Source organism: Onychostruthus taczanowskii, unplaced genomic scaffold, assembly GCF_017590055.1.
Source record: "Onychostruthus taczanowskii isolate IOZ18803 unplaced genomic scaffold, ASM1759005v1 scaffold82, whole genome shotgun sequence".
In the NCBI taxonomy this organism is placed as follows: Eukaryota; Metazoa; Chordata; class Aves; order Passeriformes; family Passeridae; genus Onychostruthus; species Onychostruthus taczanowskii.
In genome coordinates, this window is record NW_024506112.1 from 4,703,793 (window position 1) to 4,775,881 (window position 72,089).

At 37.3% G+C, this 72,089-nt stretch overlaps 1 protein-coding gene across 1 annotated transcript; it reads right to left on the bottom strand.

Annotated features, from left to right (window-relative positions):
• Nucleotides 1–2,854: 2,854 nt before the first annotated feature.
• Nucleotides 2,855–38,662, bottom strand: TACR3 (tachykinin receptor 3). The gene is made up of 5 exons (XM_041424529.1): nt 37,904–38,662; nt 24,925–25,113; nt 23,466–23,616; nt 6,092–6,288; nt 2,855–3,170 (listed from the first exon to the last, which is right to left on the bottom strand). The coding sequence occupies exons 1-5, from the start codon at nt 38,377–38,379 to the stop codon at nt 2,855–2,857; spliced, it is 1,329 nt and encodes a 442-aa protein (XP_041280463.1). The 5' UTR covers nt 38,380–38,662.
• Between the last annotated feature and the right edge of the window lie 33,427 nt (nt 38,663–72,089).

Consider the following 72,089-nt stretch of genomic DNA (forward strand, 5'->3'; position numbering starts at 1 on the left):
AGAAGCACTAGCACTGTGCCAAACTCAATCCGTGACACTAGCAAAATTAAGAATGTGGGTTGAAGGTTGCAACCATGAGACAGCCACAGTGCTGCACAGCAATCACACAAGAGCATGTGCTCTGCATGCCCACTACTATGAGCTGTCTTACTGACAGAAACTGAGGATGACCTGATTTCTCTACACGCAGTGAAGGGTGTCAGGAGCCCTCTAAGGAATTTTCTAGTGAGCAGGCCACTTGCTGAAAATGTTTGTTCAGAAATAGTAATTCATATGGAAGCTGCTGTCAGTCACAGCTTTTGCTGTGCTACTCGTTTAACTGTGTAACCCTGCATGTTCTTGGGGGCTGAGACACAGAGATTGATTTGCACCACATTATTGCTGTAATGTTTAGTTAAAGCAATGCTGTGATTACAGGCACAGATTTCTTAATTTGTTATACAGGAATATCCTGTAACTTCAGAGAAAAGAACTACAGGAATAGTGAGTGTGTTTTTGATAGCTCACTATATTTTGGTGAGATTTTGATAATCTCACCAAAATATAGTGAGATTATCAATGGATAAATTGTCTAGGAGGTCATATCACTTAAAGTGAAATTGTTTCACTAGAGGTACAACTGTGAGGAAACCACCATTGCTTTCTTGATATTTGTCAATGAAAAATCCTAAAAGTTACATGAAGATGATGTTTTATACATTTATGCTGCTGTACTTTTGTATACAGCTTTTTCAAATTTATACTCTACATTTAAAAACAAATTTATAAACGCTGATTTCATAATAGCCATAGTTAGAAAAGACTGTTTATTTAACAAGTATACATTTTCTCTATGTGTGTTTCTCAGAAGTTCTACATGAGCAGACAGAGGACTTCACATCATGTGTTTGTAGTACATCACCATCAGGTTAATATACTTAGCATCATTTTTTGTGAGTGACTCTCCTGGATCTTCTGAACAGAGTTGTTAAAAACGTGAAGATTTTTAAGTGCTTAAAACAGAGTATTTCAGAGGGAAAAAATTCACAAGTATTTTATAGGCATTGCATGACACTTGCTGGATTACTACACACTAAAAAAAAAAAAAAACCAAGGAGAAGTGAGAGGATAACAATTACAATGTTGGAGAAGAACTGTTTTTTTAGAGAACAAGACTGTTCAGAAGCATGGACTAACATTCAAAAGGGAAGTCATCAATGAATGGAGCTTTTTTTCAGTGGATTTAAGATCAGGCCATAGATAGAATATTGTACTCTTACAAAAATGTATCACAATTCCAGACTCACACTTTTTCTATGACCAGGTTCTTCAGTTATTCCATACATGGAGAGTTTATGTATCAGGTTTATGTATTTGAGGATATTTTACCATATGCAGGATTTTGGTTCAGTAAATGATACCACAGTGCACTGAAATCACTATACAAGTTAACGCTTAGCAGAACATAACAATTGACTATATACATGAATCACAATACAAGTATGATTCTTGTTTTACTAGTCTTGTTTGATATGCTCACTGTCACAATGCTGATCATTCCCAGTGGCTGGGAAGGATTGTGGACTAAAGCCAGCTCAGGCCTTTCTGTCTTCAAACATCTATTTATTAGTTGCTCAGCTTTGGTACTGTATTGGGTTCAGCCAGATATATTCTGTCCTGTGCTGGTTTGGCTAACTCAGGAAGACATTCACACTCTTGCTTATGTTTTTTTAACTGTTTGACAACAAACATTCATGGAACCAGTCTATCCATGCAACTGACACAGTCATTTAGCTAAAACAAAGGCTGCTCTCTGGTCCCTTTTGTTACATTCAGCTTTCTCTGCAACAGTGATGGTGAGTGGATCTTGTCTGAATTCAGTGGGAACATGTCTGTGTAAGAATGCCTAGCATATTTTTAGAGGCGGGCACAGGAGTATTTTTACATCCATCAAGCTATGGAAAATTTGTGACAAGAGCTCCAATATTTTTTTTTCCAGTAGAAGCTTTTTATCATGAGTCTTGCTACTTTATCTTCTGCAGAGAAGAGTCCATTGCCACAGTGGTATTTTTTTTTTTATATATGATTCTCTAGTTTAAAATGTTTTGGCCTTTCTAAAGTCAATCAGGTTCTGTTAAGGTCACTAGAGGCATACCTTACCCTTAGATCTTACTCTTAGAACTAGGATACAAAGCTATGAGAGATTCATCAAAACAATATATTCCCCTGGAAGTACAGATCCCATTAGAGTCTAATGCTTACTAATATGCAAGCTTTGGTTGAATTTAACTTAGTCTCTCAGTCATGTTCTCCTGTTCTCATATTTGCAAAATTGTGCTGTTGCAGACAGAGCTGAACTGCATACATGTGAACTTAATTTTATTTGTTTGGGAATGGGGCTAAAATGTAAAACAGCTTAATAGACTTGGGGCTCATTAGATGTTCATTATAAATACATCTTTATAATCAAATCTCACATAATTGTGTTACCGTTGAATTAATACACTCGTAATGGAAAACATGGTACCTTTCTGCTTCAATAAGTAAAGGAGCCTGTTACATTTTGGTAAGTCAAACATAAATGCTGCAGGTCAGAGACAACTGAAACAAAGATTTATTCCATTAGTTTATTCTGGGTAATCCCTACAACATTTTTGTGGCTAAGGTGCAACTATGCTTTTGGACTGAGACATACACATGTCTTCAAATTCTTCTTCCTCTACAAATCAAAAAAAGTGAGAGATTCCCAAAAGTCTCACAATAGTTATACCTAGGGTTTGTTAGTGGAATCTGGTTTGCTTTCCTGTAGTAAGAATACCATGTCCCAAAGTAGGAGAACATTGTCCAGCATTGCCCTTCTAGCAACGTGAAGTGTTTAGGAATAAACGTCTGCTGATGTGTGCAGTGAACTTATGAGGCTTGAGGCCGTGGAGACAGTCTTGGCATTCCTCTGTGAACAACCATTGAAGTTCAGGTCCCTTGGAGCCGCTCTTTTCTTATGGCTGGCGTGCACGCTGTCTCCATCGTTGGTGTCGAACACCACCGTCATGCTGGAGTCCATCCTGGACACAGCATAGAGGCTGCTCTGCCGTGTGGGGTGGAACCTGGCTGCCTTCAGCTCCAGCTCGTCGTAGCTGGACACCTCAATGAAGGGGCACCAGCGGAAGGCTCGCTTGAAGCCGGCTCGGAACCTAGGAGGAAAGCAGCCTGGTGAAAGCCTGTGCCTGTGAGAGCCAGCCCCAGGCCTTCATCTGAAAATACACAGTGCTGCCAGGATACTGACTTAGCCAATTATCCTGCCCCTAGGCCTGGGTGTGCTGAAGTCAGTGGGAGTTTACTTTGCTGATGTCAGAGTAAGGCAGAAAAGATAGTGGTAACAACTCCTTTCAGTTTCTGATTTTCTATATGCTGTCCCTGCATTTTAACAATGGTATTTTCCTTGTAATGAATTTCCTTTTGTCTTTGGACTGTGAAAAGTAAACAAACACCAACTTTCACAGAACTGTCTTCACAGACATTGTTTTGATTTGACCTCTAATGAGATCTGCACCTATGTTTTCATCTTCTCTCAGCAAGAAACTTTGTAACTTTCTTTTCTCTAAAATGCCATCCCAGTTTCCAAATTTCAATATCCCTTCTGTGTTTCTCTCTAACAGAGATGCTTATATGGGAATGATGTAGCAAATAATAGTTTTTCATGTAAAAGATTTGGAAAATAATTTTTTAATCATCAAGAGGATCCTAGAAAGATGAAATCAGAATATGAGCAACATACAAACAGGCATTTTGAGGCTTTAGAGCATTAGTGTTAGTGTTTGCAGTACTCATACAGAGGCATGTAGGAGTATTGCAAACACTTTCACCGTAAAGACCAATGTTACATATTGTGTTTATGCATTTCCAGAATCAAAGTTTAATATATTAGAAAAGCAATTCTCTATGTATCTGTGTATAACTGCAAAAAGAACACCTTTTCACCTAAACCTGAAGTTTATCTGACTTTCTCACTTGTCTTGATTCTCTTGTTTTGTTTTAACCATTAGCTCCATTGTTTATCTTGTCTGTAAGTTTTTTTGAGCAGTGGTTAAGCTACCACAGTGATGACTGCAGGTAAAAATTCAGATCAAGTGTTCAGTTCAAGTTAACGAATCTCGCAGAAGTGAGATCCTTCCTCAAATTTTAAAGTTTGCATTGTCATCATGGAATTCACACAGGATGGCACCCAAGCAGGTAGGTTGCTGTTAATCATTCTCTGTTTACATGCAGTCCATATTTTGGAAAAATACTGAAAGAACCTCTGATGGAAATGGATTTAGAGACAGGCATTGTAAAACCAAAGCATCTTTAAACTGTATTACTTTTCTTGGCACCTTCCATCCTCTTTCTAATTCAGGGCATGTTTTTTCTTCATCTTGAAATAATGCTCTCTTTATCTAGATATGTGATATCCTAATTAGCCTGGAAGATGAGGCTGGGGATGGATGTTCTAACTCTGTCTGATACTAGATCCAGCAGAGGCACAAATTGGTCTGACTCCCAGCAACAAGCTCTATTTTCCTCCTTAATGAAAAGGAAGCAGACATTCTGGTATCTTCATTTCAATATGGAACTTAATTATAAGAAAACTGTCACCAGGACTTCATTCTTGCATCATATTCTGAATAAGGTGACCTTTAGTATGTCTCAAAATATTAACTTTTCTTTGGCTGTATTGTTTAATCCAGACATTTAATTTTTCAGTTTGCAAGTGTCAACATAAGCCACATCAGAGATATTATTATTTTATAAATACTTTTGTAACTATGCCATAAAAAGTTTTTGAAGAAAATGGGATTGGTTTAGAAGTTTTATGATAGTAATTGAAAAAAAAAAAAAGAGGTCTCATTCTTCCTGCCTTTCATTTTGCAGACGCTGGACACGTACTGAAATCTGGTTTCTGATGAAATCAATGGAATATTTGCTATTCGACTTAGTTTTGTTCTGGCATGCTAAAACTTTACCTTGTCTTTAAACAGTTGTAAAGGATGAAAAGCTCATCAGAAGGCAGAAGGCTCTATGAATTTAGTCATTACCTCATCTTTTTAGAAGATCATGAATGTTAATTGTCACAAGTTATCCTCATCAAGAAGGATGTTGCCAGTGTTTTTACACCCATAAAAACTCGTTAGGATTTGTTCACTTCATTTTTTATTAGGTTTCTTTTGACAGGTACTGCATGATCTTTAGTGGGGGTTTAGAAATACTTTGCAATATTGTTATAAATTTTGACAGTAATTAAACTTTGCACTGGCTGCTAAGTCAAAAGAGGTTTAAAATAATATTTAAGATTACTTATTCAATACTGATTTGTACTGAGTTTGTGAAGTAATTAACTGTTCCTGGTATTCTTTATTCAATAATGCTAGAAGAAAAACTGATGAATAAGATGGGCAGGATGATGTTTGTGTAGATCCTGGTTCTATAAATTGAAATGAAAGACTTGAGTCCATTCTGCAATGCAGTAGTCTCAGACTAGCAAGTATCTGTAAAATGTCACCAAACTCAACAGGTGCAGTGCCTTTGAAATTCAGAGCATAATGTGTTGCTGTCAAACAATACTGTAATTGAGTATTAAGTAATGGGAATATAAACATTTGTATAATGTTTATCAACCTGTTGCAGATCTTGAGATGCAGTAGAAATCTAATGCTGAGATCTACTGAACACAGTAAATCACATTTTGTATTGCATTCTTCCAGCAAAACAAAATTGGGGCTGCAATTAGTGAACATACAGCTTTCACTCTATATCACTAATTACCATCTTCTTTATTTTTATATTTTGCAAACCAAAACCATTAAACTGCTATAGATTTTTTTTAAATTTTGAAGGTGCTCATGGGAAGGACTGGTTTCTGAAAACTGAATTTTGCTCTCAAATTTTATTTACTGGAAGTCTGCCTTTTGTTTTTGGGGATCCTTTTCAAGTAAAAACCTAAAGAAAGAGGTCGTGTGGATTTTTGCATTTTGTTTTTTCCCACTATCTGGAAGCTATGTAAGTGAAAATTATTTTCCATTTAAGCAGTTTATGTTCTTGGTGAATTTATGCACCTCGTTTCATAACCAGCTCTTACCTCTTATTAAGACAGCAGTAGATAATGGGATTGTACATTGTAGAGCTCATGGCAAGCCAAAAGCTGGCTAAATAGATTTGCTGAATGTATTTCCACCGATTTAATTGTTGATAGATCCCAGTAACTATGAAGTAAATGTGGTAGGGCAGCCAGCAGACGGCAAATGTCAGCACAACCACAATCATCATTTTTACCACCTGAAAGAAGTAATAATGATATTTAGCCTTTTTAATTTGGACTAGCATTTCAAAATCCGTTAATAATTTTCTTGTAATTAATTTTTAAAGTTAGTAAAAGGAAAGCTGAATATGCTTTTATATAGTTTTTCCTTTTACTCTGACTCAATTATTTTCTTCTTGACTGAAGATCCTCTTTTTCCTAAGAAAAATAGCAAGAAAACCTTTCCTGACTTTATTTGTATTGATTTTTGCAAGTAATGTATTTGCTTACTTGTATCTGGTTATCTAAAATATAATTTATTTTCTGTACATCTAAGCATGGCATAATGTTACAGGGTGTTTTATTTGGACACCTCACTTTGGCCTTTACTGACCTTGGTGTTTATTTTTATTGTGGTCTGCAAGTCTATTTCTTGTCCCCAGTTTTTAGATGTGATTTGAATAACACTAGGTTGCAGGAAATGAACAACTGCAGCATCCTGTTTAATTTCAGAGCCTAACAATTCCCTTGGCTGGTGATTCTTATTTGTTGTTTTCTGCAGGCATCGCATCTGTTAGCTACCATAGTTTCCAGAAAGTACAAATGAAGAGGAGCTCTGCTTTGTGCTCCAATCTTGTGAAGAAAGCTTGCAACTCATGTCAAATTTTCATTCCCATCTTTCTCTTTTCAACTATGTTAAATAGTAGTCCAGCTACCATTTTCAGCACAGTATGTCGCATGTTTACACCACAGGCATAGCTGAAATGAAACTAAATGTGATAGTTCCATGCTGGGAAGTCTCTTGTTCATTTGTACTTGTGAATACTGAGGAATAACAGGGATCTCTGTCAACAGTTCCTTTGTTTTCTCTGTACCAAGTGCCATTTCATACTCCTTATAGTTTTACCAGGAGAAAAATCCAAAGAGCTGAAATTTGCCATACTTACATGTCTTTGGTTAAATGTTTTTATAAAATTCCAACTAATATAAATAAATAATTTTACATATAAATGGCATCCTCCTTAACTTGCATTACATCTTCCTATGGGAAACACCAAGTAATTTTTCATTTAATATCTGGCACCAATTAACAATCTTTCCTGCTGGATGGGACTGCAATGTGCAAGATTTTGCTTATAAGAATACTTATTGTTGCTGATATATATGCACTGATCATCACTTAAAGGCAAAAAAAGAGGCATCTGGCTGCATACGAAACATTAATAGTTGATTCTTCTGAATCACTTTTCATCAGTTAACTATAAATCATCCTGTGATCAGGAAGATCATTGTTATAAAGGAGGGCAACACACCAAAACATAGGATCACTTTTACCTTTCACATGTATGTCTGTGTCTACATCTAGGCATATATAGAAGTTTATGGGACTATATATGTGATTTTTGGGGTGGGGGGGGAAGGTTATGATTTTATGTGAACAGAAATTTCTGGACTAAACTATGTATGTGAAGTAATGCATAAAAATATGTTGTCAAATCAGTCTATCATTAAATGACATTGCTATTTCACTGCTCTTGACATAACTTCCATTATTCTGCTGGGAACTTAGATCTCTGTCTTGCACACATTGTATGGATAGAAGCCTTAATTCTGTAGTTTTACCATGGTACTTAAGCTCCCTGTCACTGATTTACAGGTGCCCTTTGCTTGTTGTTGTGTTTTTATAGATCTGTCGGGAATGATAAGTGTTACCTCAGCACCTTTCAGGACTTCTGTAAGTTCAGAACACTTGAGAGTCTTAATTATTTGCCTTGATATTTAATTAGCAAGCCTTGCAGTACCAGCTGTGCATGTGAAATTGTTCCTAGAATTAGTCAACACTGGAATATCATAAGTACTGAATGAAAGGATTTTTGTGTCCAAATTTTCATAGTGTAAAGAGGTAAATCTGTATTTACAGTGTACATTTCATCTGTGCAGTGTTTGAGAACCAAAACAGTAGAGCTTCCCAGCAGCAAATGTAGCTTAATCTGGTTGAGCACTGTGTCACTCATGCCCCAGAGATGCTAGAAATCACAGAAAGAGTCCAGATTGCCTGTTTGGCATACTCAATTGTATTAATTTTTTCCAAAAGAAAGTTGTTTGTCTTTTTTCTGACATCCAAATGCTCATTGTTTAATTTTCTGTGATATATTGAAGGGCAAGGCAAGCAGTGCTTCCAGAGTTTACTTAAAGGTCTCCTAAAGTTGATAAACATTCACAAGCTGTACAAAAAAAATTGCTTTTAGATTTCAGCTGCTGCAAAAATTAACCTTGAAGGAATGAAGTTTCAGTTTAAATTGCTATTAAATACAACATTTGGTTTTCTTCAAGGGACCAGAAATCCCAAACTAATTTTTCCCGGCAAAGAAAATTCACAATTTTTCTTGTCACACTTTCAGGCAATTCAATTCTAATTTTGAATGTTTTAACTTTTTTAAAGTTTTGAAATGAAAAATGCCAAATCATCCCAAGAGAATTGCGTCTTTCCCTGCCAGGTTACTCTTTTGTTTAAAACAAAATACTCATAATTTAAAAGAATGAGATTCATATAAGGTTTTCTTGTTGCTGTTTCTGTCTAGAAATCCATGATTAAATATTAAATCATCCTCCATAAAACAGACATTTCTGAATCAAATAGTCAAACTAGACAACAAGCTACAGATGATTTTAGGTGGACATTAGTGTTTCATTTCATTTGTGAAGTAACGAGTCACTTGAATGACAGACAGTGAAGCACATTACATTCTTAATCATTCAGGTTTGCCTGTCATTTTAAGTGTTTATATAGTGCAGTGCACTTATTGACATATTTCCTAGGAGAAGCTGAGTGAGATGATGCAAGTCCGTGTGGTGTAAATTTGTTGGAAACAGAAGACAATTAAGGTTAAATTTGAAGTCAAATGCAGAAATTGTGAGAGGAATCAAAAAGACCTAGTCTATTCTTATTTCATCATCTAAGAATGACCATGTGTTGGCAGAAATGGTAGGGAAAAAAGAATCAGGAGAATGAGGGAGATTATTCCCAATGTCCTTTTCCCTTTCAGAGAGAGGCACACACTGCAAGGCCATACCTTGCAGTTTATAGCTGCAGTTCTTTTCTGTAATGTTGGGCTTTCCAATATAAAGGTTCATTTCTTGATTATATCAATAACTATGAACAGAAAGTGACTTCAAGGTCTCTAAACCCAGGGCATCTTGAGTTTACTTGGAATATATTCTGATGAACAAGTGCCTGTAAACCAACAGAGAAAGTAAATTAAACAGGCCCAATATGAATTTACCACAAAGACTTGTTTGTCTTTTCCCAGTACACTGTGATGTTTCATTAAGAAACCCCAGTGACACTTTACAGGTCTAACTGCAGAATATAAAAGAGAGCTTCAGTGTTGGGGTTGTTTTTTGACTACTTAAACCTGTGACTGAAAAAAAAAAAGAAAAAGCTCTTTTTAATAGGTCTGTTCTGTTTCACTTTTTGAGATATTACTATTTTTCAGTTGTTTTTCCTTCTGTTCTGAGTTGCACGGAATTCATTCGAAGGGTTTTCTCTTGTGCACTAGGAAACATTTCTAAAGCAAGAAAATGACCGAATTCAGTTGCTTAGCTTAAAATCTAGCTCTGTACCTGCCACCATTTCACCATGGAGCTTTCCAAAACGTGAATTGCAGTCAAAATCTTTTATCCCAGTGGCACCATTTCCCCCTGGTGTTCTGTTCAATCTCTCTGTGTGTATTGTGGGCAGCATGACTGGAGGAAAGAGGGTTTTTTCTGTTCTAGGCAATACTTTTGTTAAATGAGTTGTACTAAGTCTCCCAGGTGTGCAACCTTCATGCAAGTCTTGAGGCAAGATTTGTAAATGGAAAATCAAAGTATCTATTTTATACATTGATTTTCATCAACCAGTTCTGCTGATACTAATTCACTGCCTATGTCTAAGAAAAACTATGTCTAAAAAACAAAGTTAATTTATGTGCTTTGTAGCTTTTTCCTTTAAATCCTTTCTGTCTAAGAAGCATTCTTTCATTAATGGATGTAATGAGAAGAAAAATGTATTTAAAAGAGCAAAACTCATGTAAATTCATTGGAATTAGAGTTTGCAAATTTGCCCTTGCTGTGAAACACTTGGAACAGTAAAAGTGAAAAGGAAGTAACAGATTCTGCTATACTTAGAAAAACCAGCAAGTACATTTATTTTTCCATCCTGTTTTTATTTTGCATGAAGAATAACTAGAAGAGTCCTCTGATTTCAGATGTAGCATAGAGAGCAGCTCTTGAAAGATTGGGAATAACATACACTTTTCTGAGAGACTCAGTTGCTGCTGGAGGGATTTAGCAATTCACATTGCAAGGCATTGATTTGCCAGCAATACCTAAGACTTGGACCAGGCAATCATTTCTTTTTCAATCTTCTCTGCAGCTCCTTATTGTCTTTCTAAGTCATCTTTGATACTGCTGCTTCTACAAGTACAGGAATTTGGCTTTTGGTTTCATTTGCACTTACATCACAGGGATCAATTTATTGCTTTCAGAACTTTTACTCCTGGGTGTTATGCAGATATAAAAGAGAAGCAAATGATTTAAGAACCCATGGAGTGTAACAATGTCTTTGTTTACCCTCTCCTGGATGTTAGTTATTCATGAATACAGCTTAAACACAGTTCACCGATAATCCCTGGAGTCATAACTTTGGCCCTGTGCTCTTTTGGGACAAGTAAAATGCCACACTAACATTTCACAAAGTGTTTCTCCCAGCATGTTAGGATGCAGCCAGTAAATCCACTTCCCAATCCTGGGAACATATATGGCATTTATGCATGAAGCACCAGAGAAAAAAGAACACCAATATGCCTTTGCTTCTCCACAGTGCTTATTTGGAATAAACTGTCTCTCTTCTGTAAGAAAGTTAGGATTCAAAGGTAATTCTACTGGCAGTAGTACAGAGAGGAACTGACTTCTGAGGTACCAAGAACTTTGACTCACTCAGGGATTTTCTGTGCTCTTTCAGGAAAGGATGGATTCTTAATAGCTGAAGGAGATGCACGTTTAGGAGGAGAAAGTATGAGAACACTTGGAAGTCTTTCAGCCAGGTAAGGTATTTGCCAGTTCCAGTGCTCCAGATGTTTTAGTCTTCTGACTTACGTTTTCCATCTGTTTTTCTCAGTTACTTGAAATAAAGAAACTGTTTTTAATTTCAGTTTGCATAATCCCTTGTTGCAAACATAATTCATAATAATTTATTTTTCATTAAGCTCTAAAGTTAAAAAATATATTCTCTTCTAATGTAAAGTAGTTTTTAATTACTTTGCTTTCTTCCAAATTCCCCAATGTGGGACTCCCCTCAAACCAAAGCAATTCTGACATTTTTCATGAGTGGTCTTAGCTTTGCAAAAAGGGGGTAAATATTTTGCTCAGAGTTTTATTTTCCTTCAGAGTGTGTGACTTTACAAGCATCTGATTGGTGGCAAGAAGAAAAAGTTTCCACAAGTTTCTTACTTTATCTAAGAAGAAATGTCTAAATTTCTCACAAGACATTGCTGGATGTTAGGCAGTATGCTAATGTCTGCTGCTCAACCTAAGAGTTTTTTCTCTAAGCTAGACAACAAGTAAAGGTAGGTGGCCTTGTATCATTGTCTTGGTCTTAAGCATTGAGTGGCATAAGAAGTTTATGTTCTTTAGAAAACGACTCTGATTGGATGTTGTGAGATTGTCATTGTTGAGCATGATTATCCACCTGAGATCTAGGTCTGGAAAAAAAGTGGAAAAGCTGATCTAGTGGTTTTGTGCTTAAGATTCATACCACCACTTATTTTACAGTACTTTCCTTCTTTATTGGGAATGGATGATGGGGCATAATTCATTTCCATGCCTCCAACCAAATGTGAGATTTGGTGTGGGGGGAAATAAAATAATAATATAATTTTTTTTTTTTTCTTGCTAATAGGGGTAGTTAATTCTGAAGTCCACTTTGACACAATTCTTGAAAATTTTCTTTAATCCCCATTGTAGGCTCAATGTTTAAATTTTCCATATAAGACTTCTAAAGGAATGGCACTCGTGAATGTTCTCTTTTGAAAATTAATCTTATATATTGGACACTGCAATAACCAAATAATGCTATGATGAATTATGCCAATGAATTATGCAAAAGTTGCATATCATCCTACCTGTGTTTTACTTTATGTGGGCTCCTTATAATGAAATCTGTCCTTCTGAACCCAAAATGAGATGGGTACCTTTTGTTATCATCAGAATAGGAGAGCACAGACTCTTATTTCATATGGAAAGACTACTTTTTGAATTGTTTTATTTCCATCTTATTCACCTAGGGGAATTAAATAAGTGATTTAAATAATTAGAAGCCATTTGAATGTTTACCATATTTCTCTAGAATTTGGGCACAAGAAAATAATGAGAAGTAAAGCAAATTGTTTACTACATAGTTTGAAAAACCTCTTTTTCTTCTCTTTTCTGTTGATAAGAACTATGAATTATTCCTGAACTATACTTGTTTAAATTGCATGGCAAAATTCTGTTAGAAAAAAAGCACAGTTAAAGCTGTTTTTTAGTCATCATCATAATTATGCAGTAGTAATAGCATCTTCCCTTTCAAAGTCTGAAGAAAAAAACTTTTATTACCACCTAAGAAAAAGGGCAAAAAATTTTATTATTGTTCCTCAGTCTACATTAGTTTAAACTGACTTCAACAAAACTGTTAATGTCAATGATGTTGAGATTTATATTTTGAATTTCATGCACCTAGTTTATTTTTGTCATTCTTCAAATGACTGTAAAAGGTCGTGAATTTATTAGGAGAAGTAGACTTGTAACTCACATACAGAATATTTTGGAAATACTTGGTCAATAAAAAGTGGTACATGCTCTGGTCAATTGGCAAGTATCAGGAGTGTCATTATCCTGACAGCATCTGCTTTCATACGGACAAGCATTGCTTCAAGTGTTAAAGTATCCACATGACTTGGCCATAATGGTCAACACATTGGTCATTATTGTGCTGGTTTGATACTCCTGTGGTATCCTAATTTGTGGAATAAAGTATAAGCTGACCCATGCCAGGTTGGCTGAAACTGTTTCCTAGGAAACCTGCTTTAAAACCTGGGGAAATAAATTACTTCTCTCCACCCCCGAAAATGAGTAATGAAATAAAGGTGCTTTGAATAAGTTGCAGTACAGAAACTTCTAAAGAATTAAATTCTTGAGTTAAAGAATTAGATTTGTTAGGAGGAGGCATTAATAGACATAACATAGACACCCCTCTATGTAGGTGTGTAGATTTCTGCTTTAACTCAGAAAAAACCTGTGCTGAAGTTATGTTTTGCTTTGACGTGAATAGCATCCTGTAATGAATGCAAAAGTGTGTGGGTGTAATACTGGAACTGCAGTTCTGCTCTGCTGAATATACAGGTCTTGGCTCTGCAGCCCTCCAAAATGAGTGATCCACATCGGATTTCCTGGGCTTTTCACCACACAAATGCTTGGCAGTATTCTGGAAAGCTCAGCAGACTGAAAACTCATGCTAAAATTAATTTGTTCATAACTTCCCTACAGGGACTCATTGAGGAAGGGCCTTCTTATTCATCTTATTTCTCTGTGTGTGTATATACATATATACACATATGTGTTTTTATGCACCCATGCACACACAGGACTATTCATGTGGTCATAATTTAGGATATGGAATGGGATGACTTTGACTGCAGATTAGATGACACAACAAAAGACCTTTTGAAGTTTCCAAGGTTTGTTTGTATGCTAGTGAAAAAATTTACATATGACTTAAGAACACACTTTGTCCTGAATGTCAGATTTTAAGGTTATTGGTCTGGAGGGTCAGGTCCCAAACTTGAACTTGAGGAGAACTGCACAGAGGAAGTTAATTTGTCTGAAAAACCCAACTCCATAGTTTGAAACATAAAGATCATAATCTCCATTATGAAAATATGAATGTTGAAAAAGAGACACTTGGCTTTAATTTGTCTTTCTTGTAGGTATCTTAGTTTTATTATTAACAAACGTATATTTGAATTCAGCAATGCATTTGAAAACATGCTGAGCTCACTAACATTGGAGCGAAGCACTGTTGAAATTTTTTGTCTGTTAACCTAGTGTTACTTCCTTTCTTAAATATATGAGGCACTAGTAATCAGAAATTTTTGCCCTAGGACTGTGACTAGACTTTATATTTCACACAAATTTTCTGCCAATAGTAGTGGTAAATATAAAAATAACAAGGAGAAACATCACAGCAACTGTAAGTGCACAATTCTGAGCCTAATCACTGACCATGCAGAACCAGTCTGTTGAATCTGCCCCTGACCTGGAGGTGTTGCCAGCTGTTCTATACAAAAGTACTGACCAGAAAACTTTATTAGTATATATGTAAACTGGCAAAGCTTATGCACAGTATAAAGCCAATTTTAGTATTTACTCTGCTTTTACTTCTCTGTGATTGCTTCTTGAAGCATGGATGATGGGTGTGGAAAGATGTGTTTGTTCACAGTTCATAGCTGAGTTTTAGGTCCTTGAGGCAATGAATGGAAGCTGGTACTGCTGCTGAGTGTTCTGTAGCTATTTGGAGATAGAGAGCAGAGAAGAGCAGCTTCCAATAATTTCGTTATATTTCACTGTATTAGTCATGTTCAAAGAATGATCAGGAGGACGTCTGACTTTATATTTCCCTTTAATAGGAAATCTTGTTGAAAATTATGGGTAGATCATTAAAAAGAGAAAAAATCTTGAAAAGGAGAACAGGTGAACCCTTTTTTCCCCTGAAGTTCTAAGACTATAAAACAGCTCTGTAAAAAATATTTTGGGTTTAACATACAATGACAGAAATTCCCCTGTACCTTATGCCCCAGATTTTCCCTAGCAATTTCTAATAAAATAGAGATCATGATTCACAACATTAATAATTACTTTGCTCAGTCCCTACATTTTCAGTAGGTTTTCAGTCCATATACTTGCTAATATAAAGAGTTTAACAGAACTTTTTGAAACTTTAAACCAAAGATTATTGGTTATTCTGCCTCATTCTTCTGGGAAAAAAGGTGCCTCTTTGTGTGTATGTGTTTAGGGAGGCAGTCATACATTTTAATTCATGTGATGATTGTGCAAGAACTTAATGGTAAATGAAAAAGCCCAAACTAGACTTTCCTGTCAGTATTCTCTATTCTTGAGGAGATTTTTGATAACTATGGGAATGTATTACTGATCAAAATAGTAACAGATATCTTATTCTCCTAGTATTTTCACCAGAAAGATACTCACCAGAAAGATATGATATTCTGACCCTCATTACCCTTTCAAGTTTTTCTTAAACTTAGAGAAAATAAGCTTAAAGATAAGTCCTATTCTGCAAACTTTTGGCTGTAATAGCAATTACTTGGAAGTAGAGCCTTGGACTATAGTGTTAATAGCAATCTGGTGAGTCTGGCAGGGTATTTGTCTTTATGGTTAGGGAACAACGGCTCAAAATGTTAGTGGAACACTAACATCTGCAGTTGGATCCAATAACCTTCTTAATGGCCAGTCCTGGCTCACACATGCAGAGCCATGAAGAAGAGCAGCAGGCAGGGAAAGCATCTGTGCTCTGTAGGAAGCATACACATCATGGCACTTCTCCTTGTGTAACTAGCTCTATCTACATGGTTACAAACCCAGTTTTAGACATGCGTAGCCCTTTGTGAAGTCAGGCTTAGCTTCATTAGGATTGGGTTGCATCTACCAATCTATTGCATCTATTAACAAGACTATTTCATACTTCCCATGAATAGTCAGAGTTAAGGATATCATAGTAAGAGGTGCCCTGAAGCAGAATGAGAGGAAACCTATCTTTAGTTATTAATGTTTGTACGTAATTTTACCTGTTACATTTCACTACTGAGCATGATTAGGGAAACACTTTCCACTGGAAAGGTAATTGAGAGAAAAAAAATTATTAGAAAGTATTTAATACTAATCTCCCTCCAATTTGGGATATATTCTCTAAGTATCAGTCTTGAGATCTCCCTCATTTGATGTATTTACTGAGAAGTTTTGTACAGCAAAATAAAGGCGTGTCAGATAAGTTTGATGACAAGGCACTTCTGAGCAACACTGCTGCTGCAGAAGCAAGAAAGAACTGGGATGTGGAAGAGCTGTGGAAGCAGAAATGAAGTTTCATTGTGCTGGTCATAAACTTTGTATGGTAGCAGTAGTGATTGGGTCCCTATGGGATGGTGGCAGTGGCAGATATCACAGAGCAGACAGGAACTGCTGGACTGGTACGGTGCTAGCTTTGATGGGTTGTTTTACACTGTACTTCCATAGGTATGATCATACTCAGCAAAATTCTGGGGTTTGCTCAATTAAGGACTAATAAAATTATCTGCTGGGAATTTGTTTGCCTGTTGTGAACAAAAGAGGAAGAGGCAGATGTTATTGACTCATTATAGTAAGACCAGGTCATCCATTTCATGAAAGGAAAAACTGAGATATTGGGTGTTCCAGATGAGGCATTCTCAATGTGCAGGACCATGGTGACACTACATTGGTGTCATTCCTTGTCTGGTTTTGGTCATTTGTTGCATAAAGGTGTTATATAAAAGATCAGAAGCACTTGTTTCATTTATGTAACAAACGTAAACAAAGACTGAGAGAAGAAGTGGACATAAAAACATTTATAGAGGCGACACCAGTGAGGGATGTTAAGTAATTAATTAAGCTAATTGAAAGTAATGACATAGAGCTGTCTATAAAGAAATTTAGCCTGGCAAACTGAACTCTAGGATTGGTGAGATTTTTTTAGAAGATGAAGGTTTAAGATTATATCAGAGGAATTCTCTAAGAGTTGTTTGTGGTGACAGGCCTGAGGGCTGATTCCTGTTCTGTTTTCATTTAATATTTTGCTGTTGAAAGACACAAACTGACACTCAGTGAACAAGTGGAGAAAACACTGGACACAGTTCAACATCTTCCAGTGTCTGGCAAGCAAGGGATGAGTTTGTTTTCTGAAGAGCCTTTAAAACCATCTGAGAATTCCTTCTTCCTGTTTCCTTTTTCTTTATGTTAAGCAAGAAATGTGACATTGTCAAACACAAAATTGATATGAAAATCTTCAAAAATATTTCATTTTGAGAGTAGCTTCAGAAAATCTGATTTATATGACTGTGTGATTATAACCTTGGAGGAGACTGACTTAAAAGTATGAAATCATAAAATCAGATTAATCACTTCAGAAACTTTTTGGTCACTTTGTATTTTGCTTAGGGGAAACACAGTGTATGAACATAAGCTGCCACTTTGGTATTTTGTTACACCTTCGGTTGCCTGAGGAATTAATCAGGGACATTTCTTTGTAAGGACTTCAATCATTAAAGCATCTCTGTTTCTATTGATTGTTGGCTGATAACAGAGCAGTGGAGTGCACAGAAGTGGTGCTAGCTGGCGTAAGTTGTCCTTCAACCTCATATTACAAAGTATTTTTTCTTTTTGAATGTGCTGAACAATGGTTGCTAAATTTGTGAATGTGGCTGCACTGAAGTACACCTGTGGCTTTCAATCACAGCTTTGGCTGGCAAGGTGCTCACAATGCATCAGCATTTTGGATAAATGATAATTTAACTGTAGCTGTATGAAATTTCAGCTAGTCAAGCGATACAGCCACCCACACAAGCCATAGTGCTATGACTGTTAGATCAGTGAGATCACCTCTTCTTAAAATAGTGTTTATTTCTCCAGCTTAATCTTCTATGTTAGCTCTTTTTTAGTATTTATTTAGTCTGTTTTGCACTTTGTTTTTATTGTCGCTCTCTGCAAAGTCAAAGAGAAGACTCATTTATGGAAGATGTATATTGATGGACCAAAAGATTATACAGACCCCTATTTTTGGCAGGGGATACACAGTATTCATAGCAAACTGAGCTTCTGCATCTCAATACCCCACAACAAGATGGGTATGGGTAGGTTGTTTCACATATCACTCCCAGAAATGTAAGATCATCTCAGGGGAAGAGGTGTGTGAGGAAGGTGCTCTGACACCACCATGGCAGTCATTTCTGTCCGGGTGCACAAGCACAAACAAATCTTCAAGGTGGAAACACTTGTGCCCCATGAATAAATAAATGGTGAGGAAGTCATGGTGGCAATGTAAGTTCTCTTCAGCAGACTGCTGCTGCGTGGCAGGTTTGGGTGGTCTGTAGCCCTACACTGTATGTAGGGTGAGGATGCCTCCAGTGTGTTCTAGGATTTGGTTCTCTTTGCACACCTAAACGTGTCTAGTGAATATTTTTACATATGTGCAGCCTTGGCAAACCATTGCATGAAAAAAGACCATAAAGTTCTGTGTTTCTTACTGTCTGACTTTTAAAAACTAGTCACAGGTGATGATTCAGTGTATATAATGGCATCAGCTGTCAAGATTGGGCTTTCCCTTGAAATCTATAGTACAAATTTATGTACAGTAGTTGATTGGGGGGGGGTTAATTGAATTTAGGATAATTGAGTTCTATTTACTTGCTGCTGCATTAAACTTCTATTCCCTTTTGTCATTTTGAAAATGGCATGTAATATGTAAGTTAGCGGAGATTGCAGTGCTGGTTCTCATGCTGTTATAAGCAAGATGGATTGCTTAAATAACTGATTTTAAATAACTGACTGAAGATCATAAACTTACCATGTCTTTATGCAGTCCCATGAGGAAGCAATTACTTTCCAACCTTGAAGAAGTCTGAGCAAACATGTAGGATAGAAATGAAGTTTCAAGACGGTGTAGGAAGTCACATGCAAGACAAACCCTTGCATCCAGAGTGTCAAAACATTTTTTTTTCACATGGCTGGATGTAAACTTTCACAAAAGGTTTTATGAATGGAGCAATATATAACCTTAGACTGTCTGTCTAGGCTTAATGGTTGCTTGTTAACTAGAAGGATCTCTGATTTCAGAGTTAATTATTGGCTATCATCTGGTCTGTGAGTTCATAGTGTAATATTTTCATCACCTATTTATTTTAAATAAATTTTATATTATGAGGAGAGTCTTGTTTTTTCAAATCTGTGTCAGCTCATAATTAATTCAGTATTTCAAGAGTTTTGATGCTGTACTGCAATGTTTTAGGCTTTGAGTCTCTTGCTTTTTTTTTCTTTTCCTTTTCTCTTGCTTTTTTTTTTTCATTTTCATTTTCTCTCTTCCCTTCCTTTTTTTCCCTTTCCTTTTCTTCTTACCCTCTCTCTTTTTCCTGCCTCTTCTCCACAATAAATTGCTCCATAGAGAAACAATGCATTTCCTATTTTTTTGGTCTGACCTGGTTGGCTACCTTTTAATGCCTGCAAAAGTAACATTATTTCTAACTAGTGCTTCTCTTTGTAAAGTGTGGTATTATATATATATAAATGTGTTTTCATGTAATTTGTTCATATGTGATAAAGAAATAAAAAAGGAAAACCTGCATTTTTAGTGGCACTGAAAGCCAGTGAGAAGTCAGTAGTATTTTTATAGCTGCACTGCTATGTAAAAACTGGAGCATAAAGACATAGGACAGTTCCTTCTGAATCAGACAGTTGCCCATCTATCCTACTGTTCTGTCTCAGAGGCAGTGGGAGATGCTGTTTATCCCATGAACCTGGCCATTTTCCATCTTCTGTTTTACTGTCCCAGCACCCAAAATTGTATTAAAGAGGAGTGCATCTCTGATTCATCCTTTCAGTATCTACTTGGACATTAGTGAGAATTTTTGGACATCAGAAAGCCTTTCTTCACTGAAGGGGTTGTCAGCCATTGGAAAAGGCTGCCCAGGGAAGTGGTGGAATCACTATATCTGAAAGTGTTCAAGAAATGAATGGACATGGCACTTAGTGTTGTGGTCTGATTGATAGTGGAGACCAGTGAAAGGTTGGACTCACTGATCTTGGAGGTCTTTTCCAACCTTTTCCAACTCTATGATTAATGAATTTATTGTTTGTTAATTTTTAAAAACCTTTCTGAATCCTCTGAGATCATCTGGCAGGAGAACATCTCAGATGCCCTTTTACAGACTTCTAAATTACCCTTTCTTAAAGTGCTCTCTCTTCTACCAACCTTGTGCTGCTCTCCTATTAATTCTTGCATTTCAGGATTTGGTGACTAACAGTTCTTCAGTCACTTTATCCACTACCTTTGTGTTTCCCTAAATGCTGATGTCTTGTCCATTAGTCTCCTGGTTTCCAAACTAAAAAGTGCAGGCCATTTTAATCACTTCATAAATCCTTTGATCATTTTTAGCTGCTCTTCCTTGGACTTTCTCTAAATCTATGAAAAGGAGAGGGAAGAAAAAGAGAAAAAAACAGAGAAGTATGTGTGAAGTGTTCATACAGGAGTTCTCACAGAGGCTGTGAGAAGCAAGCATATGGGTCTTTTTTTCTCATTTTATACTCAAATTTGAGAAAAAAAATATATTGAAACAATGTGGCTTTTAATCAATCTTCATTACTAAAATAAGTTGAGATGACACCTCAAGCTGTGTTAGGAGAAGCAGAAAATACAGACAGAAGCATAAGTGTGGAGGAATGAAAATACTGAAAAAGATGCCTGGTGACATATTATCACAAAGTAAGAGTCATAAGTAGAAGGAACAGTAAAGGAAATACAAAACTTAAGAAGAACATTTTCTGCTCCTCTGTATTCTTCCCATTGTGTCCAGCAATAGCATCTTCTGATAAGATAAATGTTCTTTTTCCAGCAAACAGTTGTATCAGAACTGTATCTCTTGATAAAAACAATACTAACTGATTTTACTTGCAGTACATGATTATTCCTTCTTATGGTTTAAGTAAAGCTGAAAGAATGATTGGCGCTTGTTAGATGGCAAAAGCAGGGTGTGGAGACAACATCTGAGAGCAAGTATTTGCAGTGGATATAAAGAACATTTTGACTTAGCAAATCTTATAGTAATATTATGTGACACTTGTATAAACTTGTTATGTGTGACATCATTGAGACTGTAATTCCCTATTATGAAAATGGGAATTGCAGGAGAATAAATGATGTTCAGCAGAACATCAATCAGTCTCATGCCTGGAGCTTTAAGAAGAAGGGATAATGGCAGCAAAGCCCCTGCGTGTAGGGAAGTTGAGAAGTTCAAAAGACTGATACCAGGCAGATTTAAATGGGTCAGTCCCTGTGATATCTGAGCTGTGTGTCAAAAAAAAAAAAAAAAAAAAGAAAGAAAGCAGAAGTAGTTTTGTAGTTTCATCCAGCCTTGAATTTCTAAATATTTTGTCTTTGTCCTTACAGATGCTAAACATGACTTTGTGTTGTCCAACGTACAGTGTGCAGGGTGAAATTCTTTGAATCCTTTGTCCCTTAATGTTGCTTTCAGGAGGATTCAGGACTGTATTCCCCAATCATATATATGAAGGGACGAGACTATTTGTTGAACTTGTAACAACTTTCTCAAGCTTCAAATCTTTTGTTGACAAGCATTGTTTCTTTTGAAGGTCTTACATGAACTGTTTACTACCTTAATATTAAATACCATTTCAAGCAACCCTAATCAGACACCTTTGTGCTGTAACATTGCCTGATATGAAACATAGTCAGCTGTTTTATATTTCTTCTTCATTATAAGTGCACAGATTTTGAATATGCCTTGATACCTATATACTAAATAGCAAGAAAAACAGATTATTTCTTTGTCTGAAAAGGGCAAAGCACTAGTTCTGTTATCAGAGGCAAGTTGAGTTATGGCTTTATTTGGATTCCAGTCTCTTAGTTCCTCTCCATGAATAACCAATTATGATTCATCTTTCCAAATACCAGTTATTTCATAAATCCTGCTGGAGAGCACAGCAGTGTAGCTGAAGTGCTGTCATGGAGCTCTACCCATAAAGTCACTGATGCAGTTATAATATATCTGTACATAATTTAATTCCCTTGTTGCATGTCTTGAAGGTATGCATCCCTGTACTCTCACATTTAAAATCCTTTAATTAAGGATGCTCTTCCTTGTCTCTTGTATATATTTAGAATTCCAAACAGGTGCTGTTGTTAAAGTATTCAAGGGATTTAATTAGGCTGTCTGTTTCATATAGTAAAAGCCAGATTTGGTCTTCAGAGACCTCTTGTTTCTATGTCACAAGATGATTATTTTACTCAGCCATTATGATAACAGGTCCTGAAGTTCTGGCACGTCCTGGTTCTGCAATAATTTAATAATTTCCCTTCCACATTTGGTTTTGCAAGGTATGTCTGTTACAGAAAGTGATTTCTGCAGTGTCCTAAAAGAAATGAAAATGTTAGTGTTCTCCAGAATTTGCAGGAGATCTCATGTTGTCTCAGGACCCAATATGCCCCACTCTGCTGTTGCTGCAGCCCAGTAGCATGTTCCACTGTTCAAACATACAGCATCAGGAAGCAAACTGAGCAACTGAAAATGTGCTCATAATTGTGAATTAGAAGTTTGTAATAGGGTACCATTTTTTGAAGTCTGAAAGGTTAAATACATTTCAGTATTAAAAAATGTGTCAGAAATAAAAAAGCAGAAGGCCCCCTTAGTAAATAAGGAAATTTAGGTTAAGAAAAAGAATGTTGTAGGAAAGAAACCTTCATTGCACTGCAACATTAGGAAAACTGGAGATAGTCAAATACTCAGTTCATAAGCAATCCCAAGTCTAGTTAGTTTAAGCAATACCTACAGTGAAAGAGATTGAACAAAAATATCTGGGAAAATTTGTTTGCATTTCTCACAAAAAAAGTTATTGTTGAAAAAACTAATTAATTTATTACAAGTTTATTTATTACAAGCAGGCTGATCAGTGCTTATCTAAAATATGCATGGACCTTAATCACCTGAGAGTTACAGCAAGATTCACTTTTGTTTCAGTAGGATGAGAATCTTACCTAACAAGAGCCCATTGTTCACAAGTCAGTATCTTAACTCTGTGCTGGCTAATCTTTTTGCCTTAGCTTCCACATAACAGACACAGTGTGTGCTGCTATGTGTGGAGTAAGAAGTTAAATCCCAAATGTTTCCTTTATTTAATGACAAACAAGTTATGGAAAGAATAGCCAGTGAACAGAGAAGACAACTTGTCAAACTTAATCAAATTTTGTATTGAAGCTGATATCTCATTACTGCTATTTCAAGTGATTTGGTGTTTCTGAAAGAATTTACTGTGATATGTTGCAACACAATTGCAGATGATTTTATAAGCATTCAATTAGTGGGATTTACTGGAACAGTACCTTTCTCTTAGCTTTGAGCTGCTCATGATATTTATTGGATGTGTCGCCTGGTATTTCTCCTCCCCAGAGGGTAATTCCCACCATGGAATAAGTGATGCCCATGACAAGCAGTGGGAAGCAGTAGACCAGCACAATCACGATAACGTGATATCTGCAATGAAAAGATATTAAGGTGGTAAGTGCTTTCAGAGGGCTGCTAGAAGTAAGACTGCTATTTCAGCACAAAACATGTTTTATATTACTGGCTAGTTCTTGGTGTTTTCACTGTTATTTTGGAAGTCTTGAATTGCACTGCAAATTTATGTGCATTTTAATGCATGTGCTTTGTGGGGTGTCTAATGCTGAACCTGTACTAGTATATGTTGACTCTATAGTTATCGTGATTAGTGACTGCAGAATAAAGTGTCCATAACTAGCTGAGTTGATTTAATTGCACAGCCAAGTATCATGAGGGCAAGCTAGGCATTTGGAGCTCTAGTTCGGACTAAATAAATAAAATAGTTTGGACTAAATAAATGAAAGAGGAAAATAAGTATTTTAGTGATATATTGGTGCAAAGATCCTGATAAGAGTCCTGTCACCCATTGTTCTTCATATGGCAGATCTGTTGCACATAGGCAACACAGATCTGCAGCCTGTGTGCTGATGTCAGCACTGGGAAAACAAAGATCATTTATTTTGCCTCCTCTTAGTTCCTGGTTAAATGCCAACTTCAGATAAAATCCTAGTGAATGATAAGTGAAGAATCCCCAGCTGTCACTGAGTGTGACCTTCCTGCCCTAAAGAGAAATGTCTGTGTATGGCTCCTAAAGTGATAAAAATTATACGTGACTAGAATGTCTTTCACTTGCCTCAAAAAGAGCAAAAGGTCAAATTTGATTCTAGATGGTTACACAGACTTTCAGCCTTGAACACAATGTTTTTCTTAAATGTCAGCAATGACATGAAAGGACAGATGCCTAAGTAGCCACTTATTCCTAATTCTACTGGAGGGACAAACAGGATGTATTTAATTTAATTGACTGATATTCTCACTTTCAGAAAGTGGAACCAGTTACAGGTTATCCAGTTTTCTCTTTTGGACTAATATCTGACATAAGTAATTGTGATAGTGTAACAGAGTGTAGTGGCAAAATCCAGCCTTCCCATTAAGAGGTCTAAAGAAAAAAGCCTGGTTAGGGCCATCTCATTCTCTACAATTACCTGAAAGAGATTTTAGTAAGGTGGATGTTTTTCCTCTTCTCCCTAGTTACAAGAGAAGAAATACCTTCAGGCTGTGCCAGGGAATGTTTTGACTGAATACTAGGAAAATTTTATTCATGAGAAGGGTTGTTGAGCATAGGTACAGGCTGCCCAGAGGAGCAGTTGATTCACCATAGATTCATTCACCAGAGATTTTGCCAACTCCATTGCAAGTCTAAACACCACCACGCACAAGTTTAAAAGAACAAAAGCTTACGTAAAATGCTGTTTTGGACCACCTGGCCATGCTACATAGCAAAGAGTTCTCCCAGGCATCACCTTGGTTATGGAGTATAGGCACTGGGGAAAAGCCAACAGGAATGCCAAAATCCATATGCTCCCAATGACCACCTTGGTAGCAGTTGCAGAGAGCCTAGGTTTCAAGGGATCAATAATGGCCATATATCTGTAAAAGAAAGCAAAAACCTCTGTGTAAGAACTCTTCAGAGATTTGCATGTATCTAGAATCAGACAAGCTTTGAATAAAAGAGAAGGATAAAAGTGGAGACATTTGTCTTCCTGCAGTTCTGATGTCACTGTACTCTTTGTGTGATTCAGCTCCAGTGAAGGCAGTGCTGGAAGAAGAAGCAGGTTCATTGGATATTATTTTGCAGACATGGGACACCCAGTTAATCATATATATATCAGTAGAGAAACTATTTTGCTAAGAGTTAGACTATTCTGTTGCTGTAGAGCCTGATTGAAAAGCAACAATGCAGCTGGATCCTTTGTTACTCTGCTAGGTCATAAAACATTTATTTCTTATACAAAAATTTACAGCCAAGCTGTCAGGTTTGTTAGTCATCTGTCCCAAAGCTACAGGAACCTGATAAGTCCACGTGCATTTATTTCAGTAGAGATAGACTGACTTCACACTGTCTGCCAAAGAACATCAGAGCAAGTGATTCATGCAGAGACTGAGAGAGGAGCCGGTTTAGAACTGGTAAAAGCACTAAGGGAAATAGATGCATAAAGCAAGAAAACATCTCATTTGCCTTCTCAGTTCCCATGCTCCCAGGAAGGATAGCGTTCTTTGTGCTGCCCCATAATTGTATTGGCAATTCACGTATGCTGATAACCTTAGAAGAACATGCAAAAAAAGAATCAAAATGTTTAAGTAATTTCAGTGTAAAAGCTTAGGAAAAAAAAGAATTTTTGAGAAAAAGCATCTAGACAGACAGTAATAGAAAAACAAGTCTTGTTTTCTGTTTTTGATCTGTTACAGATGAAAGGAACAAGGGAGACACAAAATTTGTAGAAATCATTTTTTTGGTGAATATATTGTGTTTGCTGCAATTGAATGACTCATTTCAAATGAAGGAAGGAGTGATATATTTTAATTGTTACAGAACACATCTAGGTTCTTGGCAGACTTGTCCAAGATTTTTAGGTGTGGCCATTAGCCATGAGATAATAACAATAATATTTTTAAGATAATGTTCCTGATAAAAATTTGTGCAAGAATCTTCTGCATCCACATTTACCTGCTGTGGTACATAAATTTCATTCAGCATGGTAATATTTTTTTGGAAATTTTGTATTTGACAGATGAGTAATTACAGAACAGATATTTGTTTTAGCAAAGCTAACTCTGTTTATAGTTAATGATAAAATATGTGATAAATCCAACATTGGTCATAATAGTGCTGTGCCTTTTCTAGTAGACATAACTGCCCTAATATCTTAAAACATCTAAGTGCTGTCAGAAACAGGGAGTGATTTAAAACAGCTTCAGTTCTGAATCATCAATTTCCATATCTGGAATTTCAAGCTTGTAAATTTTTTGGTTTTACTGCACTTTCTCCATAGGGTAACAGTTAGTTCCCCTCTCTTTCACTTGCCTTTTGGTTTTTTATTTCAGCTAAACTGGTGCTTTTAGTATTACATAATATGAGACAATTTTGAGTGCTGGGTGGATGTCTTCTGTGTCTTGAGAAGAGCAGTTGGATTGTTGCCCTCTAGCTCTTTTCTCTGCTGAAGAGTAAGTATCACTTGGTCAAGAAGTCAGGTTTGTAGTCATGAGCCCTGTCTTTCAAATTGAGCTGGCTTTTGTGTGGACTGCCAAGCACTGTCCAAATATTTGAAGATCTTTACTTGTAGTAAGTGATAAGCTGTAAACAAATAATGATTTTCACATGCTTGTGAGACTCTTAAGGCATCTCCTTCTAGCCTGGAATGATTCCTTTGAATTGCTACTTTTCTTCAGATTGCACATTACTATTATTTTATGTGCTATTGTCAGATTTCTATTACAGTCACATTATTATTATTCCCAGTTATATTAATCTCACTCCCAACAGATACCAACAGTAGTTCTTGTTGCCTAAGAGAAAATTTGGTTGTTTTATCTCCCCGTCTGCCCTTTAAAGGCATGGATTGTTTGGGTGAAGTGACTCATACAGCTGTACTGATGGAAATTTTAACAACAGGCTGAGTAACATAAGTCAAAGGATAAGGATCAGATGAAAAGCATGCTATTTATCTTTAGAGTTCAAATTTGAGTGATAAGCCAACAGCCTAGCTATTGCACAAGATTGATTACAAATATGTAGCTGGCATTCATTCTAACAAGCAAAATGGAAAGGAAGTAGGGGAACTTTGACTATTCCCTCAATAATATCTTTGTGCTGGATAGATTTAGTGGAGAGTATTGACAGTTCTGTTACAGAGCCTTTGATAACAAATCTAAGTTATTCTACTTTACCAGTACACTAATAATTACAGTGTGTTCCCTAAGTGTAAGTTCTCTAAGTGGCTTTTCTTAGAAACAAAATTGCTTAATTAACATAGTGAGATATTGCTTTATAACTGCAATTATTACATTCACTCAGATTTGTCATACATCTTTGGTAGCATTTTCTTAGAGAAACCATCATTGCCACAAGTATGTAAAGTAGAAAACGTGGAATGAGCCTTCATTGAAGGTCCAAAACTACCTCCACATTTGAACAGAATCTGGATGTTATCTATGTAGCCAGAAGAAGCCTTGAAAAGAACTGAGTTCTTCTTGCAGTGTTAGCTGTAATTGGCAAAGGAGGTACACATGCTCCTGCTTATTATTTTGTTTGCTGTGTTATCTTGCCATTGCAGGTATCTAAGGGTAGTTTGTCTATCTCTGAAGTAGTGGTAGCTAAATTTTCCGTTTGCTCTTGCTTTTGATCTTTCTCCATTCAGCAAGGGTGCTTCCCCAGGAATGAAAGCTCCTGCTAGCACAGGCTAGAGGTTCCATGCTTAGGTGTTGCTCAGAAAATCAGTGAGGTAAGGAGCCTAAGGATAGGATAATGGGAATGTATGATGAGGATATTGCCCCTGTATATTATGATTCCCCATGGCTGACAAGTGTCTGTCATATTTCATGGTGTAGCTCTGTCATTATGGCTATTTTTTTTTGCTCTGTATGATATCCTTACATATACGAAGGATGGCAAAATGCCAGTTACAAGGGGGAAGAGTAGACATGCTGTCTGAATTGCGCTGTGAATGGTGCTGAACATGGTGTAGAAATAAAAGAAATGTTTGAATAGGCCAGGAGTGAAAGGGAGAATTATGAGATATAGGATCTAGCAAAAGAACTGAGGCTAGGGAGCAGTTTGTTGAATGAAAAAAAAATAGAAGTGAAATGAGAAAAATGAGAAACTAATAGAAGAAGCAAAGAAAGGAGAATTGTAGAATAACAGCATATAGAAATTGTGTTGAGAGAAGAGAGAATAAGAAAGGAAACTGGGGGTAATGTAAGAGCAAAAGACATGACAAAAATCAGCTCTACCATAGCAGAGATTCCAAGGTAAGTAGAAGTGGTATAAAACCAGAACATTTTGGCAGTGTGGCTATGTGGTGGCAAGCCCTTCTGCCTCTGCAGGTGTATGGGAGAGAGCTCCCAGAGAGTTTTTCTTTCTGTAATCGGCCAACCATAAGCAATGTGCAAGGGGGAACAGCAGGACTTCTTGGGTGCTCTGATGTCATCTGTCTTACAGACTGTTCTGCTATTCCACAGTTCTTTCACGTGGTCTGAGCTTCATAATAGAATCACAGAATAAGCTGAATTAGAAGTGACTCATGAGGGCCATTGAGTCCAACTCCTGCCCGTGCACAGGACCATCCCCAAGAATCACACAGTGGGCCTGAGAGCGCTATCCAACTGAGACAGGCTGTGCTGTGCCCACTTCGCTGGGGAGCCTGTTCCGGTGCTCAGCCACCCTCGTGGAGAAAAACCTTTTCCTGATACCTGACCTAAACCTCCCCTGACTCAGCTTCATCCTGTTCCTCTGGGTCCTGACACTGGTCAGGAGGGTGAAGAAATCACAGCCTGTCCTTCTGCTTTCCCTTGTGACGATGTTAAAAACTGCAATGAGGTCTCCTTTCACTTTCCTTCTCTCTAGGCTAAGCAAGCCAAGTGACCTCAGCCACTCTTCATAAGGCTTCCCCTCCAGACCCTTCACCAGCCTTGTGGTCCTCATCTAGATGCTCTCTAGATAGAATAATGCCTTTTTTATGTTATAGTGCCCAAAATTTTTGCAGTTGTTCTGAAGCCAGTGACAAATGCAGAAACCCTCATAGGTTCACTGTGTTCTGTGATATTTGTACACAGACCTTGTACCTCTCCGCATCTCCTCTCCCTGGACAGTAAAAGACTGTAGGCATTGAGCTGAAGAAGGATTTCTAATGGCTACAAGCAACTGTAGCCTTGTTACACCACTGAAAAGCATTCTGGAGCCACACAGACATTTGTTCAGTGGGGTGCTGTGCCAATTTGCTTTGTAGTTTTGGACAATTACTGTTCAGTCAGTCACCAGGCTTGATCAGTGTGATTCCCTGCTGAAGACAGGACTCTGAACTCCCACTGAGGTGGTTTGATTTAAAGATGGGACTCCTAATGCTTTCTCACTCTAGTGGGAGCTGCTGATGGTGCCACAGATAGCTTATTCCATACAACAAAGCAGGAATGTAAAATATACATTGCTGGAAGGAATGAGCTTATTATACTCATTTATCATAACAAGCAAAAGTGATTATTACCCTACCCAACAAAACATTTATACTTGGAAAATAATTATAAGATGGAATATGCACATTTAGAAGTGCAATTATGGAAATATAGCAGGTAGAGTTCAAGACAGCACTTCCAAGACTGTGCTCAACAACTGCGCCACGTTCTTCTGTGTATGACTCCAGAGCATTTTGGGTAGCACTTCAATTTTATATGCACATCATTAGCACATGATTTTGTTTTTTGTGGCCATATGACATTCCATTGTCATCAATTCTCTTACAGCTTTATCTTGTGTTAATCTTTGTCCCTAATTGATTACTACTGAAGTCAGCAAGTTTTTCCACTGAGCTTAATGAGAAATCATTCAGGCTGCATGATATAATGGCTGGTGCATCGTGGTGTACTCGCTGCTGCACTCTTTTCTTAGCTGCTGGGGTCAGAATAGATCCAGTTCCCTTCTGAACTGCTGTTTGTCTAGAGTCTACAATTTAGACTCTTCTCTTCTCTTCCTGTGTCTTGGGTTCACCAAATCAAGAAAACCTGTTTTCTCTGGAACAAAAATCGAGACAGTCTTCTTTTGAATAACACTGATAAACTCTTTAAGCAGTAGTTTTAACAGCAGCATAGTCATGTATCTCTCTTACAGTTTTCAAGTAACATGAGTCAAATAGCTGCTACATACTGTAAAAGCTTGCAAAGTTTGTGTATTGTGGTCCCAACAATAGAAAATATAACAAACCTAATTTGTCTTTTTGTAAAATAGCATACGCTGGCTAATATAACCAGGAAAACCTTTTATCTTTAACACATCATTTCGAAAATTGTGGCAAAAATACACAAGATGTTATTAAAACAAAATGATGTTCAAAATTGGATCCTACAAATGCCCATTTGGAGAGACAGTTGGAAGCCTTTAATCATCCTGATTTGTTTCACCTGTTTACAATGTGTTTATAAACTCACATGGGGCAAAATGTAATCATCCCAGATTGTAATAAGAAATTGCAACTTGACAAAGGAAGAGATTGAGAGAAAAATCATAATGCTTGCTGTAAGTGACTTGTCAACAGGAGACAGCAGAGCATGCTTCTTTCATGAATACACAGAAGCTGTTATTCCCTTGAGACAGAAGCTGATCTTGAGACTTTGTATTTAGAATTAACTGGTATTTAAAAAACTTAAGGGAAGTGCTGTGATTCTCTGCCCTTGTTTAGAACATTGCTATGGAAAATCCTCTAAAATGTAAGCTACATAGAGTAGACTAAAGGTGATGGAATGAACTGAGATTTTAAAGGCATTTTTTGTATGATGAAGACCAAATCTTTAACTTTTGTATTCTTTAATACATTGTATTATCTCTGTCTGCTACCTGCTAGAGCAAGGCTCCTTCTTTTCTTGTGGGACTGGTTTGTGTTCATTTATTTAGTCTGACTTTCTCTGCAGGAAGAGTGGCTGTGGGCATTTCTGTAGGACTGTGACTGTTGAGAAGGACTGGTTTTGGTGTCCTGAAGGGTCTGTTGTGCAGTGTTCACCTTAAAACTAATGCCACCAAGGAGGTGTGTGACAACATGACAGATAAACATGTGGTACATTTGAGGTATCAGAGGGCAATATCCCAGGGGTATAACTTGGCCTCGATTTACCCAGAGGAATGTGTGTTGCTCTGGGTGAATGACTGTGCTTTGAGCAGGGGAAAACACTGAAGTTTTTCTCAAACACTGAAATCAGGAGTAGCTTCCAATGCCTTGCTTACAAGCACCTCTTAACTAAAACCTAAAACCAGTAAAATTGAAAGCTTTCAGGATGGCTGAGCTCTCATAAACAGTGCTTTCTACTTGAGGAGGATCTGGTAAATAACAATGGGCTAGATTTTTATGAATATGTAATTGATTTTATGCGATGTATTCTATACCTATGAATATTGATAGAAAAGTCATAAAATCATAGACTGACTTCCCCTGACAGAAAGGTTTCTCTTTCTCCTTTTCTTTTAGTATCATCTGCCTAGGCTATTGAGGACCAGTATCAGTGCAAAGTCTGTAGAACCAGCTCCAGCTGCATAAAGCCACTGTTAGTGTCTACAGTTCTGTCACTGTCATCTGGATGGCTTCCTTCTTGTTTCTGCAGTTACCTTGAAATAATTTTATTTTAGGGAAACACAAATATGTGAATGATACAACTTTCTTTCCTGGTTGGTAAATTAGTCAGAAAAACATGCATTTAGGTAATAGTATTTAAGAAAAGAAAAAAATAAACAAAATAAACCTCTCTCCCCAAAAAACTCATCACCCCAACCCTTGACTAACTTTTAAAAATACCACAGGCTACATTGCATAGTAAACCACAGAACATAGTTTAGTAGTTTTCGTTAAATTGTAAATAAGGGTATGTATTTAAGGCTAAGACTCTGTCTAAAATGAACTTCTTGTTTCAACATAAGGTTAAAACTTACTGGATATTTCCTCTCTGGAACAAGAATTCTGGGGGCTTGTTCTTGTTGCTATTGTAAATGTTGTTTATATTTCTCAATATATTTTTTTACATTATATTTACATTATATTTTTATTACTCATCCTCTTTTTTTTACAGCACCTTTTGAAAGCAGCTTATTAAATAGAATATTTACTCAGTACAAATAAAAAGGAAAAAAATGTTATGCCTGTATTTTTTTTCCTAGACTGCCCCAGTATGTTATTGATGACGTAACTCTAATGTGAATTTTGATCAAAGCTGCATAAAAAAAATCCTGTCTTTTTGCCCAACTACTATGAAATTGTACTAATGCAAGAAAAGGTTTATTTTTTCCTAGGTCTCTGCATGCTGAATCCTGTAGCCATTGCATCAAAGTATTCTGCAGAAACTATCTCACCTCTTACTAAGAGAGAAACAAGAATTGTCAGGTCCAAAAAAATATTTTTAGACCCGCAGATGATAGAGAGTCCTTTGTGTTTCAGCTCTTCATATTTGAACCCTTTATGCCCTCCTACTGAACTTTCTCTCCAGTTCTGAGAACTAGCAAGATGTGCTTCATCTTCAAATACTCTTTGAGGAAGACAGAGAAATGGGGAAGGGATTTCCTCTTTAAATTCTATAGTTTGACTGGCAAAGTAAGAATAGAAATAAGAGTGATAATTTCTAGAGCATATCTTGGATTTTTTCCCTTTGTGATGTGCAGTGACCAAGGCTGATTCCTGAAGTTGTGATTTTGAATCCATTAGTTTGAAAAAAACCATTGTGTTGCACTTTAGTGTGGTAGTAGGGGTATGGGAGGTAGTGTTTTCTGTAGATATGTGGCACCAGAGGTTTTAGGAAATGGCAGTAAAGTGGCATCTTATGGAAAAAACCAGAGAGAAGCACCATCCATTTCTTCTGGTGGAAATATTCTCAGGTATGAGGGGGAGGTCTCTAGCCTGTGAAGCACAAGAAACCTGAAAAGAAATCCCATCTCCTTTTTGGTTTTTCTTGTTCTGATGTTCATCTCTCTCTCACAAGTCTTGAGTGCAAATTTTCACTTTTTACATGAAAACTGTTTACATTGAGACATCTGAATCTGAGGGAAAGGGAATGAGAGGGGCCAAAGGCTGCAGCTCTGAGCAGAACTCTGTACCAGGTGTGGCAGCTGGCTGGGCTGTGCAGGTTTCCTTCTGTCACTGCTTCAGCCTCCTCCATTCACCAGTGAGCCAAGCACAAAACACTTGGTGCCAAGCTCACATTCAAGGATGCAAATACCAACAGATCCTCTTGATGTGCATGTCCTGCTGACACTGCTGCCATGTGATCACAACACAGGGTCATGTCCTGTGCACTCCATGTCTTAACCTGCCAGAAATGTTTGAGATAATTTTTACATGTACACATTTCCTGTACTTTATTATTTCTGAGCACACAAGGCAGGTAACAGATACTTAATACCAGTCAGATAATAGATTGTTTGGAAGGAATATCAGTTTAAAAAATGCTTATGGTGCATGAAGGCCTTGAGCAGTTTGTCCCAGGAATGGGAAATCAGGCAAAGTGTGATACAAAAATGTATTCTACTGGACTGGAAAGATAAGACATTTTTCAGTGTGCCAACTGCTTACTTTGGAATTTCAGTAGTGTTACTTTATAGGGCTTGTGGTACTATTTTGTGACAATAATAAGTGCTGTTCCAGAGTGCACCTGGAGAGATTGAAGAGCCTAAGTGATATTTTGAGGATGTGAGTGTGTATATATGATGAGTTTGGGTTTTATTTTATAAGGTGAATCCTGCATTTATGTCTCATGTCCATCTTCTGTTACAAGCTTGTATCATTACTTTTGCTGGAGTCTGAGTGTATAGAGAGATTATTAACAGCCATCAGTAACTGAACCATGTCACAGAAAAAAGAAAACTGACACAGTATATGTGTGCTTCTGTAGATTAAAGTGAGAAAATAAGGTAGGAAACTAGAATGACAGGTATGGAATAAGGACATACATATGCATGCTAGTAACTAGGTAATACTAAGGTTCATAAAAAAGGGAGAAGTCTGTGCAAGAGGACAAATAAAATTGAACATTAAATATAAAGTCACATAAATGAAACAAATATTTTTTGCCTTCAAAGACCAAAAACTTGTAGGCATACTAGAAAGAAAATAAATATTAAGGTATGAATAGGATCAGCAACTACTCACCATCACTATTAGAATATTTTTAAGTCCAGAGGAGCTGCTTTTACAGAGTTAAATTCATTGACATGTGAAAATCATTATGGAATTGCAGAGAGAAAAGTAACTGAGAAAGTAATACAGTAAATATGCTAAAACCAGGGGAAAATGCATAGTACTAAGTGCTCTACTGAAGGCATGTTATTTTGTGCTGCATTGCTACATCCCCAAACTTCCACTGTAATCATCAAGCATCTGCAGAGAATTTTTAGGCCTGCACACAAAACAGGTTGTATAATGAAGCAATCGTGGGACTCAAAAGTAATTGCTGGCATACCTGAACCACCTTCTTTGCATGCTGAGGTCTTATAGGAAAGGACAGCAGGTCTTCAATGGCCAGATGGCCTAAATTCTGCATAATTTACTGTCATTAGTATGTCCAAGAACTGTTTTGCAGTCACACACTGTATTGCCATGATCACAGATGGAGTTTAGGATCATGGATGGACCCTTTAGGATCACGCACTGGCCAGTGACAAGGGTATATTGGCTCCAGAATTATCTCCTATTCGGTTTATCTTGGACTATTTACCAGTTTATCCCCATAACATAGCAAAAGCAACTGTTGCACTGGGAGCAATGGAACTGTGGAACTGTGCAGTGTGAGCTACAGAAGAATGCAGGAATGAATGCCCATGAAGCAGCGCAGCGTAAAATCTCTGCTGCTTCTGGTGCCTGAAACAACCTGGTTCAAGCTACTTGTGCCATCTCTGCAGTAGACTGCAAACAGGCTTTTGGAAAAAGAGGAGAAAGCAAGGGGAAAAAACCCACTAGGAGGGGATGGTCAGAAGCGTGAATAAACCTGCATGAGTCTGAGTCTGTGTTCAAGGACCAGGATATTCAGTCTTGAATGCTTTAATCCTTAGCTCCAGATGCAGCTCACCCCCACTGCAGGAAGTGCCTAGTCACAAAACTCTGTGTCAGCCCAGTAATCTCACAGTTCACACAGATTAGAATGTCCTGCAGAATCAGATGTGAAAGGAAACATCACCTCTGCTCAGTGATGTCCAGGTTCACAGTCACACGTTTATACTCTATGAACATTTGGATAAAGCAACCAGTGGACCATATCACAACATACTTTTTAGTGAGTTATTACGCATGACAATTTCTAAAGGAAAATCATCTGATCCTATCATTTCAGGGCCCTTAGCAGCTTTATCCTGATTTGTAGCTTTTGTTGTTTTAATTTTTTTTTTTTAATTAAAATAATGTGTAAGGATGAGTTTACTAGGTTAAAATGGCTGAAAACAGGAGCCAAAGTTTTAAAAGACACGCACCTAGCAGGTCTTTGCCCTGGAGCAGGGCAGTCTATACATCCAAGGGCATTCCTTGGGATCTATTTTGACCCTTAGGTTTCCTCAACTTGACAGAATTGTTTTGCAGAGGTAGCCAGGGAATGTTTAAAGGCACTGAATGTGTCAGGTGTGATTTGGTATAACAGGAAAAGGAATAGCAGTGAGAATAGGGAAGGAGGGATAGACAGCTCTCCTGCTTGTTTTACATGATGCTGCATGGTACTACAGAGAGCTCACCTAAACACAGCTATGCCATTATTCCTTGGGAAGATTTTTCATTTGCCTTTGGAGGCAGGTGAACTTGGAGGATGTAATGGGGTGCAAGCAGTGATTTCTTTGGGGGATTTTCAGACAAGAACTAGATCAGAGTGAATAGCAGTAGCTATTTACTTACCTTTGAGTTACCAGCATTTTGCACTGCTACACCAAGAAAAATTTCTGATAGATGTATCTGTCCCTTGCACTGTAGTCAGTGTGCAGCAGAGCTATTTTCTCTCACTCTGGAAATGCAGTTTGGATTCCTAAGGAGCTGTATTCACTTTTGTTCCCAGTTTCCTAGCATAAATTTAGGGACTGCCAAAGTAGTAAGTACTACATCTCTGTGGATAATTTTGTCAGGAAAAATGAAATAAAACATTACTCAGAACATCCCTGTAACTGCTCAACTAATGACTTGATGAGCTGCAGCAATAACTATTAAGTATGCAGCTCTAACTGTTAAATACTTCAACTAAAGCCCTTTTATGTTTCTGAAAACCTCAGGCTAGATGAGAATCTTAAGTGAAACTCAAAAAGACAAAGAAAGAATTCTTTGCCTGGTCAAAGGTAGTAGCACTGGTGTTACACTTCTTCCCAGTTTTTAATGGGGATTAGCATTTGAGAAGATACATCACTGGCAGGAGGAAAGTGTGCTGATTTCCTCATGTCTTCTCCCATCCTCAGAGCAGAAAAGTACAAGAGTTGCCAAGAATCTCATTTGCTCTTTCATTTCTAGCTTTTTAGAACAGAAATGCATCAGCTGAGAGTGCCACCAAAAATTTGCAGTTAGCAGGGCAAACAGAAAAGTATTACTATGAACTTGTCCACAAGTATAAAAGCCACAACAATGTTTCCCAATCTTTGTACCACGAAATGAGAAGTAACATTTCAGAAATCGGATTGAACCTTATAAAATCTTAACTACCATCACTTGGAAATACTGCAATTCTGACAAGTCAGTTTGGAAAAGACATATAATGTGATTTGAGTATGTAGGAAGGAGTTTAGTGAGTAATTTCAGTGCATTGCTAAGAGGAATAAAAGACCTGAAATACAAATCAATCTGTTTTTCTAAAACCCCCACCAAAACCAGTAAGTTATCTCTCCAGCACAGCAAATGTGAAAACAATAACAAAGAAAGAAACATTTTCCAGGGGAGACTGAGCACTCTCTGAGAAACAGAGTCCCTCAATGCATCTGTGTAGGAAACCCAGCAACTGCATCTCCCCTTTGCTATATGGACACTACAGCTACCTGATTCCATTATTGTCAGGAGTACAAAGGTAAAGTTTTTCCCTGACATTTTTTCTTTGATAGTCACAAAGCTTTATTTTGCTTCAAGAAATCAGAAAAAAACTGAGCACTTTGAAACTATGTTCTTACCAGACTTATAGATATGCACAGATGGCAGTGTAAATAGTCTCATTAGTTAAAATCAGCAGGAACAAAACATCTCAGAGCTGACTGTGAGAAAAGCTATTAAAAACAGCATCTGAAGTGATTTCTGAAGAGGAGGCAAATGCCTCTGCCATCTGCAGAAATACAGAGAAGAGGGAAATTTGAAATCCTCTCCCTTTACACATATACTCTGCAACTCCTTATCAGTATATATTAGATGACTGGCTGAGAGACAGACTGTTTTCACAGTGGGAAGCAAAACCCTGAGTTGCTGTTACAGAATAAGTATTGAAAGTTGGAGCACAGAAAGCAGCTGAACTCAAACAGAGAGAGGAAATGTTTGTTATAAAAGAAAGCAGAAGGATAAAAATATGGAAAACTGAAGGAAAAAGACCAAAGACCAGGAGAAAAAGTGTGTTAGGGAGAGATCCTAAAGAAGCACAGAGGAGCACAAGGAATGAACTATTGAAGTCTTGCCTCTCACCACTATGATAGTTATCTCTGCATTTTTATTTTGGCAGAGAATCTGATCTCAGTCTCTCACCCCTAAACTTTTCTCACCTGTCCACGGCGATGGCTGTCATGGAGTAGATGCTGGCAAAGACAGCTGTGATTGGGAAGAAGTTGTGGAAGCGGCAGTAAGCCTCTCCAAAGTACCACTCGCTGTGCAGCGCATAGATGAAGTTGATGAGAGTATTGAAAGCAGCCATGGAGGCATCAGAGAAGGCCAGATTCACCAGGAAGTAATTTGTCACCGTTCTCATGCGCTTGTGTGCCAGGATAATCCAGATGACAATAAGATTCCCAAAAACGGCCACTGCCACCACACCACCGTAAGCCAGAGACCACAGGGCGATGCGCCAAGAAGGTTGCACGAACTGATTGGAGAAGTTGGCTGCTGAGGAGGCTACAGGGGCGGAAGCATTTGCAGCTGGTTCTTCCAGAGCCTGTCCCCAAAGATCGCCTGCTTGAGCAAGGCTCATGTTCCACCTGCTGCTCATGCTCATGTTCCACTTGGCTGTGGGGACCGAAGTCATCTTGGGTGTTTCTCTCCTCTCTTCCAGGAATGATGTAGGTCTCCCGCCTCCCTCTCCCAACCCTACAAAATCCCCACCAACAGATAAGAAGAGGGAAGGAAGAGAAGGGGAAGTAAGGCAGCACAGCAGGCACTGGAAAGTAGAGTTCTGTCAGAAAAAATCTTTGACTATGCTGTTCAAATTGTTAGAAATGCTCTAACAGACACGTCAGGAGAGCTACCTCAGAGTAGAACAGCATCCTGTCTCTCTGTACAGCCTCTTGCTTTTGATTTTGCTTTAGGAGAAGGGGACTGGGAGCCAAGGCACATTTTATAGGCTTGTGAGTTCCCAGCGTCACGAAGGGAGTGGAGCGATAAGCTCCATCGGCTGGTAAGCTAACAGCTCTTTCCCTCTGCTCTCCCTCCCCTTGTATGTCATTCGTTGCCAGCAGCAGGCACTTTCAGCAGCTGTGGAAAGCATTGCAGGGAAAATGAATTCTCATCTCGTTTATCTTGAGAGATTTGTTTTATATTGTCTTTCTTTAAGTTTCATTATTGTGCATCCTTTTTTAAATAGTCTTTTTGCCCTGTGTTTGCAGGGGTAATCAGCTGGCTTAGTTGAAATTCCCAGGACTGAGGCTGCCTTTTTTATTACAGCTCTTTCCAGATGAATTTATTCCAGATCAATTCAGAGCTGCTTTTTTCTTGCTGCTGTCTTTTTATTTAGTGCACACTTTCCTTGAAACCATTCTGTTACCTACAGATTTAGAATAGTGACTCTTTTGGACAAACAAATACATTCTACTGCTCTCTAATTTCACTTTTCATTCTGTAATATGTAATTGATATCAATAAATATTTATAAGCTATTTGCATGTTCAGCAGTTATTGATTTTTACTGAAACAGTATGCAGCTCTAAACATAGGTGTCCCTAGTTATGGGCAAAATATTAGGGGTTTGTTTTCTTTGTGGCTTTGAAAAAAATATTTTAGTTATTTTTCCTGATTTGCATTTATTTCATGCTTAGTACTATTATTATTTTGAGCAGCCAATATTTTAATATGCAGTGATTTCTATATTGGTATAAAAGGGTAAATGAGGAAATTTAACACCCAGTGTTTTCAAATCCAAAATCAGTTTTCTTGTTAATATATTAACAACAGCTGTCATTAGGAATGCATGTTTTATGCAAAGATTGATTGCAAGGGACTTCAACTAACAAACCTTTGTTATTCAATAGGCTGCAGTCTTAAGGGAGAAAATGTGTTTTACTGCCAATCTTTCATGTTTCAACAATTTAGAGCTACTACTTGTCATCAGCAGAGGTTTCATTTGTATCACAGCAGTGGGAGCTATTCAATGTCCCTATCAGCAATAACACATTCAGTACTTTTTTTAAACAAAAGCTTCAAACAAAAATCAAATACTCCTGTGTACCACTTCCTCCCAATGTATTTATCCAGTGGAAGCAGTGCCTGCACTTTAATTGTCAGGTCTTCACTGCAGTTTTAGTTTGAATTAATGTAATTGTGGCTGTTTCTATATGAGCTTTCACCAACTTAGCCCAGCCTGAGAGCTGCCCACGTCAGGCTTAGAAGCTTTGCAGAAAACCTCAGAAGCTCTACTGTAAAACACCTGGTGCTACAGCATGTCTAGAACCCACCCATGCACTGCAGTTGCCTGTAACAGGAAAGTCACTGCAGTTAATCCCACAGTTCCATTTTGAATTCTGAATCTTCCAGCTGCCTCTTCTTTCTTCCTCTCCCTGGAGGCGAGCCTGAAGAAAGGCATGGTAGACAATCTCTGTGAGTTTGAGAGATGAAAACATTCAATTGGTGGTTCCAAAGGCTGAGGAACAGTGCACTGACTAGTAATAGCAGAGAGCTGGACACTCAGCTCTTAATTCCAGCAGTTTCACTCAAGATTTTCACACGGCTGTAAGCCAGAGAGTAAAAACCCAGCCCTGTGCCCTATACCATTCCATCTTTGTGCCCAAACTAGGAACTCCAGCCTTTATCCTTTTACTAAGCTGATGTGTTTTCCACATTGGCACACCAGTTGCACAGGTGTCCTACATGCTTCTGTTGTTACCATCCATCTCTCCCAACCTCAGCTCTATTATTGCCTTTCCTTCATTTTAGCAGAGACACAGACACCTTATTTCTAGCACACAGTACTGACAAATGTGCAGTAGAGTGTAAACATACAGGAGCAGAGTCCTGTGGAACACTGTGATAATTTCCTCTGTAGGGGAAGATAAAGGATCTGTGTCTGAACCACTTGCTGTAGTTCATGGAATCCCATTCTGGTCATGTGTGTAAATTCTGTCTTCGGTTTCCTTGAAAAATGTGTGATATCCAGTGGTGCTGCAAACTAGGGACTGGATTTTGACTTTGAAAGCAGAAGTCTTATTTCTTGTTCTGGAATGAAGCTTGTTCTAGCTTTGCTGTGAAAAATTGCTTGCTGTTGCACTCCAAGTGTTCAGGAGAGACCATTCCCATGTCTTTCTCTAATCATCTACAGTGCCCCCAAGGGAATCTGTTGTCTGTGCATTCCTAGTCACAATATGAGAAGACAGTACTAGGCAACATCTCCTTATTCTAGCAGAAGTATAGGCAAACTGAGTCCTTGAGACTTATTTTAAACACAAATCAGGAAGCTTTTTAGTGTGTGTTTGTGAAATGTCAGCCAGGCCACCAACACAGGAGTGTAAGCTTTGCAGTGTAGAAATCAACATGTCATTGATTCTGTCTTCCTTTTCAGAGGTACCCTGAGGAAATAAGCCCTCCCTGTAGGGAAATTTTTATACACTATGCTCTTCCCATGTCCCCTCTCCCCAGTAAATGAGAAGAAAAACTGTGGGATACCATTAGCATAAAAGGACAACCTAGATTTTTTAATTAGTCATTTGCTCAGTAAGATGGATGTGATCAGCATGTATCTGAAACTGGCAGAAGAGGTGGCTGAGTATCAGGAGTTGTTTTGAGAAGAGAAAACTGAACAGCATAGGATAAATGTTGGGCAACTGGATCAGTCTCCCATGGGGAATATTTATGACTCCTTTTGGAGATGACTAAAAATTTGCTAGAATAAATTCTCTGTGTTCTGGCTTTCATTCTTACTGAAACCACAGAGAAGTAATTGGAGCAAAACGAGATTTCCCTACATCTGAAGTGCTACAGCAAAAAAATAGGGTGATCTGCCTTGCTAACATTTTACTTAACTCATAAGAAAAGATGTTAGGCAGCCAGTCATTAATTGGAGCTTATCTATAGAGGAAATTCACATATATAGTGATCTCAGCTGTGCTTCTCCATTAAAATTGGTATTGGTTACACATGTACTGATTGAAGTTTAGTCAGCTGGAGACCATCAGCATTGAGTTTCTCAAAAAAGATCCACAGCAACTTTGGTGAAAACATTTGTGTTAATAACTTCTGAGCAGCATAATCTATCTGAGCTGCAAAGATATGTAATACAAAAGACAAGGATCTGTGTTTTTTCTCAGTCTCTCTTAGACAATTGAGGGTAACTGGTGTTTTCTTCCATAACTGTTACAGGTATGTGATTTCTTATGTTAACTTTTGGCCATTCCAGTTTATGCATATTTGCAGTTGGAATGTTTAATTTTCCACTCTGTAAGGCAACTCAATTTTAGAGTGAATTTCTTGTGGCCATCTGCTATCTGCTGTTTCCTGATGGTCATTTGCTCCTTTGCTTTTCCACTGACTGATACTTTGTTCCTGTGTCAAAGCATTTTCTCCTTTTAAACTGTGGTTAAACTCGTCACTTTTAGCAGCTCCCCATTCCCAGCTTTACAGAAGCACTAGAAATCTAAAAGAAATATCCAAAGTGTGAACAGAAAAGTAGCTGTGGTTATCGCTACTTCTTCCTTTGTGTTATATAGTTTGAACCTATTTTTTCACAGTTCTAGCTTAGCTGGCTCCTACTTAGCCAGAGAAGAAGCTAAACTCCTGACTTAGCATCTTGACTAGAAGATAGATTTAGAAGTTATTATTTTCTTAGCTATTTATGAGATTATGATTTAATTTTCTACAGGTCTTCTGATGTGCTTGAAGTTTTTGTTGGAAATTGTTCACTAAATTTTTCTGTGTGCTATGAGAATGGGAGACAGAGAATATCATCATTATTGCACAAGCAGGGATTTGTGGTAAAACAGCAGCCTGCACAGTATGTCTGTTTAGCATAAGTGATAACTGCATCATTAAGATGTTTCACAGCCTGTCCTCTGTCCCTTCTTTTGTATACAGAACAGAAAATTTGCTTTTGGTTTTGGATTTGCTTGCTTGATTAGGCTTAGCCTAATAACCTCTTTCCCTGCCTCCGTCCTTCAGTGCCCTGCTGGAAGAAATGATCATTCAACAGGAGCTTTTTTATTCTTCAGATTTGATAGCTCCTGTTCATCAGTCGGTCATGAAAAGGTTTAGCCAGGGCAGCAGAAGTTATGCAATTTAAGGATGTTCAGCACTGTCCTATTTATCATGGCTGTGTGTTTGCATCGTGCTGCTGTCATAACAGTGCCAAACCACCTAGATTTTGAACAGTTTGCTTTTTTTTTTTTGTGTAGCTTAAAACACATCTGGAAAACTTGAACCAAATTTGAACTTGGTTTCTGATAATTGTTTATGAATGCAAAAGTCTTATTCCTGTCACCAACTGCAAGTGACTCAGTAGGATATTTAGCAGCTTCACAAGCATGCAAGTAAGGATGTTGCAGCAAAGGGGAAAGACCAAAACCAGAAATATGGTGTGTGGCTCTTCATCATGGCTAGAAGGCCAAAGGGTGAGGAAAATCAGAGCAAAAGATCTGATTAGAGACAAGTTTTCTTCTGGAATATGATGCTGAGATGCACCTTTGCTGGACTATTTTTACAATAAAGTGAAACTCAGTATGTCTAGAGATGAGTTATGAGAAACAAACAGTAAATAGAAATGAAGACTTTTGAATTTCAAATAATAAAAATTATTTTGTATGAGAAAACTATTTTCTTTCTCAATGAAAGATTTCTTTAGCCATTGAGAGTTTGATTTCTGATCCTCCTGAAAGGCTAAATATATGTTTTCCATTGTCATCAGCATAGTTTATCCCTCTGTTCTTTAGCTGCTACACACAGGATGTGACTGAAGGTGTTAAATTGCTGGCATGGTGAGGTGCCTGTGCCAAAATGTAATTTGTAGGACACAGTCATTCTGTGAAAAGTAATTCTTATTCATTTGCTTTCCTGGTCAGCTAGGGTTTTGAGAGGAAAATACATTATACAAAGTGAGATACTAGCAATTTTTTGGTAGAAACGAAATGGATTGATTCAAGTGGTTCTTCTACCTGACAGCAGTATATCAGGAGAGGAGACAAAGGCAAAGTGAAATGGACCATGGTGTAATAAACATTTTCTTAGGTTATTGTGATTAGTCTTCTTTCCTGCTATTATTGTTTTCCTCTTTACATTCTTTGTGACAGTCCTTGACACAAATTAGTGGGGAACCTTCACTGATACTTTTTTTCCCCTAGCTACTGTACATTCTCTATTTTCTCTAGTGTGAGACAATTTATTTGCAATTGTAAATCCAGGCACCTCTTCCTTCTTCTTTCTCCAACCTCTCAAGTGCTTGTCTAGTGTCATAGGTGAGATGAACTGACTTCTGTGTGTGCACTGAATACGTTTGCCCATATTATTCTCTTCTTTTAAATTGCTTTAATAACTTCTTTAAAAGTTACATTTGATGACAGAATTATACATAAGTCAGAACGTGTTGGATTGGATCTTGTAGGTTCAGAATCTACATCCTTGAAATTAATGGGTAGCTGCTGTAGCCACCTCAAGTCCACTGAAATCAATTGAAAAGTCACCTACTGACAAAAACCCCATTTCCTCTGTTTCCTACAGGGCTGTTTCCAGCTATTTGTTTCCTTACAAACATCCAAATTAAGAGGGATTTTACTGGTGACTTCTCTGACTCTTGAAGCTACTTACTCAGTTACATTTATATAATGCATATAATAAACACACATTGTCTATCATTTACATACGTACTCTTGCACAATAAAATGTGTGTTTTAAGGTCTCAAGCAAGTTGAAAAGGCATGAATGGAACAGCAGTAATTCTGTGCTAAGTAAAATCAGAAAATAAGATTTTCTGATAGCTTTACTCATGTTATTTATAGAGCATCAGTGACACATCTGTATTTCACTGTTATCTGAAAAGTGAAACAGGCTTTTTGGCTTGGTTTTTTAATAATAGGAGATATTATCTTATGATTGTGTTATCAAGAGAATATTCTATTTCTATTTTTTTTCCTTACCTAAAATAATTTTTTTATGGATTGATCTTTATATAAAGCACTACAAAAAACCCACGGATTTAAAATAATATCTATACAGCATTTATAAAAAATAAAATATCAACTCATCTACTTGTGAAAACTAATTGGAATGTTTGTATGAAACTGTGTTCTGTCAGCATAGAAATATTTGGTTGCTCTTTGTTGTACAAGAAAAAAAAGTTAAAAAAAGTATAAATTTACACATGATGTTACTAGGTTTTTATGACTTTTGACCAAAAATTATTTTACATACTAAGTGCTAGAGCAGGATCAGAGTAAAGGGGATTTTGTAATTGCTTGTATAGTGGGCATATGATAATTTAGAAAAGCTGTATCTGCCAATGTGTAATAAATACAGGAGGGAACCTTTGGCAACATAGGAAACTTCTGTCTTGAAATATATCTATTTTGCATGGGAAGTAAAGGAAAAAATGAAAATATTCTCAGCTATTCTCTCAAATGTGCAATACCACTTGTGTCCTGTTCTACATTTTGTAATCTGATTTGTGCCCTGCCTTTTTTAGAATGCATGTTTTTCATCTGAGATAAAAGTGGAAAGGAGATCTGAACTTGGCTTTTCCACATATTAAACCACTATTGTGGTCTAAATGGTGACAATGTCTTGTCATATTTGTGCATTTGCCTGTGTGACTGTCAGTGGAAAAGAAATTACTGTCAAAATTGATGCACAAGGATTATGCTATCCTTATGATATTTTATCACATACCTTCTATTTCTGAACTTAGAGTTTCTTAAGCCAAAAGTTCTGCTACTTAACTGGTGTTCAGTGAAATAATTAATTTATTTGTCCAAAATCCCATATGAATCCCTTATGTAAACTTTCATGGAGCCTATTACTGAAATTATTGTGTCTTAAGAACTACTATTTTTTACTGGAAGTTTATTTGTTGCTAAATGTATATTTTTTCTTCTCCCTAATATTAAGGTTGTTTATCTGTCGTGTGACCTTTCTTCTTCCTTTGGAATAGGAATGAAAGGAAAAGCAACTGCTTCCATATCAGTGAAATTCAATTTGTGGCTTCAAGCAGTCAGTCTCTTGCACCTTTTCTGCAAACCACTGCACTATCTTGTTTCTGCTATGACATATATTTACAAAGGAGTTCCTATTAATTCGATTTTCTGTATTAATGTTGAAAGAGATTATTTAAGTGAGAACAAGAGTTCAAGTGACCTAACCTTTCTCAATAATTCAGCAAGTTCCAGAGGTATTGTAAGGCAACAGAAAGGAAGGCAATTAATTTTCTGAGGTGAAATGACTTAGGCTAATTTATTTTTTGTGGATGACATATATCACTAGATGAGTTTTGAAGAAGCAATAGCAAAGGGGGAGGGAGAGGCATGACAGCAAAATGTAGTAACTAAATATAATTTGTAAAGAATGTATCTTATTAATTTGGCTCAAAGAATTAGCATTTAGATTTGGTGACTAATAAATTTTGAACATCATAGAAGGTAGCTAGATTTTTGTTATCATGTTCTTTTAAGATTATTTTTATTAATTCTCAAGTAACAGGCCACTTTTGATCCTCATTGCTGGTTTTAGAACAAAACCCCAAGTTTTATGTGGAAATTATAAAAAAAACCAGTAGACAGCCTCCTTACTGCTTTCCTGATGGCAGATTCAAGGCAGGTGGATTGACAGTGTGTCTGCTCCTGTAAGGTGTCTGTCTTTGTGTTAACAGTGATGGTATTTGATCCTCTGGCATTTTAATTAACCATATTAATCTGGCAACAGCATTGTTCTCCTTAAAGAATACCATTCATTTAGGGTTGGCAATAGGTAGAAATATCTTGTTAAAAATGCTTTCTAGCTTTACTGGACTTCTTTTAAACTAAAGATGAATAGCCTTTCCTGTCTAGGTAAACAGCAAAGGAGGAGGCTCACAGCCTGAATTTTTCACAAATGTGCACACCCCTGTTCACACAAACAAATACAGACAAGGATGTTTTGAAGATAATTTCTGTGTCTTATGTTTGAATAAGATGTTTGACTCCAACAAGTGACAAATGAAAACTACTTCTATAGAATTATAAACTTACAAACTAAGCCCCACTGTAGAAAAACACATGCAGCTACTCTTGCCTGATGCAATGGCTCTTACAAGAGAGTAGCTGATAAAAAGACTATAAAAGGAGGTCAGGGAAATGGAATTGTAAAAATGAAAATGTAAGTCTTCCTTACCTTTCCTGAGGCAGACAAAAAAAAAAAAAAGTTGATTAAATCCCTTACATTCCCTTCAGGCTGTTGTCTGAAAATAATTTGTTCTCATGTAGCAAGCTCTGGGGATTGAAGCTATTTTATTAATCTTTTACTCTTTTATAACCAGATGGTGGGTGATGATAAAATGTTTGTTGTCTCCCTAAATTGTTCATGTAATCTAATTTTATTGACTAGAATTTGTAGTGGTAGGAATTATGTGTAGAAGTAGCATTTGTAGGCTGAAGAAACTAATTTCTTGTGTCTAACTTCATGTATTCAGGGTTTTATCTAATGGATTTATTTCCAGATTTATCTGATGGAGAAAGGGCCCTCTATCTCTCCTGCTGTAGAGCACACATTTTCTTTTATGGATCATAAAGATTGGGAAATCTTGGGTTGGTGTACGAATTCCAGCATTGCCCTAATGAAATACTGCTGTCTTAGAAAGATGGGCTAATGTTCCCTGCTGCAAAGCAGTGTTTTTCCTTCATGTTCTTCTTCCTTACTGAATTAGTGTGTGAGATACCCAAGAAGGAAAAGGAAGGGGCAATTGGAGTCTGAACCTGTGGAAGCAGACAATGACAGCTACTAAAATCAATTTACATTCACTATAACAAGAGAGAAAACTGGAGAGAGAGGAATCAAAGAAAGGACTAAAGGGTAAAAGAAAAATCACTGAATAGCAGATTGGAATAGGTGATTGGAAGAAAAGCACTGAAGATAATTGGAAACTGAACTAAATTGTTTGGGGGATGAGGGAGAGGAGGAAAGACCGAAGCACTGCTTTTCTCTGTGGTTATATTAAGGATTGTGTAATGATGAATTTTGACAGGCATCTGTAGTGATGGATGCAGTTTTATCTGTCAACACAGAGCAGCCTTGTTTAGGCCCGTCTTTCAGCAGCAGAATTTGATTCATCCTCCATTACCACAGTCCAGATGCTTCTCATGTCTCCAGATTTCAAATTAAAGCATTCGACTTGCAGACTGTGACAATTGTTTCTTTTGTGAAATACTGCAAAGCATTCTGCATGGGGGTGGATTTTTTATTGTTTGGTTTTTTGGTTCTTTTTTATATCTAAACTTTTGAGACTTTCCACGTGGGAAAAAAAAATCTCCAGTTCTGTGTTGATATTTTTGTCTTGATTCAGGACCAAAGTACATATTGGAATTTCTCATGGCTGTACACTGGAGGCTGGGTTTTTTTTGCATACTATCCAGCTTGTGGTATCTCTTTACCAGCAGCCCAAAGTCATAATGTCAGGAAATTTTGTTTTGATAATACGGGCATTAAAAAAGGATTTTCATTATCCAGTTGCAGCTCCCTCACCACAACTGCCATTAATCTGCAGCAATCATCTGTGTTTTTCACTGCTGTCACCTCTTGTTTGAAAAGAACAAACTGTTCTTTTTGTAAAGCAAAGTGCAACCTGGCATTGCAGGTTTATATGACTGACAAATTCATATTGATATGCTAATCAATGTATGTTGTCACCTTTGTGCCGAGCTCTTTCCTGTCAGAATGGCTCTTTGTCCCACAGGCTTTGATTTTTTGCAAGATACTTGGCTAATGCAATTAATAATCTAATCCAGGAAATCATCTCCTGGCATGGAAAACGGACACAATCTTTTCTGCTGTATATACTCTGCATCTTTTGTCTATGGTGGAGTCATAGACTCTTAGATACATCTACAGTGAATTTTATCATTATAAAGTGTTACCAGTCCTAGCTCCAAATCCCATGCATAGGTGCTACTATATATATATATAGAGTACATATATACATATATATATATATATATATAAGCTTTTCTATCTTTACCATTACCTTCACTAAACAATTGGTCCAGTGGAAATCTCTCCTTCAATCCTATGATGTTAAGTCTTGAAAAGCACATGTTTAGATAATTCTAAAATCTATACATAGTAATTCCTGGTTGGCACAGAATGTATAATACTAGATTTAGAGATAAAACCTTCAATTTTGAAAAGGAAGGAAGCCCAGTGAAGTAAATTACTCTCCTGAATTTCTGCTGCAATGAAAATTTTATTCAATAGCCACAGAGGGTTTCAAATAGAGTGATGCTGCTGCTGTTTTTTTAATCCAATAAAAGAGGCCTCAATAGTTCCAGATAAGTACAGATAAGACTCTTGAGAGGCGGGCTTCTGGGTGAAGAGCTGGCCACCAGGTCTTTTCCAGTACAAAGAAGGATCAAGTTGAACCCTCTACATGACAATGAGCAGCTGTAGCTTTCTATGCCAGAGATATAAAGAACTGAAGAAGTGTATTTCCCCAGTGTGCCATTCAAATTTTGTTCTGTGGTGTCCTGGGAACTTACTGAAGAGATCAGATTTGGGGTAGCTTTCCTAATAGTCGTGATGAGACCTAGCAAAAGTCATTTTATTTATACTTTGGTAGATCCAAACGTAAATAATATCCGACCCCAAAAAAGGTATTCCATCTTGTCTGATAAGTTCTTTGGACTCTTCCTAATACTGTTGTTTATAAAACTCAAGAAATAATCATTCTTTATATTCTCCAAACCCTGTTAAGATGTATTAGATGTGTTTTTCTTGCAAGCAGAGGATTTATAATATTTTTAAACCTTCACAATTGTAAACTACACTGTAAGTCTCACTTCTGTTAAATATTGTTGCCTTCCTCTGCAATCTTGTCGTTACCTGTATCTTTTTTTTCTGAATATTTATAGTTGCATTATATGTTAATAGAGCAGTATAATTGTGTTTTATTCTCTATGTCTTTTCTGGTAGTTAATACGAAGAGTTAATATGTAAACTAACATGAATAGTTAATATGTGAATACTGATTGCTATAAGCCAATGCTTTCTAAGAGTCATGCAGCCATTTAAAGCCTACATGGTGGGCCCATAGCCACAGAGAAAAACTCTTTATTCCGTGAAAGTTTTTATTGACTCTTGTGGTAGTAAAGGCTCTTTCTATACATGCTGTGTTGTTATTTACAGAATTTAAAATTTCTTCCATTAAAATAAAATAAAAAGTCTTGCAGAAGGTAATTGGAAGAACTGCAAACATAGCCTGAGAAACCAGAAGCCAAATCAGAAGGATTTTCACTGGACAACCTTTGCCTTCCAAGATTAGAATCCTAACTTCTGGATTCTTAGTATGATTGTTCTTGTGTTAAGAAGAATTGCAAAGGATGAGTTGCCAGAGAAAGAGAGAGGGGGAGAGAGTCTATCTGTAGAAATCTTTGAAGCAGCCATCCCTTGGGAGAATTCATAGATTAGGATAAATGAGACACAGGAACTGCCCTGGTAGAAGAAGGCTGGGGTGCCTGTCAATTAATTTCTTTTAGAATTATCTATGTATCAGCTAATGAGATAGGAAAGGGCAGGTTTTTGTTGTATAAGGAGTTGATTTATAACTGAGGTAGTAACATGACTTCATGTGTTTGTATTTTCTTGGATTATTAAGAGAAAATATAGGCATTCCTGTAAGACTTTAAAAAAAAGGTACATCAATAGATTGTCAAAATCTGTAAAAATATCACTCCCTAATACAGGCCATTTTTTTACAATGTATAAAAATAAGATGACTTCTTCTAAATCCTAAGATTTTTCTAGTTGGGATGAATTTTTAAATTGGATTCTTAGTAGGCTTTAGCTAGTGATTTTAGCAGTGTCTTTTAGAATTACAGAAGGCACAAAATGTAGAAGAAAACTACTGAATAATGATAGAATGGCTTGGGTTGGAAGGGATCTTAAAGGTATCTAGTGCCAACATCCCACTATGGGCAGGGACACCTTCTACTTGGCCAGGTGGCTCAAAGCCCCATCCAGCCTGGCCTTGAGCACAACCAGGAGTGGGGTATCTGCAGCGTTTTTGGGCAACCTATTCCAGTTCATCGCCCTCACATTGGAAGGTTTCTTCCTAATATCCAATCTAAACCTATCCTCTTAGTTTGAAGGCATTCCCTCTTATCCTATCACTACATGCTCTTGTTAGAACTCTCTTGAGCTTTCCTGTAAACCCCCTTTAAGTACTTGAAGGCTGCTGTAAGGTATCCCCAGAGCCTTCTGCAGGCTGAACAACCCCAACTCTCAGCCTTTTGTTGGTAGATTAACATTTCTGGAGGATGATCATCATGAGTAAAATGCATAATTCCTCAATAAGGAATATGCATTATGGTAGATGAAAAGCAAGCAACAGCTTTAAGTAATAAGTCTCCAAACTGGTAGAACTATGGATTAGAAATAGATAAATGTACCCCTTATTTGGCAAAATTAAAGAAAAAAGAGGCAGAATATACAGTTAGTCCCTCATTAATTATGACATACATAGGAGGTCAGAAGTGGTGTTTCCCATCCAGGCTCAGTATTTGGGCCTGTCTTGTTTAATATTTTTGTTGAAACTGGATGAGGGGATTGAGTGCACCCCAACCGAGTTTGTAGACAACACTAAGTTGGGTAGGAATGTTGATCTGCTGGAGGGTAGGAAGGGTCTGCAGAGGGATCTGGGCAGGCTGGATCCATGGGCCAAGGCCAATTGTATGAGGTGTAGCAAGGCCAAGTGCTGTGTCCTGCCTTGGGTCACAGCAGCCCCAGGCAGTGCCACAAGCAGGGACAGAGTGGCTGGGAAGCTGCCCGGTGGAAAAGGACCTGGGCGTGCTGGTGACAGCAGCTGAACATGAGCCAGGTTGTGCCAAGAAGGCCAAGGGCATCCTGGCTTGTGTCTGTGGCCAGAAGGATGAGGATGCCACGTTTCAAATTCTGTGTTCAGTTCTGAGCCCCTCACTGCAAGAAGGACATGGAGGTGTTGGATCATGTCCAGAGAAGGGCAACAGAGCTGGGAGGGTCTGAAGCACAAGTTCTTTGAAGAGCCGTTGAGGGAGCTGGAGGTGTGTTTAGCCTGGAGAAAAGGAGGCTTAAGCAGAGGGAACCTTCTTACCACTCTACAACTGCCTGAAAGAGGTTGTAGGTAGGTGGGGATCATTATCTTCTCCCAAGTAATAAGCAATTTGACAAGAGGACATGGCCTCAACTTGAACAATGGGAGGTTTAGGTTTGATATTACAAAAAATTTCTTCAAGAATTAGAACAGGTTGCCCAGGGAAGTGGTGGAATTGCCAGCTGCTAAGTCTGGAGGTATTTGCAAGATGGGTAGATGTGGCATTTAGTGATATGGCTTAGTTGTGCTCAGTTAACGATTGGACTTAATATTAGAGGTATTTTCCAACTTCATGTTTCTATGATAATCAGGCTGGTTGATTAATTTCATCTTTTAATCTGCCTTGTATCTGAAAAACAAAGTCTGTGCCAGAAATACCTTGACTGCGTAACTTATTCTCTTGGGATAAGAATCTAAGAATTACATCGACAAGAGAAAACTGAAGAGAGACTAAATGACAAGGGGGAAAAATAGCATTTGCTTCAGAAGGGCAGGAGGCTGTTTACATTTATGTCTGTCATACCTAATTCTTAAAAGGTCAATACAGTTTCTTTTTAAGAAAACAATCAATTAAGTAATACAGCAATAAGACATCAAACACTGTAAAAAAATATATGCTGTCATTGAAGAAGAATGCTGACATTTTCCAAGAGATATTGGGGGAGTCAATGGAAAACACTGAAGAGGGAAGATGATGTATTTTCAAACATTAATAAGAGTTAGTGATATTTTCAGGAGAATGACAGTATTTGCAGTTCAGTAATGGCATTCATTTCAGGCCTTTGGATCTGAATTTTGATTTAGAGCAGCTGAAGTGAGTCCTGTATCAGCCCAGCTAGTCAGTGAAAGCTAACAAAACTCTGTAAGAACTGCTCAGGAGTTCTTGTTTGTATATGAGCCTGGAATTAATAAAATCATTAACAGTTATTCAGATAATCTCAAAAGCATCTAAGTTGAGGTACAGTATTTTCTTGGAAGAGAGTACTGCATTTTTGGCAGTTGATGAAATGTTCTGGTTTTGTTAGTCTGTTTTTACACCTTGGGAAAACACACACTAGTAATTCCTTTCAAAGTCTCTGATATGGACATCTGTAACAAATCATGCAGCCTGGGAGGGTTCCCCCTTGCTCTTATAGTGCCTTGTGTGTGGCACTTCCTTGCTGAAGGCGACACTTCCAGCTCCTTCCAGACACCTCTGAGATTGGTGCTAATGAGAGAGAAGGGGAGCTGAGGAAATGCAAAGGTGCTAGGCTTGAGGAAGAAGCAGCTGATGGATCTGTAGAAGCACAATGGACAGAGCTCACTGTGTAGCTGCTGTCCACTAAAGCAAGCCTCTGGAAAAGCAGTAGAATTAATTTCAAAGAAGAACCTTCCACCACTAAGCTCTTATTAATAATAGTCAAACTTTTATTAAATGTTAGTCAAGCTACTTATTCTTTTTTGTAAAACTGGCAGTAATTTTTTTCTCTAAATATGAATATTTTGAAAACAGCTTCCTGAGAGAAGTGAGAAACATAGAGCAAAAACATCCTATTTTGTTATTAATGAAGCTTACCATGGTGTCTAAATGGCTGTGCTTGGATATCTATAGGCCATTTAGGACAGCAACAGCATTCTGAAGAGAGCCACCTTTCACAAAGTCACCCATTGATTGTCCTTTGATGCTGTTGAAATGCAACAACTCTGGTTCACAGGGAGATTTTTTGAAAAGGGGTAAGAGAGACTGTCTTTTAAATGGTTCACTTCTGCAGCTGAAATAAAAAAATAAACTAGTAAACAGTGATTCACACTAATTATCTGAATGATTTTCCAGCAGAGATTTTTGTTAGAAGTATGTAAAAGTCAAAGCATGAGAAAAGGTTAAAGAAAATACCTCTAGGTTGTGTTCTTCAGGCATTTATCTAATAATCACTTCCTTTGGATGCTTGTTTTGTAACGCAAATGACTAATGTTTATAAAGCTTTTTGGAAAATATGAATATAAACAGTGTGCAAGTGCTCACTGTTATTATTATGCATGAATCATTGTATTAACAAAATATTAACATTGTCTCAGGCATGGTGCCAATCCCTCTTACACCAGGTTTGATAGAATGCTTCTTACGACTTCAGTGAGGATCAATTTGGCAAGGTTCAGTCCATTTCACTGCTCCTCATTTCATCCCAATCCATTTCATTTTAGTCACTTTTTTTCAGAATTTTTATCACCCCACATTTAATGTTTGATTTAAAAACCACTGCTTTAAAGAGCTTTTTTAAGGTGTTGCATTCTGGTTGTGCTGACATCCCTTGTGTTTGTTCTACCAAAGATAGCAGAGTGTCTCTCTGACTTTGCCAGTCTGTTATGTGTGGTAACTTTTTGTTGGAGCTAGATATCACCATGATATGTAAATTCCTTCTTCCTCTGTAATTTTCTTAGCAGACATTATTTTTCCTCTATAGATATGCCATCAGTCAGCTGTCTCTTAGTTCCAGCATTTTTATTATTCATATAGAGGAAAGTTTAGTAGCATTAATTCAGCCCTTTGTCAAAAACATGCCAAAGTGTTGTGACCTAGACAAGAGCTTCAAGAGCATGAGGTGTCTTTTGCCCTCATGGTTTTGCCATACAAAAATATTAAGAATACTCAGCTGCCTGTTTTATTGAAGTACCACAATATCAATGAGCACCCAGAGCCTTTCTGTGAAACTTGTGGGACTGAACAGGAGATTCGGGTCTGTGGCACAGAGAGCTGTGGGCTGAGCAGAGAATCTTTGTGTGCACAAGGGGATATTTGCCTTGCTTGTCTGAAGTTACTTATCTGACGTGTTTTGTCATGTAGAGTGTTGAAGTCTGTCCCTTCCTCACGTTTCTTGTACCATTGTTGTCTGGAACAGCCCCATATTAGAAAACAATGGGAGGACCATACCGAAACATCAGCTTGGAAAACTGAGACCTGGGCTGGTGGCAATGGTGATAGAAATTTTATTGTACAATTCATTTATCTCTCCCCAGGCCTCACCACATCTCTGTACATGACATGAAAGGCATAAAATTCCAATCAATGAGATCCATACAGTATCTAAACCAACTTCTGTCTCTATTGTTTTTGAAGCCTAGTTTTTACTTCAGTTTGCTCTAAACAAAGATCATGGAAGAACACTAAACCTCTTTAATTTCTGGACCATAAAATATGTAATGCTTTACATTTTCTTCATTTAATCCACAGAAAATTACAGGAAAATAAAGTAAAACCTCTTTTTTTAAAAGTGTGAATTCTTAAAAGTTCTAATAATTTCTTATAGACTAAAAATATTTGCATTTAAAGAATTTTTATAATTTTTTAGAATACAGAATCTTTCAGCATTTTTGGAAAGAACTGTCTTTTCTGGATTAGCACCTATCCATGTATGTGTCCAGTCAAGATAACAGGACCTTAGTCTTTTAGCAGTTGATTGCTTGGGCAGTGGTTTTGCTCCCTTTCATGTTCAAGATAAAAAATTTCAGAAGATACATTTGTATTTAAAAATAAATGAGATCGTGTTTTGCATTTGAAGCCACACATTACAGACCAAATACAGGATATCTCTGGATCAAGTGGGAGCTGCATTTCTGTCTCCACAGATACATAATTAGGGAGGAATAGAGGGCAGTGCAGAAAAGCAGTGAGTTAAACTACTGGACAGAAAAAATAATATTTAATATTTAGTAACTAATGCAAATGAAGTTATGCTGAACTGCCAACTTGGCAACCATACATAGTGTATAAATTATTAATAAAACTTTCTGTTTTGAAGATAGGAGTTGAATAATAATTTATGAAGCTCTTTTTCTTCAAGGGGATGGAATGATGGTAGCTGTTCACCTTGTTTCTGCCATGCTGTGGTTATAAGTTATCAAATACATTGTTATAATTGGCCCTTATTTCAGCACCAAAGATGATCACTTGTGTTTAGTTTGTGGTGTGGGGATCTCTACAAACACACCTTACAGAACTACTTGCAGAAATTCTTGTAAGACTTGAAACAGAACTAACGACAAATGCTGAGGCAGGATTTGGAAACTTGGATTAAAGTGGAACTGATAATAAAATACCTGTTTATAATTTAAGAAATAAACAGAATTTAAATTGATTTCCATCCCTGTCATTGTTGGCCAATGGAAACAGCACAGTGGGCTGAAGTGACAGGCTTTTTACAGCTTTCATTCCTTGAGTTGATTGGCTGAGAAGTTCCCAGTAAATAAGAACTTGAAAAAGAAACAAGGGAACTTGAAGCACAGCACAAGGCAGCTGTCAGTGCTGCTAAGGCATTAAAGAATCACAGCCTGGAGATAATTCAGAGGTGCTACCTTATGTGTCCTGCTTAACCCTTGGCACCAATCCACACTCTACACCACAGCCTTCTGAATAGCTGTGAGGAGGGATAGAAGATGGTTGTGAGGGATAAGTGAAAAGAAAAATAGCTGCAATCAGTGGTCTTCTGATTCCTGAGTGCCCTAAGCTCTTGAGAGTACACCATTATTATAAGACCTAGTTTCTTTTCTGTTCAGTACCATTTTTCATGTAGTTCCTTTGGAATGAACTACAGCAGAATAACTGTCAGTAATTTGCATGCAGCTCTTATTCTGGCAAAGATCAGGATTAGTTTTGCCGCTTTTGTCAGCGGAAGCCTTGACGGGTCCTTAGCTTTGCTCTGGAGGTAAGAAATAGCAATGACTCCAGTGGAAAAGGGTGAGCAATGTTAAGAGCTGCCAGGGAAGTAAATGAGTATCAGCTGAGCAACTTGGTGTTCAAGAAGAGGGGCAAGAGTATGAACAATCCACGTTAAGCAAGTATGCAAGAACAGAATGGCCACAAATTTGTTGACTAGGAGAGCTGGGAGCCCAGTGTAGTCCTGAAACTTCACCACTTACTTCTTCTCTTTAACACTTTTCTTTGTCTGTGCTCAGTATCAAAACTGGACTACCAAAAAAAAAAAAAAAAAAAAAAAAAAAAAAAAAAAAAAAACACAACCAAAAAAACCACTATTCCTGATGTGTTCTGTTAAGAGTTACATCAGCACCATCTCTTTCTGTGTCTTGGTTTCCTTTCAAGGGAGAGCGTGGAGGCTCTATTGTAACAGTTCCACGAATAGAGTGTGATGTGCACTGTACTGCCATGCCTGCTGCAGACAAAAGTCATTCTCTGCATGAACTAAATGCCCACATGCACTAGCTGGTTTTGTCTGATGGCTACATAGTGCTTGCATTTTTGTCTCTTAAAGGGACAAACTAAGTGAAATTTAATTTATTAACAGAATCCTTTCTTATTCTACAGATTTTTCTGCAAAAATTGCAACAGAAATGTCTCCTTTCTGGTGCTGAGACCTGTCTGTTCAGTTTACTTTATAATATCTTGTTATTCTATTTATGATAATTATGGGTTTTATTCTTAAAAAAATATTGAATGTAGATATTCTCTGAATGGGAACATTTTTATTTTTCATTCAGAGCTCATCTGAATTCAGTTTATCCCTTCTCACCTTTTGGGTGCTATATCTGCATCTGTGTCTCAGGGTTTTTTTACTCATTTTTGAAGGGCAATAGATGATGAGCTTTTTAAAGTGAGTGTGTCTGGTAATTTCGACAATGTTTCAATATTGAATTGACTAGATTTAGAAGTCATTTCAGTAACAAAAGGCACTGCATTTGTCATGCTCTTTATACTAGCAAAGATAAAGTGGTTATTTCTTCTACTTCTCCAGTTGGGAAGAGTAGGAGACTCCTACTGTGACTAATCCAAAATTACTGCCAGTGTGATTTTAAAGATTTCATGTGCATTTCCATGACACTATTACAAGGGTCAACAAAAGCAGCTACCTGATGCAAATATCATTTGCATCAAATGCAAGTGTGATTAGTGGTTAAAAATACCAACAGGTCTAGAAAGTTGTTAGTAAGAGCAGGGAGGCCATAAAAGTAATTCTAAGAGCTGTAAGTAAGGAGTATGTGGAATTGTGTCTCAGTGGGAATTATGCAACTGCTTTATAACATTAGAGAAATAACCTTTTCTTCTTGGATCTACAACGTAAAATATTATCCTGAGAGCTGGTAAACAATGTTTTTAATTTCTAATTCTGTAACAGAATTTTTGCTTTTCAGTCAGTTTCATTGCTGTTAATGCTGATCATATGCTAGCCAGCCAGCTAAGGGTCCTAATCCACACAGTGTGCAATTGCTGTGAAATCTGGTATCTTGCTGTAGTGAATTGAGCCTGTCTCCAGCTTCCTAAAAGTCTGGGTCATGATGCTGCTCTGGACTTCCACTCTTCTGTTGAAACTGAGCTAGTGTCCACTAAAGGACTGAAGAAGAAGCAAAGCTGGAGCAGGGTGGGCTTGTGGCCCAGAGATAAGAGCACTTGTTTGAATGATCTGTGTCAGGCACCTCAGTGTTCATCTCTGTATTTCATTCAATGCTCAATTTAATATGTATCACAGAAACATGTGTTGCTTGGGATGGAAGAGGTTGTAATGCAACAGGTTAGTGTCTTAGTGTATGTTGAGGTCATGGAAGAGAATGGTCAGCCCTGGATGTATCAACTACATATTTTGGTGGTTGGGGAATATACCTTTTGAAGTGTTTCCTCCCTAGGACTAGAACATGACTGAACAGGATGGAAAGCATGTGATAAGGTTTGATAGAACACCCAGTTACATACATATTTCTATGCAAAACTGAGGTCTGGTGTTCTAGAAAGTGATGTGGATGCACAGAAAGCAATGCCAAGGTCATGAAAGATGCACCTCGTTTCTTCTGGCACCTTCTTGTTCTTGTGTCATATGTGTGTTCTCAGCAAATTACTGTGCATGATCTCTGCCTTGAAGACAAAAATGATTTTGAAGAATCTGTAAGTTCCCATTCATAAATGACACTGCTCACCTTGTATTTGCCATGCTGCCTACATGTGAGAACTAGTTTGTTGTTAGAACTGAATTTCTTTCAAATCAAGAAAGTTAGCTTCGTTAGTTGTCTTATTTTATTCTGTGTAATCCCAGCTACAGACAGTAATTCTTGGATCTTTGGGAGGAGTAAATCTTTACCACCTTGACAACCCCTGAAAGACTAGCAGCAATTTCTGACATTTCATGCATTTCCAGATATTTAGGTTTGATAACAGATTTTAAACAAACAATTTTTTTTTTTAAAATAAATGAGTTTGTGTTAGAATAGGCAAGAAAAAATGAGTGCCATTACTCTATTTTCCCCCCTGCTTCAGACCTGGTCCATAGCAGCACTAGGGATTTTTGTTTCTTTTAAGTAAGCATACAACTGAACCCTTGCAAGTGTCAAACGTTTCATACACAGAATAATTCCTCCAAAGATGTCACTTGCTGAAAAGCTCAAAACATATTTATGTAGTTGTTTCTGGAGTAAACTAACATCACCACCTTCAACAGAGTCAAGAAAAGGTTTTTTACAAAAAAAAAATTGGCCTCACCCAGAGTTCAAATAAACTACAATTTCAATTCTATCATCCATGACACTAATACTAACTACATATTTGTGCCTTTAAGACTTCAAGAACCGAAACAATCTTTGAATCTAAAACTGACCTGATATAAGGGGGAAAATTGACAGTGGTTGACAGGTGGCCCAGAGAGACTGTGAAAGAATGAAATTTTGGCATTTGTACTTTGTTTGAGTATTCTCCCACACTTTCTGTCTTTAGCACTCCATAACTGCATGCATTGCTGTTCTGAGATTTAACAACAACTGTAGTTAGGATGATATGGCATTAATTTGTGGGAAGAAAGAAGAATTTTAAATTGGACAAAGAAAAGGATAAATTCATTAAGATGCTGACACTACTGTCTGAAGCAAATGAAATTAAGATGTTTGATGTTTTAGCTAGGAGGAAGCAGTGCTAATAGTCTTTACTTGAGTAATTATGGCAATAGAAAATTCCTGCTGTGATCAGTATTTATTAGATGTTAATATTTCGGTAATACTCCTTATTGCTGTTAAAATCTAATTGGTGGTGCTTTTATGAATAAAGACAAAAGCATGTTCAAAGGGTGGTGTTAAATGATGTTCCCAATGAGCCATTTAGACATATCTTTTGCTTTCTAAGTATGTTTCAGTCTTTTGCTGTTCCTTGTAAGGCTTTGAAAAAAATGCCTAAATTCTTACTGGCCCTATTCACTCAGGTTTTTTTTTTAAATTCTTAATAACCAGTAGGCTGGATGGAAGAATTACCTGGTCTGTTCTTTTTCAGAATATCTCAAATGACTGGGTTCTACCCATGAATTCATTCAAGAAAGGAGGTGAGCTCTCTCCAAGACAGGATCACTTATTTTTGAAAAATATTCAGTTTCACTCCAATACCTCAAATCCAACTGCATTCTCAGGTAACCTACTACAAATATTTGTTTCCTTGACCACTCCTATTGGTGGTCCCATTACCTAGGTATACCGTCTCAAAAAAGTCTGTTCCTGTCTTCCAATCAGGATTGCAATCTGTAGTATCCTCTAGGAACAGACATCTGTGACATTGTTAAATCCACAACATCCCTCTTAATGTCCCTCATTTTGTCCTTGATATGTTCCCTGCCTGATCAAACTGTTCCCTCTTTTATTATAATTCTCAAAACCTATATACAGTTTTTCAAACATTTTAGTGACTTCAGTCCTTTCAGACTGAAACTTTTGTTTCTTCTCTGACTTGAATCCTGATTTCCATCTGTCCAGTTGCCTCTTCTAATTGTATGGCCCATTTGCATTTGCCTTTTGTTGTTTCCTGTATGAGAAATGAGGGCTTTCTTCTCAGATATTTTTTGTATCATTAGTCTCAGTAATTTGATGCAGCCAGGAGTAACACCTGAAAAGTTCTGGGACAATATTTGGATACATTTGTTGTCAAATTCAGTCAAGTGTTTAAGGAGCATGTGGGACCTGTGACCCTGAGGAGCTACAGCAAGCCACAAATGCTGCTGAATTTCACAGCATTGCTCTGCATCATGACATGCTAGAGATTTTTAGTAAACTGCTTAGACAAAATGACATATTTTCTAAAGCCATCTTCTGCAGAACATCTGCAAATTTCCCCTGCGAGCCCTGCAACTCTCAAAATCAATATGAAAGTTACTATGAAAATAATCTAACTTTGCTAGTGAGAACATAGAATTGTTTAGGTTGGAAAATACCTTTAACTCTTTAACCAGACCTTCCAGTTTCACTGCTAAACCATGTCCTTAAGCACCATATCTCCTATATGCCCCTTCAGATTTTTCTTCTCTTTTAAAGTTGTAGCCACTGAAAGAACATACACTTAGAGTTACATGAGCAGTATTAGAAATTCTGCTTAGATTAATGGTCCAGTGGATTTAAAAAAAAAAAAAAAACAGTGAAGAAAAGTTTGCTTATTACTTTAAATAACAAGAATGTCAACTACCTATGAGGACTCTTGACCTACTCTCTTGACAGATCTCCCATGACTGGGCTATTTCTTGACTTAGGTAGCTCACTATGTAAAGGCCATTGTCCATTAACTTAGTTATATTTTGAAATTATGCTTTGAAGTTCAAATCCCTTAGAAGGGGAAAAAATATTTTTTGGCATTGAAGTAGATGCAAGGGTTTGGAAAGAACAACTATTTATTTCTAATAATTTCACATCACAAGTCAGACCATATGTAGGTGTAAAAAAAGTTTAAAAAGAACCTGTATGAATTTAATATATAACATTAGAGATCACTTCATCCACATCTGTGTTAATCACTGACTGCAAGCTGAGTGTATTGTAGAGGGATTAGCAGCTATTTCCCAAACATACTGCTTTTTCTGTAGCACTGAACTCAGTCATGCCTTCTTTTCCATCAACAGTGAATAAGCAGAGATAGTATAGTCATATGTGACAGACTGAAAGCTAAGGGATCTGGAAACATTCACTTCAGTTTGAGAAATTATGTGCTGGGATCCCACTTTTTCTGCATGTAAGAAAAGTGACCTGAACTCTACATCACACATCCAAAGAGAATAAAGCCATTTTGTGTAAAAATTAATTGGGCAGCAGGGATTCCCCCATGACCTCAAAATCCCTGCACATCTTCTGCCTCCCAATGGCCAAACAGGCTGGAGTTAGAGCTACTGGGTGAGAATTGGGTCAGAGCTAGGTGGTTAGTGCATGGGAATATGGTTTAGGGGGCATGCTTCAGGGACTGGAATTGAAAAGAATTGGTTTGAAGGACTAGTGTGGAGTGTAGGCTTAGAGATAAAGGTTGAAGCCTAACTGAAGTGGTCTGCAATCACCATCTCACTCTACTGCCTTGATGACTCAAATCCACGTGATTTTTTTTCATATACTGAATCATCAATTTGGTGCTCTGAAGGGACCTGAGAACTTCTGAGCTATCAACACTGAATGGAACCCTTACAAAATTCCCTGTAGATAATTCTCCTTTGTGTGAACACACTCTGAAGGTACAAAGAGGTTTTATATGACTACATACAAATGAGGAAACCAGGTATTGGAAGACAGTGGAATCTGGTATGTGGGATCAAAACTGACAAGAAAATTAGCTGATTTATGAGTGGTAGTGGGTTCCCTTCCACTAAATAGGTTGACTGAATCAATGTGCCAGGAAAGAAGAGAATTCAGATGAATGGACATCAGGCAGTTACAATTTTACAATATTACAATTGTAACAGAATTTTAAAGTATTGTCATGAAATGGGTTCAAAGACACACTGGTGACCTACTATGGTTCAGTTCTGTTCTGTATCAGTTTATTTGTTAGGAGATAAATGTGAAATTGTAATTAATTTGCAATTGATGCTTAAGGCTGGTATTCAATAGTATATATTGATTCAACTAAATTAGCTTTAAGGCTGATTTAAGGTTTAGTTGGTCTAACATTTAGGCTCAGGCAAGGTCTAGACAGGAATGAAAACTTACCCTCCAATAAATTTTCTGTGGTACCGATTTTCAGTGTGTTTCAGCATGTGAAAAATATCAGAGGATATGTCGAATAGCTCTTCTGTAAACTAAAAATAACCATTGTTTTGCATCTTTCATCTACAGGATTGCACCTTGCCAATAGAAATTCTATTACTTCTTTATAAAATATAAAAGATGGAGAGAAGGTAGGGATTAAAAAAATAATCACTGTTTGGTATTTTATTGAAATTCCTATAAATTTCCAGCTGAATCTGAGTATGAACTAGCTTGAATAGGGCTACAGTAATAAGCTAGCCAGAACAGTTAATGTAACAGGCAAGAAGTAACATCAGTCTGTCTGGAAATTAGTATTAGAAACAGTTTTATTAAATGTCTCTTTATGTAAGCACTCAGAGAGGGTATTGATAATAGTTTAATGAAATCTGAAGGTAGTACTGAAGTGATGAAAGAGGTGCTCGCAGTAGTTGAAGCAAATAATAAAATGTTAATTTTAGGAAAATACAAATTTATAATATAAGAAAATAAAAAAGGTGAATATTGGCAAAAAACTAACAAAAGAGAAGGTAATTTATATAACTGAGGAGGATCTCAGCAATGCCTTACAAAAACTCACATACACGAGTCAGAAGAGACTCACATGAAAAGGAGTTCAACAAAGGAGATCTCTGGTGACAGAAGTGTGGTAGAAAACAATGGCTTACAGTGATGCTGCAAAGATAACCCACTCAAAGCTGACTTGCCATCCAACAGCATCTAAGATAGGGAACTCTTTGTATGGCACTGATGTGACAACTCAGAACAATTTATTATCAGAGAAATAACAAAACCTAGGCATTTCAGAGACTCAGGAAACCATCCTGTGCTGCTCCATTATGTGCTGGTAAATTCAAGAGTGAATAAAATAGAGGTGAATTTTGGCAAAAAAAAGCAAAAAAAAAATAAAAAATTAAGCTGTCAGGACTGTTCCCCATAGCTATTCTAATACTGATGTACATGTGTTGAAATTGCTTATGGCAGGTTGAAAATAAACAAAGAAAAAAAATCAACCTACACACAGAGCTAAGCTATGTAATTCCTTGCCACAGGCTATTGCAGATATTAAAAGTTTTCTGGTGTTCAGAACTGATTGGATACATTAATAGAAGAAAAAATGATCTATACTATTAAAAAAAAGATGTCAACTGTGGTGAGGAAATTTTAGAATAAAAAACTAAAAGCTAGGTGTCAATTCTTGGGAAATACATTTCTCATTTTCTTTCTACTTTTCCATAGGAATCCTCTACTGGTGTTGCTGAATACAGTAACAGACCTAGACAGACCATTCATCTGACATTTTGTGTTTGGTTCCATTTTCTCACTAAATCTTCTTAGACCTAAAGCTGTACTTTATTTAAACTCGGTAAGTGATCCTCACCATTGCAAATGTTCCTCTTTACCTCCCAGGGCTCACAGAAGTGGTTACTGAGTCCATGTGGTCTGTAGAACAATGAGGCACCAGTTTTATCAGTAAACGGTCTCATTTAAAAGGAAGACATTTTTTGGGAAAAATGAGACTATAAATAATAAAAAAATAGCCTTACTTCAATATGCATTTTTTGGCTATAATTGGGAAAAAAATTATTATTCTAATATGTCACACATTCTTTCCTTGCAAGTGTCTGTTTTCCTATGCTCCTGATCTCTCAAAAATGGATATAAAATAATGTACTGGACCTACCTCTAGGAACTGCAGATGAGGTGAAGGCAGAAGTGCTTAAGGCCTTCTTTGCCTCAGTCTTTAGTGGGAAGATGCTTGTCCTTAGGACAGCTGTCCTCTTGGGTTGGTAGATGGTGTCAGGGAGCAGAATGGTCCCCCATCTGCCCCAGGAAGTGGTGCAGTCACCTCCCTGGATGTGTTTAAAAAAAGACTGGATGTGGCACTTGGTGTCATGGTTTAGTTGAGTTGTTGGGGCATGGGTTGGACTCAATGATCTTGAAGGTATCTTCCAACCTAGAGATTCCGTGATTCTGTGTGGTTCTGTGATTCTATGAATTATTAAACTTAGAAAAAAGCTCAAGGTTTATAGGCCCTTAATATTCCTTGAAAAATAGTATGCTTTATTTTGAGTAAAATAGCATAGCTGTGATGAATGCCTATGAATTCTTCTCATGCAAAGAACATTCTGCTTTTCTGGATGAATTTAAAAGCATCTGATATAGACAATTTCCTAGGAAAACTAATTTCTTTTTAGTCCTGTGGTACAGTACAAGTGACCTTTGATCTCTGGCAGAATTATTGCATAGACAGTACTTACTTTGTTGCAGTTCATAAACTTATTTTTCACTAATTCCATCTGTATTGCTACAGTGAGAAAAGCTTGTGGCATTATGTCCCCTGAATTTTCAAAACAAAAAATAAATCTTGTAAACTTCAGGTTAACTCTGGTAGTCCTTCCTGAAATTATGCAAAATGTTATTGTATGTGATCTTACCACTGACCTGCCTTCCTGGTTTCTTCATATAATATGATCTTCATTTACAAAAGTTAACTGCAGTGAAGTGAGCTGAACTGAACAATTAGTGGTGGCTCATCTGATAGAAATGGCACACTCAGTGGTGCAAATGATAGACTGTAAATTCTGTGTTAAGATTTCATATCCTTTTGTGTGTGTATTTTCTCAAATTTCTTAGTGTAACCTGTTGTATATTTGCAAAGCTTCTGTTTCTTTCCAAGATGGAAAGAATGAAAAGGCTTTATTGGGGTGGATAAAAAGGGCTGTAATCTGCTATATTTTCATTGATAATCAGACTGAATTTCCTGAAAAGAAATGTGTTGCTGAAACAGTGATTGCCTTAGTATACTTTTGGTTGAAGAGACAAATTTTACCATTTTCTATAATGAGGTTAACTTTTATCTGAATAGGAGATTCACTAATTTTTAGTAGCTTAGTGGTAGGATTACTTCCAGAATCATCAGGAAAAAATAGTATTCTCCTGTTATATGATAGTCTGCAATTAAATTTAAGTGAAATCTAGAATTAAAAGTACGTGTGCAGAAAATTAATTAATACTAGCATCACATATAAAAGAATATGTATTTAAAAATCAGTCCAGTAGTGAGAAGGTTGAAAGAGTTGAGGGTGAAAATATTTTTTGTTTGCTGTAAGCAGCAACTGATCAGGGTATCACTGATCACTTTCCAGTTAGTGGATAAAAAACCCATAGAAATCCAGGTAGGGAAGTTTTCACACAGACAAACAAAAATCTGATGTTTATCAGAGAAAGGGCAGAGGTTTAGAGGGATCAATATTCTGATCTGGCATTCCACACTCCCACCTTATTGCTGTGTACTGTAGCAGGGTTTGTGACATTCCAATCCTTTGAAACACTGCAAAAATAAGTCTCTACAGTCAGGTGTTTCAGACAAAGATTGGGTGTAGGGGAAAGGGAGGAGAAATGTTTCTCTAATGGAGTCCAAATCCCTAAAGATATGTCAAGTGTCCATTAAAGATCCATGGGGAGATTGGAATAAAATCCCTAAAGACACAATTGATTTTTCAAGGACAGTCCACTCTGGTCAGACAGCCAAGAGATCTGCCTGAATGTGGTGGGTGCATTCTGTCTGTAGCTTTTCAGTCTAGTCAGTAGAGAATATCCACTGTGAGTTGTATATTTAGTAGAAAATTGCCAGTGATAAGAAAACACACTTAGGCTGTCAAAAGCTGAGCTGTTAGAGAAATGATTCTTTCCATTTGTTGTCAGAATCTTTCCTCTGTCCCTTGCCAAGGAAACTGCTTATGGATGCCTGCTGTGAGTGACCCAGGAGGTAGGTCCTGCTGAGCACAGGGTGCATTCCTCAGTGTGGAGTGAGCTGTGCAGTGATTTGCCAAAGGATGGAGCACAGGGAAGAGCTGAATATGTAAGAGGGAAAAGGAAGACTGCCTAGTTCCTTTGTGCTTAGGAACAAACATCATCCCAGGCATTTTCCTTCACTACTGGTCTCAGGATGATAACTCCATGAAATGAACAATCATGGAAAGTTGACAAGGAGCATTGTTATTGAATGGTCAGTTTCCATTCATGTTTGTTCTGTCTGTGCTGACAAGTTAAAATTTACCCGGCATAGCAGGTAACGACACTGTCCAGCCCTGAAGGTGCTGCAGGTCCAGTGTTTGCGTAATCAGAAAATTTTTATTTGAGCAAACCATCAATGGTTTGCTAGGGATACTTCCAACAAAAGGACATGGGGTGCTAGTGAAATTGTGCCTGATTTCCTCTGAGCTTACCATCTTAACTAAGAATCCTGTGCTACAATACAGATAGGATGTCGTTGTAAAGACCAGTGTTTACATGGATGCAGAAGAGCAACTAGAAAGCTTCGTAGATGAAAAAGAGCTGTTGACCTATTGTCAAGAGCTGATACATGATAAAGATATTACCTCAAACCCCAGAATTTATGAATGAAGTTCACTAGATGATCTTTCAGGCCCCTTCCAACCCAAGTCTTTCTGTGACTGTATGAATTTCTTGCACCACAAGTGATTGATGTGACCAGATGACTATATGGGGAAGGATAAATACTTTGTTTTCTTACAATCTTTCTCAGGCATTTGCTGTTGCCTGCTGTCAGAACAGTTGGATGTTGAGTGAGACTGTCACTGTGCAGGATAAACCCTTCTCTGATACAGATTTCTTATGGTGAGCTCAGATCTCTAAACAGTAACAAATGCAAAGAGAATATTCACTGTGGTTTCTGTGATCTTTGACATGGCAGTAGCTGTAGTTCTGTCCTGGCACGTCTGTGACTGCAGCCCCTTGGATCATGCACGTGGGATCTTGGGAGGGCATTAAGAGGAAATGTGAATTTTAGCAAGGAGGGAGTGAAAACAAAATTATGGGACTACTAGTGCATGAAGTAATCTCTGCACTTACTGACATTTTGCAAGGTCAGTAAACTTGCTGCTGCTTAAACAGAAAGCTCAGCTGTTGCTTTTTTCCTCTGGTTTGACTTCATTCACTTGTGTCAAGATTCTAGAAGGCTGCCAGTAAAATTTCTGTCTAAAGCCTCCAAGGTTGGCATCTTCTGTTTTTAGATAGACAAATATTTTGATGAAATTTTAATTCAGTACATTTATTAGACATGCAATGTCCCAGGTTACAAAGTAATAAACCACATACAGACATCTACCAGCTTTCCAGCTAATTATTGGAGAAATCTGATTTTGGTTTCTGCTGTACTGATTGCTGCTTTTCTTCCTATTAGAAAAATTGCTTACCACCTGTGCCTTAGCAGTACTGTTGATACTGTAGGTGTTACATTTCTTCTAAACTTGGCTATGTTGCAATGCTGAAAGCATTTGCTAGCTTTGAATTCGGAAGTTTTTCTTCTGTTTTCATTTCTATGCAAAGGTACAGAAAATTGTTTAATTTCAAACTGCCTTGCATATATTTATATCAAGTAAAGATACATTTCTTGAACCAACATGGTGGAGTGAATTAGGTAAGTCAGATGAACACTTGTCACACAAATTTTGGTCATGCCTATGATCTCTAAATAACTTATCTTGCCCCTCTCCTTTTCTGTTACCTGCTGTAAAATGTATGTCACAGTCCAATTCTGACAGCTGTGTGCAGTCATGCCTGCAGTATGAAACCCATCTGCAGGGCTGCCTTGCTGCAAAAGTAGATGGTACAGTGAAAAAGGGAAGAGAAACCGAGATCTCTGAATTTGATTTCCACTAATGCCAGAGGCCATTTGTGCTTTGCACGTACAGAGCGCTTCATGAAACCATTTTTCAGATATATGTAGCCCCCTCTATTTTTCATTTATATCATAGATACAAATTTTGTAATTTCCTTAGGAAATCAATGTTAAAATTGAGATTAAATTATTTCAATTTTTTTTCCTCCTTTAATGTACTACAGTGTTGTTCAGAAGATTTCAGTTGTTCACCACTATTCGTCTCTGTTAAAAAATGAAAGAGTGCTCAGGGAGAGAAAGTGTCTAACTAAAGTCACGTTTATATTTTGTCCCAGGAGAATGTTCTGGCTATCTTGGCCCTACAGATGTAAACAGTTATTAAAATGCTGCACACATTTCAATAATACAGTCAACCTTGGTATTAGGCATGAAGAAAAACATACAGTAATATGAATAAGTAATAATAAAATCACTTAGCAGTTCTCTTTTCTGCACACACCTTTTATTTGTTTCTTAAGGTTGAAGCTGCTGGTGCAAATACACTGTATTTACCTGCTTATGTATATTCATGTATGAATAACTGCACAGTTAGTGTTAAAAGTAAGAGAACTCCTTTTAAATGCTTTTCCCTACTGTGCTGGCAGCCTCTAGATCTTCGCTTCAAAAAACAAAGTTTAAGGGTGAATTGAACAAAGTTTCACAAGGTCTAATCAAAATAGTGCTCTCTTCTCTTGCCAGCTTACAGGATTCTAACAATCCCTGTGCACCTTCCAAACATTACAGATAAATAGAATTGTAATATTATTTCAGTATACTGGTCTCCAGTAGGTATTTCTTTGCTTAAAATTGGGTCCGCTGCAGAGTTATTGGAAGGAGCAAAGATCCCGTCTGCTTGATACTCTGAACTATTTTTCTAAATCAATTTTTATATTGATGAAGATCTTGAGAACTGAAATTTGGCAGGTTCAGATTGATTCCATTCTGCTCTTGTGTTCAAATCTTACATTCGTAAAATAATCACAGAAGATTTGAAATTCTGAATGCTATAAATGTTTTTGACTTGACACAGTGACAAGTTTACAAGACTCCCTGCAGGGTCTGAGCTAATTTTAGATGTAATTACAAAGATGTATTTAACTGATTGTGTCTAATTAACACCAGAAGATTTGGCTGGAGCTTTTATTATACTGAATTCATGTAAGCTACTTTATTATTTTGGTATAAATCTAAACCAACTTAATCCATCTGCAGTATGTCTAGATCAACTGGATGCTAAAAAGAAGTCATCTTCTAGTTACACATACCATTATATGAACCATTGTTCAGTAAAGCATGAAATGAGCACAATTGTGCTATAATTGACTCAAAAGTAACTTTTATTTTAACAACTTACAGGATGACGTCCTGTACTCTGCATCCAATGAGGGGAATTAATTTCAAATGCTTATAGCATTTTTATTTCCTAAAAGGAAAAATGAAGGTACTGTGAAATATTTCTGCTGTTGAAACATTTCACAGACTCACAGAACGGTTTGGGTTGGAAGGGACCTCAAAGGTTATCCTAGTTCCAACCTTGCCTTTATCCAATTCAAACAGAAATAATAGATGTCTAGTTCCTAAGCAGCAGTAAAATTTTTGTAATTTTTGTCATGAACTTAGTTACTAAAACTGAATTTCATAATAAGTTCATTAATTGTTTCTGTGCATTGCCTGCTAATGATCTCATGAAATACACAATGGAAAATAAGTGTGCAAACACAACTGTGCTCAGGCTGGAGAGGGGCTCACCTTCTGCTGCTTTTGAGGGGTAAAATGTTTATGCAAACATTGTCACACACATTGAGATGAAAGTACTTTACCAGTCATGCATAAACACTCTGGTCAATCCTTTCCAGCTCCTTGCAAACTGTAGGAGACAAACTGTACAGAATGCCATATTAAGACTTTCTGTCCTCATCAGCTCTGCAGTGCAGTTCACCCATGCAACAGCAAATAGATAACCTAGGGAGGGGCATTATGGGAGTTCAGCAGGAAAGCAAATTGGAGACATTTGATACTGGCATGTTTTTTTTTTCGTCTGGTGGTTTCTTTGTGCTTTTTCTTTATGTCTGGTTGGAAAATATGGCACAGTACAGAATGACTGATAAGATTCTGTGTGGTGGGAGTAAAAGAATTGGTATGCTCAGAGCCCTAAGCTGCACTTAGCTGGTTCTTAACATTTTAAAAGAGTGATCTCTTGAGTGCTGTCAGTGATTCAGTTGCTAAACTTTTTATTAATGTTTTCCTTATGTTTTCTTTGTGACTCATTAGGCATAAGTCTTGTGGTGCCAGGTGTCAATACCAATAGCCAATTTTCAGTCAAAAATAAAACTATGACAGAGGTGGCTGATGGCAGAAATGTCTCTCAGGAATGCTTGCTTAATGGCAGATCATGTAGCACAGGAGAGGAGACGTACCCTGACTCATATGCATGGTAAAACCCATAATTGCCTGTTGCAGAGTAAGATGTAAACAGATACTCTGCTCATTTATGTAGCTGTGGCCAGCAAAGACAATCTCATTTGATTTTGGGTACCTGAAAGGTGGATTTCTACATCTAAGGTGGTTGTCTGAGCTCACTGTGCAGCCAAATCAGAGTTAGCACTTCCAGGCTGGGGTGTTTTACAGAAGCTGAATCATCCTCAAGAGGATCCTGTTGCTCCAGCCTGATTCGAGAGAGTTTCAGTGAGCATCTTTGGAAATAGCTGCAGTCAGGTGGGGACTTAATGAACTGAACTCAAATACACAGTACTGTTGGTTTTCCTCTGACAGAGGGGAATCTTCTACCTCATTGCTCAAATTTGTTGTATTGTCCTAGTCTTGCAATAACTCAGTCATGTGCACAATACTTACTTAGATGATACAAAGGGCTGTTTTATTGTTTTGGTTTTTTTTTTTTTTATAATTTTGGAACTTTAAATCAATTGAGAGATGTATAGTAGCAAGATTATGCATTCTGGGTAAAATAGGAAGGTCTAAAATGTGAGAACAATTTTTCATTGAAAAAGTATAATACCTTCCTTTTTTTTTACTAATAACTCAAGTGATTTATATACCATGTACATGATTTAATTTTGAAAATAATAAAAAACATACCTCATTCAGAGATAATTTGGACTATATTTTCATTCAGACTATATTGTTGCATTATTTTTTGAAAGTAATATGATTTCAGTTGTTTTAATGATGAAAGTAACTGAGAGGACCAAAACTGCAGGGGATTTTTAAAAAAAGTTGATTGTGCTATTAGTCATTCTTATTGCTTGCTTTGCCATTTTCATGTATTATTTATGTAAACATTCATAAATACTTGTAGGCTCTTTTCATGTTGGCTATTTAATTTGCTAGAAATGGTTTGCTTTAGTATTATCTTCTTTCATTTTGCATCTATAGCTGTAAAAATGAAAGCTGCTTATAAGAAAAAGGAAGATTAATTTTATTGGTGACATAGCTTTAATTTGCAGCTACTACTTTCTTTCCTCCTTCCCCTGTGTTGATCCATTCTGCCTTGTATAATAATCCTTCTACTCTTTTTTACCCTGGGAGGAATGGCTTTTTACATGTCATACAGTTTCTAAACTGGATTTTGTTGCTTGTGCTGATTTTT

Coding starts and splice junctions, on each gene's coding strand:
- TACR3 (XM_041424529.1), bottom strand. CDS start 38,379: ATGACTTCGGTCCCCACAGCCAAGTGGAACATGAGCATGAGCAGCAGG. Junction 25,114..37,903: donor ACAGCCATCGCCGTGGACAG/GTGAGAAAAGTT, acceptor TTTCTTTTACAG/ATATATGGCCATTATTGATC. Junction 23,617..24,924: donor GGTCCAAAACAGCATTTTAC/GTAAGCTTTTGT, acceptor TTTTCATTGCAG/ATATCACGTTATCGTGATTG.